The sequence below is a fragment of the Garra rufa genome, chromosome 20 (assembly GCF_049309525.1).
Source record: "Garra rufa chromosome 20, GarRuf1.0, whole genome shotgun sequence".
In the NCBI taxonomy this organism is placed as follows: domain Eukaryota; kingdom Metazoa; phylum Chordata; class Actinopteri; order Cypriniformes; family Cyprinidae; genus Garra; species Garra rufa.
The window spans coordinates 26,306,205-26,359,362 of record NC_133380.1 but is presented as its reverse complement, the minus strand read 5'-3'; the positions used below and the strand labels follow the sequence as shown (position 1 = coordinate 26,359,362).

The 53,158-nt window shown below is 38.8% G+C and overlaps 4 protein-coding genes across 4 annotated transcripts; 1 reads left to right on the top strand and 3 right to left on the bottom strand.

The window, feature by feature from the left end:
- Window positions 1-13,567: 13,567 nt before the first annotated feature.
- Window positions 13,568-19,154, bottom strand: LOC141293491 (uncharacterized). The gene is made up of 2 exons (XM_073825525.1): window positions 13,746-19,154; window positions 13,568-13,654 (listed from the first exon to the last, which is right to left on the bottom strand). The coding sequence occupies exons 1-2, from the start codon at window positions 19,152-19,154 to the stop codon at window positions 13,568-13,570; spliced, it is 5,496 nt and encodes a 1,831-aa protein (XP_073681626.1).
- Window positions 19,155-19,930: 776 nt separating this feature from the next.
- Window positions 19,931-20,679, bottom strand: LOC141293490 (uncharacterized). Its single transcript, XM_073825524.1, has 2 exons — window positions 20,150-20,679; window positions 19,931-19,934 (listed from the first exon to the last, which is right to left on the bottom strand). The coding sequence occupies exons 1-2, from the start codon at window positions 20,677-20,679 to the stop codon at window positions 19,931-19,933; spliced, it is 534 nt and encodes a 177-aa protein (XP_073681625.1).
- A 372-nt stretch (window positions 20,680-21,051) lies between these two features.
- On the bottom strand, window positions 21,052-22,957 carry LOC141293489 (uncharacterized). Its single transcript, XM_073825523.1, has 3 exons — window positions 22,203-22,957; window positions 21,113-21,752; window positions 21,052-21,066 (listed from the first exon to the last, which is right to left on the bottom strand). Exons 1-3 carry the CDS (start codon window positions 22,955-22,957, stop codon window positions 21,052-21,054), a joined length of 1,410 nt encoding a protein of 469 aa, XP_073681624.1.
- A 5,740-nt stretch (window positions 22,958-28,697) lies between these two features.
- On the top strand, window positions 28,698-36,945 carry LOC141293488 (HMG domain-containing protein 3-like). Its single transcript, XM_073825522.1, has 14 exons — window positions 28,698-28,716; window positions 28,804-28,943; window positions 29,527-29,731; window positions 29,811-29,915; window positions 30,001-30,207; window positions 30,305-30,439; window positions 30,524-31,180; window positions 31,285-31,342; window positions 35,408-35,468; window positions 35,573-35,623; window positions 35,912-35,976; window positions 36,075-36,180; window positions 36,416-36,569; window positions 36,716-36,945. The coding sequence occupies exons 1-14, from the start codon at window positions 28,698-28,700 to the stop codon at window positions 36,943-36,945; spliced, it is 2,193 nt and encodes a 730-aa protein (XP_073681623.1).
- Window positions 36,946-53,158: the final 16,213 nt, after the last annotated feature.

The window sequence follows — 53,158 nt, the reverse complement described above, 5'->3', positions numbered from 1 at the left end:
AGGGCATTTACAGCGCCCCCTGGAACACAGTTTGAAAACTTGATGTACTGCGCACACATACTTGCACGTACTCATATGAAACTCGGTACACATATAGAACTCATCGAGCTGAACAACTTTTGTACTCTATGTCATGGGCTCCACGCAACAGGAAGTGAGATATTTAGGGCTGTTTAAAAAGCGCATGCTCTGGAATTTAACGTACTCCTCCCAGGAATTCCATGGGATTGTCACCAAACTCGGTCAGCATGATCTCAAGACATTGGGGACGCTAAATTGCGAGGAGATTTTTGATATCTCGAACGGTTTGGCCGTGGCAAGGCGACAAAGTTATGGCGAGAAATGAGAAACAGGAAGTGTCTAATAACTGTTGCACACATTGCCTGATTCTGATTAAACTTCACCAGTTTGTTCGTTGTATGATGCCGATTCCATAAATGTGACTATTATGAGTCAAAGTTATAGCGCCACCAACTGGCAGCAGGAAACGTGTCATTTTCAAAATGCTTTGAAATCAGCCTCTTAATTTTACTCGATTTTCTTTAAACTTCATCAAAATCATGTCAAAACACGGCCGATAAGAATATGTAAAGGGGTCGATGATAAATCAAATGCTGTTGCCATGGCAACGTGTCAAACTTTAAAATTACATTCCTGTCTTTTCGAGGCAGATAACATGCTTAGAATTTCATGAAACTCAACACACACATCAATATTAATGATAGTTAGACACTGGCAAAAGGTCATAAATGGGCGTGGAGCAGGCACTCTATAGCGCCATCTTTTGACAAAAGTTGGGGGGTTAGTTTTTCCTACAGTCACCAAACTCTGTACATATATTGTTCTCATCAATCTGGACAACTTTCTAAATCAAACTCATTAGCTAAGACCAACAGAAAGCCGGCTATTTTGATTTGAAGGTGGATTTTTTGAAAAATCAGGTAGTAAACAAATTCACACTACTCCTAAGAACAACCAGCTGTTCACACCAAACTTTTTTAACATGAAGAGAAGATTCTGAAGATGTTAAATTGCGAGCGGATTTTGGATATCTCGAACGGTGTTGACGTGGCGATTTTTTAAAGATATAGTAAAAAACATAACCCTAATTTTTTATATCTTTAAAGTGCAGCATCCAAACTCTTTAAAACTTTTTTCACACAGAGATCTAATCATTCTGAGCAAGTGCTGGAAATATTAATTTTATACAAGCTTCAATGAATTAAAGAAAATTAAAAAAATAACTCAGAAACCTGCTGTCACTCTGGTGAATGTCTCTACAGTATGTGTGTGCGTTCAGTCAGGCACAGAGAAGCTCATTATTGCAGGGGGGAGGGGTGAGAGGCAGAGAGGGTGACAGAGTAGAGAGCCATCCTACAGACCATCTTTGAACAAAAAAATGCACATATGTATTTTAATTACATAAATATGTCTGATCTTTGAGAGTCTGATATTTTGAGAAAATATAAAGGGTCACTTTGTCTTTCATTGTTCGTATTTTGCAGTTGTTGTTTTTTATTTATTTTTTACTTAACTGTACCATGAACTTGTCCTATTCAGTCACATAGCAAAAGATTTAAAAAAATACAACTTTTTAGCTTGATCAATTTATCTTCATTGATAGACAATATTTACATAGTGTTATTTATTGAATATAAAATAATAATAATAAAAAATTATGCCAAACTTTGACAACAAAACAAACATTACTGTTATCTCTTCAAAACATCTGAAAACCATAATTTTAAGATCAGTTATAAATATATATATATTACCCCGTTAAAATACTAAACTTGATTTTTAAAGATATTTTGAAAGAATGAAGAGTTTATAGAGCACTTTATTGTGTATTGCTGTACACCCACATGAACTGTGTTCATGTTCATGTTAATTCACAGTACATAAACTTTATATGAATACTTTTTTTTAGCTTAATATTAATTAACATTAATAAATGCTATTTATTTATTGGTCATGTTAACTAATATAGTTAATTTTAACAAATGAAACTGGATGGCAACATTTTATATTTTGTGTGTATGTGTCTGTGTGTTGATTTTAAAGTGTAACCCTTTCAATTCTGTAAACTTAAAATCCAAACTAGCAGAGGATTACTGTGAATGCATGTGCCAACTGGGCACCGTCTTCCTTATTGATTCTTAGTTATGTAGCACTTAAGAGTGATGTCTTATAACAGGAGTCACCAGCAAAGCAATATCCACACAAAAATTGTACAGATAGGTAACAATGACATTTAAGCAGAAGTGGTGGATGTAAAGGAAGCAATAATAACATTTTGCTATCATCATGAATCATGTTCTTATCATCATTTGTAGCATATTGGTTCACAGTTGGCATTTATCTGAAGTCCTTGCATTGATTGCATTTAGTTAAATCAACATTATATTTGGTCAGTCTGATCTTGAAGCCTTAGAGATGTTAAATTGTGAAGATCTTGAGTTTTCATTAAAGGGCATGTCCGTGGTGGCCTGACAAAGTTTGATGTTTCTGCATAGACATAGAAGTGGTTATAACTTAGCCTGAAAATGTCTGATCTGCCACAAAATTCACAGGTTTGGTAAGAGTCCTGGCCTGAAGACACCTAAAGACCAATATTCAGATATTATCATAGCGCCACCTGTTGGCAGCAGGATATCTCATATATTTCACTAACTCAAACATGCCAAGGTCAATCTGCACCAAACTTCATATGTTTGATAATAGTGCTGGCCTGAACACATCTACATGCCAATAATCAGTTATAGGCATAGCGCCACCATCTGGCAGCGGCAAGTTTGGCACATTTAAGTGACTTTGACATATTTCTCCTACATTTACTGTATTAAAAGCATACTGCCCACCGTTTGCTGTTTTCCTGAAGCCACCGGTCGGCGGTGAGCCCGGGTGCGAGGGCCCGTTCATCGCTGCTCGCAGCTTTAATTATTATTATTATTCTTCTTATCCGGAATGAATCGCATTTTTGAGGGCCTAAACATACCCGAAAACTAACAAAACTTTGCACACACATCAGACCTGGCGAAAATGGACATCTGATATGGGTTGCAGAAGTGGGTGTGGCAAAATGGCTCAATAGCGCCACCTTTACACGTTCCGCGGTGTGCGCATTCAGCTGTGATTATCGTACATGCACAAAAATCGGTACACATATGTAACACACCAATACCTACAAAAAAGCCTCTTGAGATAAAATCTGAAACCCAACAGGAAGTCGGTTATTATTAATTTTCTCAGCAAAATTTGTGTCATTTTTGCCATTTTCAGGTGTCATACTTGAACGAACTCCTCCTAGAGATTTATTCCGATCAACACCAAATTTGGTGAGTCTAGTCTAAAGCCCTTTGTGACGTTAAATTGTGAAGATCTAGAGTTTTCATCGGAGGGCGTGTCCGTGGCGGCCTCGCAAATTTCGATGTTTCGCCATGAAAAAGGAAGTTGCTATAACTTAGGCATAAAATGTCCGATCTGTCCCAAACTTCACATGTGTGATAAAACTCCTGACCTGAAGACATCTAAATGCCCATATTCAGTTATAGTCATAGCGCCACCTGCTGGCAACAGGAAGTGTCATGTTGTACTCTGCAACAAACTCCTCCTAGAAATTTATACAGATCAACACCAAAATCGGTCAGTCTAATATAAAGGCTTTAGTGATGTTAAATTGCGAAGATCTTGAGTTTTCGTTGAAGGGCGTGTCCGTGGCGGCCTGACAAATTTCGAGTTCTCGTCATGGATATAAAACTTGTTATAACTCAGCCATAAAATGTCCAATTAGCCTCAAACTTCACATATTCGATAAGAGTCCTGGCCTGAACACATCTGAAGGCCAATATTCTATTATAATCACAGCGCCACCTGTTGGCAACAGGAAATGACTTGTATCAAACTCCTCCTAGAGATTTAATGATATCAACATTATATTTGGTCAGTCTGATCTAGAGGCCTTAGAGATGTTAAATTGCGAAGATCTTGAGTTTTCGTCAAAGGGCGTGTCCGTGGTGGCCTGACAAAATTTGACGTTTCGCCATGGACATAGAAGTTGTTATAACTCAGCCATAAAATATCCGATCTGCCTCAAACTTCACAGGTTTGGTAAGAGTCCTGGCCTGAAGACATCTAAAGGCCAATATTCAAATATTATCATAGCGCCACCTGTTGGCAGCAGGATATATCATATCTTTCACTAACACAAACATACCAAGGTCGATCTGCACCAAACGTCATATGTTTGATGAAAGTGCTGGCCTGAACACATCTACATGCCAATAATCAGTTATAGGCATAGCGCCACCAGCTGGCAGCAGGAAGTTTGGCACATTTAAGTGACTTTGACATACTTCTCCTATTTTTACTGTATAAAAAGCATACAGCCCACCGTTTGCTGTGTTCCTAAAGCCACCGGTCGGTGGTGAGCCCGTGTGCGAGGGCCCGTTCATCGCTGCTTGCAGCTTTAATTATTATTATTATTCTTCTCCAAAATGAATCGCATTTTTGAGGGCTTAGACATACCCGAAAACTCATGAAACTTCGCACACACATCAGACCTGGCGAAAATTTACGTCTGATATGGGTTGCAGAAGTGGGTGTGGCAAAATGGCTCGATAGGGCCACCTTTACACGTTCCGCGGTGTGCGCTTTCAGTTGTGATTCACGTACATGCACGAAAATCGGTACACACATCTAGCTCACCAATACCTACAAAAAAGCCTCTTGGAGCAAAATTTGACACCCAACAGGAAGTCGGTTATTTTTAATTTTCTTAGCAAAATTTGTGTAATTTTTGCCATTTTCAGGCGTCATACTTGAACGAACTCCTAGAGATTTATTCGGATCAACGGCAAATTTGGTGAGTCTAATCTAAAGCCCTTTGTGACGTTAAATTGCGAAGATCTAGAGTTTTCATCGGAGGGCGTGTCCGTGGCGGCCTGGCAAATTTCGATGCTTCGCCATGAAAAAGGAAGTTGCTATAACTCAGGCATAAAATGCCCGATCTGCCCCAAACTTCACATGTGTGATAACACTCCTGACCTGATGACATCTACATGCCCATATTCAGTTTTACTCATAGCGCCACCTGCTGGCACCAGGAAGTGTCATGCTGTACTCTGCAACAAACTAGGCAAAATTTGGAGCAAAATTTGACACCCAACAGGAAGTCGGTTATTTTTAATTTTCTTAGCAAAATTTGTGTAATTTTTGCCATTTTCAGGCGTCATACTTGAACGAACTCCTCCTAGAGATTTATTCGGATCAACGGCAAATTTGGTGAGTCTAATCTAAAGCCCTTTGTGACGTTAAATTGCGAAGATCTAGAGTTTTCATCGGAGGGCGTGTCCGTGGCGGCCTGGCAAATTTCGATGCTTCGCTATGAAAAAGGAAGTTGCTATAACTCAGGCATAAAATGCCCGATCTGTCCCAAACTTCACATGTGTGATAACACTCCTGACCTGATGACATCTACATGCCCATATTCAGTTTTACTCATAGCGCCACCTGCTGGCACCAGGATGTGTCATGCTGTACTCTGCAACAAACTCCTCCAAAAGATTTAATCAGATCAACACCAAAATCTGTCAGTCTAATATAAAGGCCTTAATGATGTTAAATTGCGAAGATCTTGAGTTTTCGTTGAAGGGTGTGTCCGTGGCGACCTGGCAAATTTCGTGGTCTCGCCATGGATATAAAACTTGTTATAACTCAGCCATAAAATGTCCGATTTGCCTCAAACTTCACATGTTCGATAAGAGTCCTGGCCTGAACCAATCTGAAGGCCTATATTCTATTATAATCACAGCGCCACCTGTTGGCAATAGGAAATGACTTGTACCAAACTCCTCCTAGAGATTTAATGATATCAACATTATATTTGGTCAGTCTGATCTCGAGGCCTTAGAGATGTTAAATTGTGAAGATCTTGAGTTTTCGTTAAAGGGCGTGTCCATGGCGGCCTGACAAAGTTTGATGTTTCGCCATGGACATAAAAGTTGTTATAACTCAGCCATAAAATGACCGATCTGCCTCAAACTTCACATGTTTGGTAAAAGTCCTGGCCTGAAGACATCTAAAGGCCAATATACAGATATTATTATAGCGCCACCTATTGGCAGCAGGATATATCATATCTTGCACTAACTCACACATACCAAGGTCAATCTGCACCAAACTTCATATGTTTGATCAAAGTGCTGGCCTGAACACATCTACATGCCAATAATCAGTTATAGGCATAGCGCCACCAGCTGGCAGCAGGAAGTTTGGCACATTTAAGTGACTTTGATCTATTTTTCCTACATTTACTGTATTAAAAGCATACTGCCCACCGTTTGCTGTGTTCCTAAAGCCACCGGTCGGCGGTGAGCCCGTGTGCGAGGGCCCGTTCATCGCTGCTTGCAGCTTTAATTATTATTATTATTATTATTCTCCAAAATGAATCGCATTTTTGAGGGCTTAGCCATACCCGAAAACTCATGAAACTTCGCACACACATCAGACCTGGCGAAAATTTACGTCTGATATGGGTTGCAGAAGTGGGTGTGGCAAAATGGCTCGACAGCGCCACCTTAACACGTTCCGCAGTGTGCGCATTCAGCTGTGATTCACGTACATGCACGAAAATCGGTACACATATGTAACACACCAATACCTACAAAAAAGCCTCTTGGAGCAAAATTTGACACCCAACAGGAAGTCGGTTATTTTTAATTTTCTCAGCAAATTTTGTGTTATTTTTGCCATTTTCAGGCCTCGTACTTGAACGAACTCCTCCTAGAGATTTATTCGGATCAACGCCAAATTTGCTGAGTCTAATCTAAAGCCCTTTGTGACGGTAAATTGTGAAGATCTAGAGTTTTCATCAGAGGGCGTGTCCGTGGCGGCCTCGCAAATTTCGATGTTTCGCCATGAAAAAGGAAGTTGCTATAACTCAGGCATACAATGTCTGATCTGTCCCAAACTTCACATGTGTGATAACACTCCTGACCTGAAGACATCTACATGCCCATATTCAGTTATGGTCATAGCGCCACCTGCTGGCAACAGGAAGTGTCATGCTGTACTCTACAACAAACTCCTCCTAGAGATTTATACAGATCAACACCAAAATCGGTCAGTCTAATAAAAAGGCTTTAGTGATGTTAAATTGCGAAGATCTTGAGTTTTCGTTGAAGGGCGTGTCCGTGGCGGCCTGACACATTTCGAGGTCTCGCCATGGATATAAAACTTGTTATAACTCAGCCATAAAATGTCCGATTTGCCTCAAACTTCACATGTTCGATTAAAGTCCTGGCCTGAACACATCTGAAGGCCAATATTCTATTATAATCACAGCGCCACCTGTTGGCAACAGGAAATGACTTGTATCAAACTCCTCCTAGAGATTTAACGATATCAACATTATATTTGGTCAGTCTGCTCTAGAGGTCTTAGAGATGTTAAATTGCGAAGATCTTGAGTTTTCGTTAAAGGGCGTGTCTGTGGCGGCGTGACAAAGTTTGATGTTTCGCCATGGACATAGAAGTTGTTATAACTAAGCCATAAAATGTCCAATCTGCCTCAAACTTCACAGGTTTGGTAAGAGTCCTGGCCTGAAGACACCTAAAGGCCAATATTCAGATATTATCATAGCGCCACCTGTTGGCAGCAGGATATATCATATCTTTCACTAACTCAAACATACCAAGGTCAATCTGCACCAAACTTCATATGTTTGATGAAAGTGCCAGCCTGAACACATCTACATGCCAATAATCAGTTATAGGCATAGCGCCACCAGCTGGCAGCAGGGAATTTGGCACATTTAAGTGACTTTGACATATTTCTCCTATTTTTACTGTATTAAAAGCATACTGCCCACCATTAGCTGTGTTCCTAAAGCCACCGGTCGGCGGTGAGCCCGTGTGCGAGGGCCCGTTCATCGCTGCTTGCAGCTTTAATTAGGGCCCGAGCACTACAGTGCGAGGACCCTATTGGAATTGCTCCGTTTATTATTCTTCTTCTTCTTCTTCTTCTCCAAAATGAAAAGTCTTTTTGAGGGCCTAAACATGCCCGAAAACTCACGAAACTTTGCACACGCATCAGACCTGGCGAAAATTTACATCTGATATGGTTTTCAAAAGTGGGTGTGGCAAAATGACTCGATAGCGCCACCTATAAAATTTCAACGGAGTGCGCCTCGAGCTACGTTTCACGTACATGTACGAAACTCGGTACACATGTGTAACACACCAATACCTACAAAAAAGTATCCTGGTGCAACATCCGAAACCCAACAGGAAGTCCGTTATATTGAATTTCCTGAACGATTTTTGTGCAGTTTTTGCCATTTTCAGGCCTCGTACTTTAACGAACTCCTCCTACAGTTTTTATCCGATCATCTTCAAATTTGCTGAGTGTCATCATAAGGCCTTTGCGATGTTAAATGGCGAAGCTTTAGAGTTTTCGTCAAAGGGCGTGTCCGTGGCGGCCTGACAAACTTTGATGTTTTGCCATGATAAAGGAAGTTGCTATAACTCAGGCATACGATGTCCGATCTGCCTCAAACTTGACATGTTTGATGACAGTCCGGTCCTGAACACACGTCAGTGCCCATATTCAGTTATAGTCATAGCGCCACCTGCTGACAACAGGAAATGACATGTTTAACACTGTTACGGACTCCTAGCAACATATTGAAACGCGTTAACAAGTCTTAAATAGGCTAGCAACATGCTACAACCATGCTAAAACATGTTAGCAACACTTAGCTAACAGCTAAAGCATGCTATTAATACAAATGCAGAAGGAAATTGCTGTAACTCATGTATATAATGTCAAATCTGACCCAAAATTAATATTCAACATGCTACAAACATAGTAAAGCATGCTAGCAACACTTAGCTAATATGCTAAAGCATGCTAATAATACAGTGAAACAGGAAGTTACTTTAACTCAGGCATACAATGTCCAATCAGCCCCAAACTTAACATGTTTGATAAGAGTCCTGGCCTGAACACATGCCCATGCCCGTATTCAGTTATAGTCATAGTGCCACCAGCTGGTAACAGGAAGCCACATGTTTAATACTGTTGTGGATGCCTAGCAACATTTTAAAAATATCAACAAGTGTTAAACAGGGTGGCAACATGCTATAAACATGCTATAACATGTTAGCAACATTTAGCTAAGTGCTAAAGCATGCTCTTAATGCAATGAAACAGGAAGTTACTGTAACTCAGGCATGCAATGTCCAATCAGCCCAAAACTTCACATGTTTGATAAGAGTCCTGGCCTGAACACTTTTACGTGCCAATATTCAGTTATAGTTATAGCGCCACCTACTGACAACAGGAAGTGTCATGTTTTACACATGTTTAATACTGTTGTGGATGCCTAGCAACATTTTAAAAAATATCAACAAGTGTTAAACAGGGTGGCAACATGCTAGAAACATGCTATAACATGTTAGCAACATTTAGCTAAGTGCTAAAGCATGCTCTTAATGCAATGAAACAGGAAGTTACTGTAACTCAGGCATGGAATGTCCAATCAGCCCCAAATTTCACATGTTTGATAAGAGTCCTGTCCTGAACACTTTTACATGCCAATATTCAGTTATAGTTATAGCGCCACCTACTGACAACAGGAAGTGTCATGTTTTACAAAGTTACGGACTCCTAGCAACATATTAAAAAGCATTAGCACGTTTTAAATAGGTTAACATCATGCTAGAATCATGTTAAAACATGCTAGCAACACTTTGCTAAGAGCTAAAGCAGGATATTACTACAAAGACAAATTGCTGTAACTCATGCATACAATGTCCAATCTGCCCCAAGCTTAATACTGAACATGCTACAAACATAGTAAAGCATGCTAGCAACATTTAGCTTACAGACTCCTAGCAACATATTAAAAAGCATTAACAAGTTTTAAATAGGTTAGCATCATGCTAGAATCATGTTAAAACATGCTAGCAACACTTTGCTAAGAGCTAAAGCATGATATTACTACAAAGACAAATTGCTGTAACTCATGCATACAATGTCCAATCTGCCCCAAGCTTAATATTCAACATGCTACAAACATAGTAATGCATGCTAGCAACATTTAGCTTATATGCTAAAGCATGCCAATAATACAATGAAGCAGGAAGTTACTGTAACTCAGGCATACAATGTCCAATCAACCCTAAACTTCACATGTTTAATAACAGTCCTGGCCTGAACACATGCCCATACCAATATTCAGTTATTGTCATAGCGCCACCTGCTGGCAACAGCAAGTTTAACACTGCGAAACACTATTAGCAACACAGTAAAATAAGTCATTGAGTGCTAAACTTGTTAAAAAACACGCTCAAACATGCTAGCAACACTTACTATGTGCTAAAGCATGTTGTTAAAGCCATGGAATAGGAAGTTGTTGTAATTCATGCAAACAATGTCCAGTCTGCCCCGAACTTCACATGTTTGATAATAGTCCTGGCCTGAAGATATCTACATGCCCATATTTGGTTATAGTCGTAGCACCACCTGCTGTCAACCGGAAGTGACCTGTGGTGGACTATTAAAACCATGGCAAAATATGTCATTTTGTGCTAAACATGCTAAAAACATGCTGTAACCCAGCCAAACAATTTCCAATTGGTTGCAAACTTCACACTTTTAATAACAGTGACCACATATCCATGCACATATTCAGTTGTAGTCTAGTACCTCCTGCTGGCAACAACAACTTTCATGGTTATCATTGTTATGGACTACTAGTGACATAGGTTAGGTTACATAGGCTAGCAACATTCTAAAAACATGATAAAACATGCTAGCAACACTTGGCTAAACAATGCTATTAATACAATAAAACAGGCACATGCTGTAACTCAAGCATGCAGTGTCAAAACTACCTCAAACTTAACATGTTTGATAAGAGTCTTGACCTGAAGACATGCATATGCACATATATAACTCTGTTATAGTCATAGTGCCACCTGCTGGCAATAGGAAGTGAGGTTTAACACTGTGATGGACTATAAGCAACACATTAAACTAAGGCATGGAGTGTTAAACATGCTACTATATGCTAAAGAATGGCAGTAATAACATTAAAATTGGACACCAAACTTCACATGTTTGATAAGACTCCTGGCCTGAACACATCAGCATGCCAATATTCAGTTATATTCATAATGCCACCAACTGTTAACAGGAATTGACATGTTCAACACTGTTTCTAAAATTTGTTTAAATGATTTAAACAACCATTGAATTTTTTGTTTTGGTTGTGGTGTTCATCACAGAGCCAAATGCTTAATTTTTTATACTTAATATGTCATTTTCTAATTTTAATCTCGACTACAACATGCCCTAGATTGCCTATTGTTTTAAAGCATTTGATTGATTATCGTTCAGTCACGCTTTATATTATAGCTTCATTAGTTCAACTTTAAATTAATTAATTCACTAGTAAAACATTCTTCTAAACATTTATTAATCTTATGTAATTCCTATACTTAACATGTTGTGAAAATCAATAGTTGCAACTGTATTATTTAATGAGCTAACATGAACTAATTTGTATTTTTATTAAAAATAAATAAAAAATAGTAACTTCTGTAGCAATTGTAGGTATTGCATATTGTGGATGTTAATGCATTAACTTATTTTAACTAGCAGTTACTCATATACAAGATATTTAAGAGGGTGAGGTATACAAGAGACTGAGGTAACTTAATACTTTTTTGTGTATTGCTCTATTCAATTTAAATGTTCAGTTACACTTTTTTTAATATTAACTAAATTTCAACATTCTGATAATATATATATAATATATACATATACTGTCATAAAAGTATTAGCTATTAATCATCACACGCAAATTTGATAATGGCTTCTCCCCAATTGACTCCACCTACTACATTTACTCATTTCCATGATTTATATTTTATTTGTTGAAAGTCTTTTATAAAATTTATACATTTTATAAATCTAGTGAAACTATTACATTGCATGTACTTGTTACAAAAACGCAAGGACACTGTAGGGAATCGAACCCCATCCCAGTAAACCAGGAGTACCATTACCAGTGCCTTTTGCTTTTTGTAACTACATAGATGGAAAAGCAAAACCTGCATTGCTAACATAACAGTACCAGCATTACTTTTTATTTAATGTAATTTTTATGAGTTAAATTATAGACCAGACTTATAAGATTTAAGGGCACAATTCTTCAAATTTTTCAAAATTGAGATTTATACCTCATATGAAAACTAATAAATAATCTTTTTATTGATGTATTGTTTGTTAGAATAGTATAATATTTGCCTGATATACAATATATATATTTTTTTTTAAATATTACAAATCTGAGGGTGCAAAAAAACTAAATATTGAGAAAATCTCCTTTAAAATTCTTCAAATAACATTCATAATGTATATTACTAATCAAAAATTAAGTTTTCATACATTTTCAGCAGGAAATTTACAAAATATCTTAATGGAACATGATATTTTTTTACTTAATTTCCTAATGATTTTTACCATAAAACAAAAATATATTATTTTTACCCATACAATGTATTGTTGACTATTGCTAAAAATAAACCCCACGACTTAAGACTGGTTTTGTGGTCCAGGGTCACATTTTATTAGTTAAGTTATAAACTGTATATTTTCAATGTATGCCTAAAAACATCATAAATTATTAAAGAATTCACTAACAAGATTCATTTAAATTAGTTTCAACCTAATATTTTATGATACACACAGTAAATACCACAATTTTAATTAGATTTCTATTTGTATATTTTTATTTGTAGCTAGTTTGTAATGGTTTTTCTATATGAAAGCAATTTCCACTTGTTTTGATCATTGTTTTGAGTGTCAATACATTATAAGGTCAAACACAAGACATAAATGTTTTGCTCTACTATACAAAATAGGAATAGTAAACTTTAAGTTGACAATCATAAACTAGGTTTTCAACATATGTATAAAATCTTTATAAATAATTAAACTATTAAAAAACACAAAATTACCTCAAGTTTGTGGTTCACCCTAAAAAAAATTTATCAGCGTTTTACAATAATATAAGCTATACAATTTTGACACATACGTAACTTATAATGTGCGCTTTTTCCTCAATTGTGCCCAAAATGAAAATGTGTGTTACAGAAATAACAATATTTAATATAATGTAATTATAAAATTTTGTTTAGCTAATGTGTATAATTATGCAGTTAATTAACTTTTTAATGTGTTGATACAGATATATAAATAAATATTCAAAATATAAATGTTCTTGCAATGCAGGAAAAGAAACCATTCTTGTTAAAGGTATAGTTGTACAGTAAAGATGTATACTTTGTCTGCTTCCTTTGTGAAACAAGTTGCTTTAATATCTTACACTGACATTTCCATGTTGCAGTAAAACACACTGCAATACAGCTATATTTGGCTTAGCAGAGATAAAGTATCCACAGGGATGTGAATTCTCTCTCCACCTCCTTCACCAAATAAAGCTTTTTTAGTACTAAAATTATATTTCTACCTTGCAGTAAAACGCACCGCAATACAGCTATATTTGGCTTAGCAGAGATAAAGTATCCACAAGGATGTGAATTCTCTCTCCACCTCCTTCATCAAATACAGCTGAACAGTAAACCTACAAATCGTCAAATTCTCCTTCATCAGTGTTAAAAAATGTTGATGTAAAAGAGCATAATATACCCAATACAATACAATACAAACAATACAGATTCTACAAAATCAAGCAGTTTGCCTAGATTTTCTTTAAACAAAGACATGGGATATGATGGTGGCCGATAAATAACTGCTATTAATATATTGTATGTAGTGTAGTTGCAAACTAAACATTCTAAATTGACATTTGGTACCTGGACAACATTATGTGCCAAATTGTCTGTGGTATACATACCAACACCACCATGTTGTTGATCTTTTATTGCACATAAAGTTGGATTACTGTAAGTATAACCCAAACTTCTTGGGTGACTATGAAAACTATAACCATCAATCTTTACAGTTTCAAATGAGATATTGTCAGGTAGCCATGTTTCAGTTATAGCAATGCAGTTAGGCTGTAAATTCTGTATATACAAAATCAAATCAGCTAAATGTTGGCGTAAACTTTGCACATTCATCAAAAATACACTGAATGCTTGTTCATTGACCTTGTAGTTTAGAATATTTTTAAGAAAAAATTTAGGCATGTTTTCTACTGCATCATTTATGCTGTCTTTACAGTATATAACCTTTTCTTCAAAATCCTGAATAATCAAACCTGATAAAGTTCTAACACGACTTAATGCCACATATGCCTGTCCAGGTGCAAATATTTTTTTAAGGGATACGACAGCTTCATCAACACTAATTCCTTGTACTTTGTGTACTGTACAAGCCCAAGCAAGTTTTAACGGAAACTGACGTCGCAGTCCACCTTTACTATTAACTTTTTCCTCTTCTGGTTTAATACCTGTAGAACCTATTACAACTGAAACGGAAGATTTTCTCCTTTCTGCACCAACCTGATTGTCATCAAATTTGACATACACTGTTTCAGGAAACTTATCATTGTTAGAATAAACTATGTCTGTTACTGTGCCACATGCCCCATTAACCAGACCATCCATGACATCAACATTTTTACACAACATTACACGAGCACCTTTCCCTATAAGCAGTGTTTCATCCAAACATGTATTATACATTTTTGAATGATGACCACTCTTCAATTCTTGTTTTCCTGTCTTGGTATTAATTATAAAATCCTGAGCATCTATTTGAAAGTGTTCAGGACAGATTTTAATTAGCTGTTTAACATTATGCTCACTCACCTGTCTGTTTGTGGGAAATATGTGCAAAGCCAAGCTAATTTCACCAGTTTCACATTTTTTCAATATATCAATATCACTATTTAGCATTGGGGTCACTTTTGTACGAATTCTTATTCTGTTTAATAACTCAGCAAAAGTATTATCTTTTTGTCTAACTATAGTTTTCAACTCAACAACTGAAAACAGATTAGACCACAGGTTAATACCAATGTTGTCAACATACAATGGTTTCCCTTTCACTGGAGGTAACTGAAAAAAATCGCCAACAGCAATTATACTAACATTTCCAAAGGGAGAAAAGTCACCTGTTTGCTTGATCTGTCTCAGTCTACCATGAATATATGCTAATAGATTGTGATTAACCATTGATATTTCATCAATTATCAAAATCTGCAGATCACTATATTTAGCACGCAAACAATTAAGTTTATCTTCACCCAAAGGTGTGTACGGTAAGCGAACATCTTTCCCAATGCTAAAACTGTGGTGAATAGTAGCTGCATGCAAATTATAAGCAGCAATTCCTGTAGGGGCAGTAAGCAAGACACAAATATTGTCAGGATGGCGACACACTGTTGACAATAACCTCATTGCTTCATACTGAATAGCTTTTATTAAATGACTTTTTCCTGTCCCTGCACCACCAGTAATAAAAACATGTAATGGATCTGGATTTTTCCCTAAAATCTTATCTAAGCACCATTGCCGAATCTGATAAAAAATAGATAATTGTGTATCATTCAAAGATCTAATTAAGGCTAGACCATCACTTTTGCACATTATATTATTTTTCTTTTCCAAATGTGCAACCTTTTCATTGCGTGATGCTAAATCTGGAATATTTTCCTCATGTTCATCCACCAGTTGTTTTTTTTCTTTCATTTCCTCCTCACACATTAAACGTTCTACCTCTAGCTCTGGACATAGTTCACACCAGCCATCTTCTATTATACCATCACTATCAATTGTATTCTGGATATTATCCAGTTCATCTGCCTCCAATTCAAATTTCTTTCTATTTAAGTCAACAACTGACTTGACTGAATGTCTAGATCCATCACAAAATGTCACATGACCAGTCTTGTAAAATTGTTCAAATGTTTCAAAATTGGGAGGTTTCAGCTCCATATCTAAATGGTATGGCAGAAACAACTGCATAATACATTGATAAAATGATTCTGGATTTGTTTCCTCAGAAAACCGCACATAACGAACAACGGCTGGCTGTGTTCGTGTTCTTTTGGTAATAAAACCACAACCATTGTTTAATTTAACAGGAGTTTTGGATTTTTCGTTTTTACTTAAAATACGATATTCTGATGCAAATGTTGCCATACACATATCATTCAAGTCCTTTGGTCTATTCTTATAACGATCTACAATACTAGTCATCCACATGTCTTCAGTTGTAAGCTCATGTGTTGCTGCCTTTTTTCTCAACACATTTAAAGGAAGACTCATTTTAATTACATTGTCTCCGGTTGGCACAAACACAACTTTCCTTGAACACTCCTTCAGATGCATATTTGTTAATCTGTACACAGATTCTTGAGCACAAACATCTCTGTTATGTAAATAAACACTGCCTAAGTTTTTCAGTGCATCTTTTGCACTAATATTTCTCTCTTTACATGCTTCTCTTTGTGCATTGCCTAACAGCAACCCCATCTCCCTTTCTGACTTTGATATATAAGCAATTATGTACACCACACATGCATATGCATCAACAACATACTGGATATCTAAATTTGCATTCCAACATTTTAACAGTGGCTTGCTATATTGATTGACCCAAACCTCATTAACCTCTCTTTTCAAAACAATTTGTGTATTTTGACTAAATGAATTATATGCAACCTCAAAACTTGCTTGATTTATACCTAAATGTTTAAACAAACATTCAACGCTATCATAATTACAGTTATCATCTGAAAGAGTTTTCTTAATTCCTGACAAAATTTTACCTGCCTGTTCTTTTTTCATTTTAAAATTACTTTGGCCTTGATTATCACATACACATTTTCTTGAAGTATCACTGTTATCTACCTGACAAATACAATTTTTTTTTTCATAACTTTTACCACGGCATATAAATGTTCGAGCAGATGGAGGCCTGGGAAAATTAAAACGACAAACAGTGTTTTTCTTTTTACAACTTTTAGAATGTCGCTTTGAATGTTGCTGCACAGATGTCACTATGTCCAATAAACTGTCATCCGACGATGGCAATTCACATGTTACATATTTATCAATGAATTGAATTACCTCTTCATCTGTGTTTTTATCAATCAATGGAGCATTCTCAATCCAAAACAGACAGTGTATATGAGGTGAACCTCGCTGCTGAAATTCCACACGATAAAAGTAATCCTTAATTTTACCTATTGGATGAGCTGAAGACATAAGTACCTCTCTTAAAAAACAATGCCACCGAAAATCAAACATTCTCGCTGCAGTAACGGGATTGCGACGCAACAACTCACACCTGTCTGCCCACTCTAATTCCTCAACTGTTTCTGTTCTCCCTTCCTGTTTCAAGATACTAAAAAGAAGATTTTTCCAACGCATATCAGCAGAAGAAAATGAACAAAACCAAGTAGGGACACCAAGCTGACGAACACAAGCTAGAAGGTCACGTTGTGCTGCTTGCCAAAAAGCTGGAGTACCTCGAATAGGTTTAAGAAAACGATATCCACCATCAAATTCCAATAGCTTCTTCAAAGATTCCTCATTGTTCAATACATCATCATCAACTTTATGAGACACACAACCTCCTTTTCCTTTACGCAATGCAATTGATACATTTGACACAACCTGTTCAATTTCAGACATGTATTGAGCAAAAAAAATATATTCTACATTTTGTGCAAACCTTCCATCAGCATGTAAAATTCGGTTGTTAAAATACCTTGATAACGTCAAACGCTGGTCTCGAGTTTCATGATAAGTGTTACATCCCATTGGAAATAACACTGGAAAGCATTTGGCTTCGTTTCCGACATCAGAAAGCAATTTCACAGGATTATTACCTTCTCCGGGTGCTACATTTAATATGTCATCAAAATAATGATCAAGAGCTTCTTGACCAATATCAACAGGCATGAGACATGTGTCCTGGAACATGCAATGTTGCTGTCTGTCATGCAAAAGCTCATCTTCACCAACATCTACAGATCTTTCACCATTTTCAGCATGTGCATCCTTTTCTAAAACCTCATCATCTTTTCTACAAAACCCGTTTACCCAAGCTTCATTAAATTCTACATCTTTATAATGCACATTTATCTGTTTTAAACATTTTAATGCTTGTTTTATATGCATAGTATCAACAAACTGATATTTATAATGCCCTTTATAAGTTAACTTACGCTTCAATTTTACAGGCAACAAAGATCCTTCCATACTAGAAAGTGGCAACAAATTAGAAGTCTCAACAATATTTGCAGGAACACATGTTACAGGTCCATGTACTCCATTTTGCCCTCCTTTAGGTAATGCTAACATTTTCATAAATGGTATGTGCAAAGCTATCAAATGTTGTTCTAAGCTATTCAAACATGCCAGTTCTGGTGGAATAGGTTCAACTTTTAAATTGTTTGAAAAACATTCAGGTGGCATTTCACCTTTATTAAGCTTATAATGACACGTGTAGCAAATCCATAGATTGCCTCTTGGTGTATTAAGCAAGTGACAAGGCATTACACAGTTCTTATTACACTTGTGTAAATATTCTTCACTTATACATTTATCTAAAATCAATCCTATTACTTTTTTCTTATAATAATCTCTATTACAATTTAAAACCTGATGTTTAAACAACAATCGTTGGCAGACACAACACACAAAATCTGGCCCATCTTTTGCTAAATCAAAAAATCGCTGCATAACAAAATCCAACTGTTCTGCTTTCACCTTAATTTGTTGCCTTTTAACTTTCATACCCACTTTAACACGTTTTTTATGCTCAGAGTTCCCATGATATTTTCTAATACTAATGGCCTTTACATGTTGCCTGTGAATCTGGTTTAAACTATATTTTCTCTTACTATATTCCATCACTCTTTTTTTGTGCAACACATTTTCCTGATACTTTTTTTTGCTCATGTCCTTTTTCATTTCCTTATACAATGCATCTTCCTGATACATCCTTTTCATATCAATCTTTTTCTTTTCGCTATACGATGCATCTTCTTGATACATCCTTTTAGTATCAACCTTTTTCTTTTCCCTATACAATGCATCTTCTTGATACATCCTTTTAGTATCAACCTTTTTCTTTTCCCTATACACTGCATGTTCCTCATACATCCTTTTAGTATCAATCTTTTTTTTTTTTTTCCCTATACAATACATCTTTTTGGTACTTATTTTTGCTCATCTCCTTTTTATTTTTCTTATACAACACATCATTTTCATATTTACTGTTTTTTTGACTAGCCAATTTCCTTTTATAATACTTAGAAAAACAATAATTGCTATTTGAAATACAAATATTTGCAGTCATATCTGCCTGCCTTTTTGAATCCTTTCTTGGATAATCACCCACTTTACACAATTCAAAGCAAACCTTCTTATCACCATGTTGCACGCATATTACAGGTTCAAAATAATCGTCACATTGTTTTAGATAAATTCCTTCATTTCTTGGCACTGTACCCATACAAATGTATTTTGTCCATTTTACCCCATTCTATATAAATAGATTAACTCCTAAAGCATTTGCTGTACCTTGAAATTCTACATCTGAAGCACAATATCCTACATATTTCATTTTTGAATTGCTTATATATTGTGACATTGAAGCATATTTTTTCCCTATTATGTGTTCTTCTTGGTGATTTTCCATATACTTGACAACAGCAAGTCTTACTTTCCGATGACTCTTTTCAGAACCACTAATCACTTGAGCTACTGCTCTAAAAAAACTATTACCATCATTTATAACTTTATGTGTCTTACAAACAATGCCTAAAAACCCATAAACAATGGGTACTTGTTTATAATCTCTTTCAAAATCCAAATTTAATTCATTGCATATTGTTTGTGCAACTTCATTAGATAAAGGACTATATTTCAATGTCATTTCACCTGCATTTTTCACAATTTCAACATCAGAATCACCCACAATTTCAACATCACAATCTACTATAATTCCTGCTGCACATCTCTCATTTGCCACTGTTTTTAGTATGCTGCGTTGTTGTTGTTCACTGCTAAACTGCATTTGCACTTCAAAATGATGTTGCTGTTTTTCCAAACCTGAACTATTATTTTTATTCTTAATGTGTGTTCTCATATTGTACCCTGTAATATTAGATTCGGTGGTTTTACAATAGCCATAACAACTCTGTAATTCAGGCTCATAAACACAAACTACAGTTTCATAATGGTTCCCATTGCAGTTTTCTAAGTAGATACTCTGATTAGACAAAATATTACTATTGCAAGTGTATTTTAACCAACGACCGTCAAAAAATGTAAATACACTGATTCCTAAATAATCTGCTGTTGCTTGTATTTCAACTTCGGTAGCCCACGTATTAACATATCGCATTTTGGACACATTGATGTACTCTGACACTGACGAATACTCTGTTCTCAAAATGTTTTGGTATTTTACACTATTTTTTTCCAACTGTTGCACTACAGCAAGTCGTATTTTTCTATGATACTTTTGTGTGCCGGTCACTGCTTGAGATATGGCTCGGAAAAAACAGTTGCCATCTGCCACTATACTGTCATTTTTACACGGAGCTCCTAATAAACCAACACGTGTAAACGTTGGTACATTTATCTTTTCAAGGTCCACATTTAGGCGCATACACAAAGACATTTTTAGAAATGGGACTAAATGTCATATTTTTAACTACTTCATCACTAACAAATTGTACATCTGAACTATCTTCAATAACATCATATCTTTTAATTTTTTTCGGAATACAATCCCTTACTGAAATTTTACGCTTGTTTCTTACATTACTATTTACCGGCAGATCTTTTACAGAAGTCAAATCAAACATATTTCCAAAACTCTTCTCAGACTGTTTACTACCCTCTGTAAGACTTAAACACTCTTTATGTTCAGCTATTTTAATTTTTGATACATCTGACTGTGAAAAATGACCATTCTCCAACAACAACTCATTGGTGGCAAAATGCATGTTAGACCTTTTACAACTCACAGTCGCTCTTTCACAAGACCTGCTTAAATGCTGAATTTCTGAATGGCCCAAACAAACTTCATCACTTGATTTACATGTCATTACTGAAAGGATAGGCAATTGACTGGATTTCACAGTGACATAGATACCAGCTATTTCAAAAGGTTTTTCCTTCTCACTAAGCCCTGTAGATAAAAGGCAAATGTGATTGAACAGATCTTTAAGAGAAGAAAAATATACAACAACACTTCTTCCATTTTCATCAATCATGCCAACAACACTTCTTGCATGAGAGTCAACCAATGCATATTGTCCGTTTTGAGAAATGATTGCACATGTACTGCTACACACTGTCAAAAGACATGTGTCATACTGTGCAAAAATTGTTTCCAGTCCAATTGATAGACTGCTGCAAGCACCACTGTCAATTAATTCACCTTCAACAACATCTACCTCACCACTGACAAACTCGCCATATTGAAATAAAAAATTATCCCCATCAATAATGGTCTGTTTAGGTAAATCATGAACACATAACACATTGGACCGCTGGCTAATCCTATTGGTATCTCGCAAAGCTGTGTACAACTCATTGCCTAAAACTAAAACTCTGTCAACATCTTTTGTCTGCCATGAAAACACACTATAAACTTTATGTTTTGCTACACTTACCAAAGCTATTGCCATACACTGAAGGCCTCCATATTTAAACTGTTCATTTCCTTGATGAAATGATCCTCTTATACTTTTTTTAAGTCTGACAAAATTTCTATTCTCAGTGTTAACTGAAACTTCTCGGCTGATATTGCTACTTTCAAACCTGACAGAACTTCCCTCAACCTCACCTTCAACTTGAGTGGTCATACACTGAAAGCCTTCATATTGAAACGGTTCATTCTCCTGATGAAATGATGCTCTTATACTGTTTTTAACATTGACAGAATTGCTATTCTCAATGTTAGCCAAAACTTCACTGCTGATATTGCTACTTTCAAACCTGATAGAACTTCCCTCAACCTCAGTTCCAACTTCAGTGGCCATGCATTGAAGACCTTCATACTGAAACTGGTCATTCCCCTGATGAAATGATCGTCTTTTGCTGTTTTTAGGTATGACAAAAGTGCTATTCTCAACCTCAGTTGCAACTTCAATGGCAACATTGTTACTTTCAAACCTGACTGAAGGATTCCAAAACTGACCAGCACTTTCAATGTCAACAGGTTTGTCGGTAAACACTGTACCACTCTGCAGCTCAGAATCTTCTTGACCCATCTTTACAGAAATGCTACTAATGGCAAACCACTGTGCATCTAAAGACTTCCTTAGATTCCTAATATGAACCATCAGATCATTAAGACATGTGTTAAAAACAGCCACAGATGTGCCAATACCAGATGCCATACCAAACACATCACGAGTAGCACAATCAACCATCACAAAATAATCTTTGTGATGAATGATGGCACTAACTGCACCGTGAAGGTTTAGCAGACACATTCCGTCTCTCAACAGATATTCTTGTACCTTTTCATACATTACATTCTCCTCTTCAAACGATCCAAAATCTCTGTACACTGGCAGACCAATTTCTACATTCCATTTCCTGCCAAACACATTGTGCTCCTCAATCAACTTACACAACTCCTTTTTATGGTTTCTTTTCTGGCTTGCCTCACGTACATATGTGGCTAGCTTACTCCCTTCCACACATATGTCATCAACATCTGTGTATACCCATGTACATACAGGAGAAATGACATGTTTGATTGCTGCTACAACACTACATGCAATCAATGCATTCACATCACAACTTAATGGTGCAGCTGGAACATCAGACCCAGCGACAACAGACAGCAGCAATTTTTCTGAACATATGCATGCATTACCATCACTCTTACTCTTGATGGATCTTGGAGCGCGTCGCATACGAAAGCCTTTCTTCCTCGGCATCTACAATAAACAAGGGGAAAAAAAACAGGACTTGAGTCAAAATGTTTTTGAAAGATTTTAATGGAAAAAAAAAAAACATTAAACCATTAAAAAATATTTAAGTTTAATATTTCCCTAAAATATTACTCACCCATTTAAACTTAAAAGTTATTAACAATTAAAATTGTTAATAACATTAGCAACAACTGAATTATATGTAAAACAATGCATTTTTCAAACCACCAAGCATCCCCCCCCCCCCAAAAAAAAAAAAAATCAACACTTTATAAAAGACAATAATAACCTCTTTAAAATTCCCCATATAAAATGTCATGATTTAAAAAAAAAAAATCTAAATGCCTACTAGCTCCTCAGGCAAGCAACCTTAACATTTTCCACATATTGTATGTCTAAAATTTGACTTAAGTTAAAAAACGCTAATGAAACACACACACACACACACACACACACACACACACACACACACACACACACACACACACACACACACACACACACACACACACACACACACACACACACACACACGAAATAGTTGATAGTTTTAAATATCACTAATACATTAGCATATTCATTATAATTCAGGTATGTGATCAACTACACACACACACAAAAAAAACTAGAAAAATCTGACCCTATCCCAAGCCACACCCCAAGCAATTATTATTTAAAATACATAAAGTTACAACATATATATATATATATATATATATATATATATATATATATATATATATATGTATGTATGTCCTACATTGTAATAATACATACTATTTTTCTGTAATAAAAATTATAAAAAATCATATATTAATCATGATAATATGATATTTTCTAATAAATTACTATAATATATTACACTCAACAATATAAACTTGTTTTTATTATTACAGTTTTTCTCAATTGCTTAAACACATTTCTTGAAATTATGCCTCTTATTTGCAAAACTCTAAACACAAATCCACAACTCCTAACTCATTTCCCCAAACTTCCTATATTGAGGTCAAAATGAAGCTCTCCACTCAAAACAATTCAATCTTGCTGAAAAACCAAACTTTGCTTTCAGACATGACACACAAATCCTCAAAAACAAACACACTACAACACAGTTTTACACACTGATGAGATAAATTCAAAACAATCCTACAAAAACAATACAAATAAAAAACTTTTCACATGATGAACACAACAAATCTATTCCTTTGCAAGTGTTTTATTCCTTAATTTAATGTACTGTAGAGTACAGTACAAAACAGCAAAAAACAACAAAATAATTATTCGGCCCAGCATCCTGTCTTTGGTCTGGGACAGGCCAAAGAACCTCTTCAGCATCACAGGCTAAATTAGCCCTGGCCAGGCAGCAGGGATAAAATCCTCTTGCATGCCTGATCCAACCCTGGCACTCATCAACTAAAATATATGAGACTGCTTGTCTTCTTGCCCTTGCTCTTCCTCTGTCTCTTCCATGTTGTTGTCGTCATCGTCCTCCTTCTCCTCCTCCTCTTCCTCTTTCACCTCCTACTCTTCCTCTTCAAAATTACACATTACTGTATGTGGGATATTGATTGAAAAAGACTGGATAGGATTCACAGTTACACTTGTACTAGTGGTCTGACAAAAAATAAACAAATAAAATAAAAGCACACAGAGTCATTGTGAAACAGAAAAAAAAAAAGAAATATGGGCACAAAGGTGAAAATAAAAATAAGAAAGTCCACTGTCAGAATTTTTAACTCCTGTGTTGTCCTCTGTCTATATGCTTTCCAATGGAAGGTTCATGAGATGGTTCATGAGATGTATCTATTTCAGAGAACTGCTTTATCATTGGTTGATCTATATTATCTTCATTAGTGAAAGTCAAGATTCACTTGAATAATTCATGGCAAATTTACAAAAAGTCTAATAGAAATGTGTAGAATATATGATTGACAGTTTAGGACAACTAGATCAAAAATTTTGCATTTAGGTAATGATTTATACGATGAGCTAATGACTTGATGTTTTGAGGGGTAAGACTATTGCACAGAGAACTACAGTATAATACATTTTGAGCAGCATGACAATAGCAACTGATAATGTAGGAAACTGCAGACAAATGTATATTTCATTTCTGATCTGAGAAATGCACCAAAGTGACTGAGAAAAACTTTTATCCTTTTATCTCCAACGAAGGTTCTGATTGGTGTGTGCTAAATTTTGACTCCTAGTGTTTCCAGTTGGGTAATTGTGTGCTAATTGAGCTCAAACTTCGCAGACTTGAGTGAACAATATTGAATGCTTGTGCTTTCTAAATGACCTCATGGTGTAAGCACTGAGAAATGTAGGGATTTGTGTGTAGAGTTTTGAAGTAAAAGTTCACCAAATATAACTCATGTGTCAAAGCAGGGAATAGTGTTTATAGTTTAGGGAAATGGGTGTGCTTTTTCAAAAATGGCGTTATAGTTTCGAAATTTTAGTTCAAAAGACTGGTTATAGTGTTTTAGCAATTGAGAAAAACTGTAAAGTACTTATCAAAAGTTTGGAAACATTTAAATTATTAATGACTTTAAAATATCTATCTACTCATGCTCATCCATGCTAAACTTATTTCAGAAAAAACAGCAATATTGTTTCAATATTAATACATTATAAAATTTTATTTAATGCAAAGCATAATTTTTTTCGTTACTCATGAAATCCTGACAAAAACAAAACGTTAAATGAACAGCATTATTCTTAATTTATTAAATATGAGCTCAATTTCTTCATCCATTTATTAAACACAAGGCATTTTAAATCTCTTCACTCACTTTTTATTACTTTCATGCGTGATTAATAACATTATTAATTTCTGTGTTTGTGGTATCGTTTCCACAAAAACATAAAACACAATAACTTTTTTAAACATTAATATTATGAATGACTCTTGATCAGCAAATCTAAATATTACAATTATGTTTGAAGATTATGTGACACTGAAACTTCTCTTTGTAAATATTTATAAACATTTTTAAATATTGCATTTCCAAATGAGAAAGTAAAAACGTCAAGTTTGACAAGTGAGATGTAACAACATCTCTAATTCTCACCACCATAAATAAAATTTAATCAGGTCGACTAATACGTTTTCTACTCGCCTTCAAGAGGACCTGGCTGCAGACATAGGACGAGTGGAGCTCCACCGGAAATACGTCACCTCCACCCTCAAACCGGAAATACGTCACCTCCACAAAAATGAAAATGGCGTCGCGAACTTTAATTCAGGTAATTTTATTTTTAACGAGGTTATTATATCATAACAAAACTAACGTTACTTGTGAAATTTCAATGTTAGTTTTGTGAAAGCTTACATAGGCACAATGCTGCCTTGCAGACAACTCAAAATTAGGATTTTTCCTGCTTCATAATTAGAAATAATGCATAATTTAAAAATGGATTTGTCCGACACCACCTGTAAGGCGGCAATATAACGTTACCTACGTTTTGGTGGCTAAATTTGTTAACATAACGTAACGTTACTGAATACTGAAAGGACACCAACGTTTAGTAGCCTATGTATTGTACCGTAGAACTTTAAGAATGCATATGAGGAGTTTGTTTTCACTTAATTCCAGGCATAGGATTATCGTGGCTGGATATGTCAACAATGGATCATTCATTGCATTTTAAAGGTATGTTGTCACTCAAAAAGACTAAACTACTTTACATGTGACATCTCCTAATTATAAATATGAGTTTTTGTGCTATTTGTACTTCATGTTATACCGCACATTTGTGATGTAATTATAGTTAAGCTACAGTATAATGAAAAGACTTTTGGTGGCATTTAATGGTGCACTGAGATTATAATTTAAGATCCCAAGATGGAAAAGTGCAAGTCAGATATTTGTTTGGTATATAATAATATTCACGCTTTGTTAAGGAATAAAATGTTTGCAATTGTATGTGTCCATTGAATAATTCTAGAAATTAAATTATTTTTTTTCTAAGTAACCTTTAAATTAAGTGATCTTAAGTACTTCTGGTATTGAAAGTGTTGGCATGAATGTTTGTGTTTTTCAATGGTGTTGTGTGTGGTATGTGTGTCTTATGTTTGTATTATCTTGCATTTTGTTACTTTTGTTGAAATGGACATAAGAGTCTGAAATAAAGGAATTAAATTAAGTTGACATGTAAATATTACATTTAATATTTGTTGTTCTATCTGTTTTTATTTTATTTTATTTTTTACTTTTTTTCCCCAGGCAAATATTTACAAAGATGCAGATTACCGTGCCGTGCTTCAGGGCATTATCACTGCCCCTATTGTTCACGGACCATAATAAGACGCATTGATACGGAATGGCATTTGGTCTTGTGCTATAATCAACATTCTGTCCTGCCTTGTGCCACCTCTTCAGCAGAGTCTGTCCTGCCTCGTGCCACCTCTTCAGCAGAGTCTGTCCTGCCTTGTGCCACCTCTTCAGCAGAGTCTGTCCTGCCTTGTGCCACCTCTTCAGCAGAGTCTGTCCTGCCTCGTGCCACCTCTTCAGCAGAGTCTGTCCTGCCTTGTGCCACCTCTTCAGCAGAGTCTGTCCTGCCTCGTGCCACCTCTTCAGCAGAGTCTGTCCTGCCTTGTGCCACCTCTTCAGCAGAGTCTGTCCTGCCTCGTGCCACCTCTTCAGCAGAGTCTGTCCTGCCTTGTGCCACCTCTTCAGCAGAGTCTGTCCTGCCTCGTGCCACCTCTTCAGCAGAGTCTGTCCTGCCTTGTGCAACCCCTTCAACAGAGTCTGGTCCATCACAAGACCACTTGTATGCACTGCAGCCGGTGCAGGGTGCAGCAGAGGTTTGTGGGAAGTATGTTAAATGTCCACATTGCAATCTTAGTCTCCTCAAGAAAAATTATAATACACACCTCTTGAGGAGACATTCAGATTTGTCCCAGGATATCACAGAGGCCTGCCATCTGGAGAGCGTTACTGTAGATGAGAGAAATGGCATCTTTGCAGTGCAAAAAACTGGACATGGGTTTTCTGTGCCAGTCCATGTCCAGAGAAAAACATGGGGGAAAATGCACATAGTTAAATGTGAGTTAGAGGAATGTGTGCAGTTTCAGTTGTTGGCCAGACGAAGTGGATTCAGCTATAGCTTGTGCTCTCACATTCGCTCTTTAGACTACTGTAAAGAGACTGCTGCAGAGACATTTCTCAAAGAAGACACTCTGAGGGATATGGTTAGATTCAAATTCTTTGGAGAGGCAAAGGCAGCCAATTGTTTGAAGAGGCAAAAGGATGCTTGTACAGCACATGTTCCTCTTTGTGTGGCTGTGGACTTTGGTGGGTCTTCATCACAGATATGCCTGTCAATCCATGAGCCAAACATTCATAGTTTTTGCAGACTTGGGAGGATAATGGTCACTTATAACACACAAAGGAACACCTGGCATTGTCCCTGCACGAAGCCACGGACATCTTGTCCACACATACACATTTCAAAGTGGCATCTTTTCCAAACCCAAAGACATCTCTTCAAGTCAGAGGTGCCCACAACACCAAGCCCTGAGAGTTGTAGTCTTCTGGACAATACTGGTACAAAGAGAAGTGTGCAGTACATTTTCAAAGAGAAAAAAATTCCTGAAATACTGCCAAAAGAAGTTACAACACAGAGAAAGAAAATGGAATACCCAAAACAGTTCTTTCCTCTTGAGACAACTTGCCAGTTATGCACTTCACATCCTGTGCTTGCCGAGGCTGTGCTAGTCACGAAAAAAGCTAGGATTGTCGGCATGATGGGCCTGATCGACAGTAAGTGAAATATGACTAATTTAGTATGCCACCATGATGCCTATTATTGTAATGGGTTGAAATAAATGTGATTTTGGTGTTTTTCAGACATATCAACATACCATAGGATATGCCCACAGTGCAACATGGTGTATAGGTACCAGGAATGGAAAGATGGCGTTCACAATTTTGATAACCACATTTTTCTCACCCTTGAACTTTGTGTGTTTCTCAGAGAAAATGTTACAGTGAGTATTCATATTTTTTTCCTTTATTAGCTATGGGCTATATGTACATGAATATTACATATGTGACCCTGGACCACAAATCCATTCATAAGTGTAAATTTGTCGGAATTGAGATTCTTATCTCATCTGAAAGCTGAGTAAAAATAGGACAATGACAATAAAATAGGACAATCTTTGTCTGAGATACAACTATTTGAAAACCTGGAATCTAAGGGTGCAAAAAAATCTAAATATTGAGAAAATCGCCTTAAAAGTGTCCAAATGAAGTTATTAGCAATGCATATTACTAATCAAAAATCAAGTTTTTATATATCTATGGTAGAAAATTTACAAAATATCTTCATGGAACATGATCTTTACTTAATATGCTAATGATTTTTGGCATAAAAGAAAAATCGATTATTTTGACCCATACAATGTATTTTTGGCTATTGCTACAAATATACCCCAGCGACTTAAGACTGGTTTTTGTGGTCCAGGGTCTCATATAATTTTATTTTCCATTTTGTAAGTTTCCATCCTTAAGCAACAAAACATGATCTGTTACTCTCTATTCTCTTTTTATATTGGCTTTACACTTTAGAATCATGTGTCCGTGTCAAGAGTTGTGGATTCATTGGAGGGGTTAAGAGGGGAGAAGTTCCCATCCAGGGATGTCATATTTCAAGCCTATTGCCACTTTGAGGCTTTGACTGATGCAGAGTACACTTACTCTTGTGTGAATTGTGGATTTCACCCACCTGTGGTTGTCATGGATCTACACAGGAAAGGGGTTTTCAAGATGACAGGTATGTAATAATGCTGTTTTTTATTCTATTGTTTTACTGTATATAATGTCTAGATGTCTTATGTTGTGATTCTTTACAGTCAGTGACCTAAAAGTACCTCCTGATGACTTCAACGGTGAACATGACGTTGAGAGTTTTTGGAATTCTGTTCATCTGTCAATGATAAGTCGAGGTTTTTTTCAAAGTGAGTTATGGTGAATGCTGTATTTCATTACATTCTACATTTGTGTACTCAGTTTGGTTTACAAATAATGCATCAATTTTTGTAGGCAGTGCAGACAATCCCTTCACTGTCAATCCAAGCTACGAATGCTGGGCCCCCTGGATTGGGAGTGAAACGCGACGAAGTGACACTGTTCTTAACACAGAGTTCAAAAAAGTGAGAACATGCCCCTCTTCAACTGAAGCACAGCTGAGCAGTGTTACTGAGGACCATTTGATTGATGAGCTGGCCAAACAAAAGGTGATATTGCCTGGTGTTGAAGTCAATGAAGCTTTCTGTGTTTGAGTGGTAAGAAAGTGTCCAGTAATCTGTTTACTGTTTGTTTGTCATGAATATTATATAGGTTGGAGTTGTGAGAAAACTGTGCAAAGCCTGCAACATTGACACCAAGGGCTCCCGTCTTGATCTCATAACAAGACTGAAGGAGAACATGAAGAGCAGACAAACATATGACAAGGTCTTCCAAAGTATATGGGGTGCATCTGGTAAGTTGCAGTGTTAGTCTGCAAACCATGGATTAAGTTTTTGTAAATTACACACTTGACAATCTATTGAATCTTTAATCTCAGGTGGATGGTCCGTAATACTTTGCCCACATGGCATTGTATACAGCATCAAATTTAATATCCGCGCTGAAAGCCCCAGGGACTTTGCAGACCTTCTCCTTTCCTGGAAGCACTTACCAAATGTCTGTGTTTATGATTTTGCAAGAGGTTTAGCAGCTCACATGAATTTGCGGGTTCCTCATTCACCACCTTTCCAGCCTTATGAGGGCAGACTGTCTGAACCCACACAAGAGAATGTGAGGGCAGCCAGGAATGGAAAATTGCATGTATCATTGCCATGGCTGCATGAAAGGGTGTACTGTGGGGAAGAAAATGCTCATCCAGTCACTGGATCTTCGGAGCACTATGTCCTATATGATCGCTTCCATGAGAAGAATGCCACAGATCCAAAGGACATACTCCGCAGGATCCAACTTGTCCCTGAGCTGAAAGGGTGGTTAAACAGCCAAGTTGCAGAGCAGTTCTTTGCCAAAATGCGTAAAAGTAACTACTTCTTTAACAACATGGCTCCATCGACACATGCTTTTCTTATGCGAAGTGTTATCCATCGTCATAACACCTCCACAAATACAGCACTTCTGCAGAGGCAGTTAAATTCTGGACGCCGACTGGAACTTCTGAGCACCATCACCTTGTCTTCTTTGGGACAAGCTGTCATAGGTGAATGATGTAGTAATTTTCTGTGTTGAATTTACTTAGGATTGACACACAGACATAGTTTTGACCTAGTTTTGCTTGTTCTTATGTCTTCTTTGTGTCCCCAGCCCAGCAATCAGATGCATCAAAAAAAACAGAGCACAACTGTGGTGGGCCAGGCAACAAGTAAATTACCTAACATTAATGATAATACTAAAGTTTAACTGTAATGCGTAACTGTAATGCAAATCTTAACTGTAATGCGTATTGTAGTCATTTAATTTGTTCATAAAGTCATGTTGTTGTATTTCTTTAGGACTTCAGTTCACTCAAACTGAGCCACCCACTGATGAAACACCAACACATGGTGAGCATTATGATCTGTGGCCAATTAACTGGGAGCTGTGTTAGTGTTGTGGATAGGTGAATGCTACTGTCAAATAAAATGCTTTGACATTAATATATACTAAGTATTACATTTTTCTTTTAGTTGTTTTCTCTTCACACCATTGTGGGCAGCATTGTGCAACACTTACTGCCATCTGCAACCTCAGGCCTTGCAGGACAATGTGGGCAACTGATGGAGTGTTACATTTCTGTCAGTTTATGTCTTAGTCATGTCATGTATTTGGTTTCTCCCATTGTCTTCCCCCGTTAATCTGTCTGCTTTGGTTTAGTCCTCGTTTGTGTAATCACCGTCACCTGTGTTTGAATTATTAGTCATCTGTGTCACCTGTGTTTGATTATTAGTCTGTCCTTATAAGTCTGTCTTTGATTTCAGTTCCCTGTCGGTCCTTTTGTCTGAATAGATGTGTGTGATGTTCCTGACTTGTTCCTGCCTTGTTCCAATCGAAGATTTATATTAAATATATTGTATATTGTAATCCTTGTCGTCCGTCTCGTCAACTCCTGCACGCACCCATTACATAAGGACCGACCTACTACAGTTTACCTGGCGTCTTTCCCTGCGTTTATTTTTTCGTTTTTGTATCAGTGTTTGTTTTATATTTTTTCCCTCATGGATGACCCCAACGTTGCCATCATTCTCCTGAAGCAGGGGAGACGCTCTCTCGAGGACCACACCAGAGACTTTCTGTTCCTCGTTCCATCAACTCACTACCCGGACAGCTGCTTGTGCACGTTCTTCCACCACGGACTTAATGACAACATCAAGACGCAGCTGTCCGGGGAGGGTCCTCGAGAGAGCTTTGCCGGATTCGTCGAGTGGGTGCTGGCGTCCAATGGATCTTCCTGGACTGTTGATTTCATCGAGGAGGACGTCAGCCCCGCTCACAACCCAGAGAGCAGCCAACCATCGCCCCGACATGCAGAGCGGGAACCCGAGCGCACCGCGGATGCAGGACTAGAGCCGCGAGCGACAGAGCCAGAGTCCTCTCCGGCTGATCAGGTGCGTGAGTCGGATCCTACATCTCTGACGGTGGATTGCGACGTGGAGCTAGGGAGGGAAATGGAGAGCCCTGCCCACTGCAACTCCGCTGGGGGTGAGCTGGATATCTCTGGGGACTTAATTGACTTTGTTTCTGAGACTGTGGATATTGACACGCCGGATTTAATAGACTTTTTCTCTGAGCCACTGACGCGCATTGACTTCCCTCCCACCCGCCCTCATCTGTCCGAATCTGCCTGGTTCCCGCTGGTTCCGCCCAGCCGCCCTGAGTCCCCGCTGGTTCCGCCCAGCCGCCCTGAGTCCCCTCTGGTTCCGCCCAGCCGCCCTGAGTTCCCGCTGGTTCCGCCCAGCTGTCCTAAGTTCCCCAAGTCAGCAGTCAGTCCCCTTGCTCACCCTCAGCCCACCATCTCTGCAGTGGGCTCGCCGCAGGGATGCCTGCTCACTTCGGTGGCAAGGCTGGAGGTTCCCTCAGCTCCGCCTCCAGCCTCCGAATCCAGACCTCCACCTCGGTCCTCCGACCCTGCGGCTCCACCACGGCTCTCAGCGCCCTCCTCTCCACCGTCGCCTGTCGGTCCACCAGCTCCACCGGGCTCCATCGTCTTTCTGGCTCCGCCCTGGTCAGTCGTCACCCCATCGGATCCTCAGGACTCTGCTCCTCCGGCTGCGCCTCGTCACGCCGTCCCACCGGCTCCTTGGGACTCCTCCTTCCTGCGGGCACAGCCTCCATCCTCTGTCGCTCCGGCTCCGCCGCGGATCTCCGGGACTCCGCCTCCGCCTCGGCCGCCAGAGCCCGTTCCGCCTTGGCCCTCCGGATCCGCGGTGTCGCCCTGGATCTTCGGCTCTCCATCTCCGCCTCGGGTTCCTCTGCCAGCTGCTCTGCCTCTGTCGGTCGGCCCCACGGAGTCGGCGGTCCGTCCTCCACCATGGCTCCTCCCTCCGTCGGCTCCTCCGTGGGCCGTCATCCTGGCTGCGATCTGGGTCCTGTTCTCCTGCTTCAGGTCCCTCCTGTGTCTTCCCTGGCTCCTCCCTCCGTCGTCGCCCCCATGGACTGTCTTTTTTGCCCGTTGGACTTGTGTTCTGGTCCTCCTCCGGGGGTTGCGTCCTCCGCCGGAGCCCCCTCCCTTATTGACTCTATTTTCCTGGGTTTCCGCCCCTCTCGTTTTTTCGTTTTTTCTACGGCGCGAGGACGCGCCTTTCCGGAGGGGGGCGTAATGTTACATTTCTGTCAGTTTATGTCTTAGTCATGTCATGTATTTGGTTTCTCCCATTGTCTTCCCCCGTTAATCTGTCTGCTTTGGTTTAGTCCTCGTTTGTGTAATCACCGTCACCTGTGTTTGAATTATTAGTCATCTGTGTCACCTGTGTTTGATTATTAGTCTGTCCTTATAAGTCTGTCTTTGATTTCAGTTCCCTGTCGGTCCTTTTGTCTGAATAGATGTGTGTGATGTTCCTGACTTGTTCCTGCCTTGTTCCAATCGAAGATTTATATTAAATATATTGTATATTGTAATCCTTGTCGTCCGTCTCGTCAACTCCTGCACGCACCCATTACATGGAGATCACCCCCTCCAGGAACAGTTGGTACATAAAAATAAAAATTTCACAAATGTTCATGTCTGTCATTGAAGTAATTTAAATAATTGTAGTTTTTTTTTTTTTTTTAATATTGCTATGTTTTAGCATGATACTTTTACATATGCATTTATTTTGGCTTTGTCTTGCAGGTAAACTATGTTCTGGATGAGAGTAGGCCTGCCAATGAAATAATTATCAAGGAAGGTCCAACATGCTTGACCAGGGAGAACCTGTTATCTTTAGGTTTGAACAGGAAGATGGATTCAGTGGTTGGTGAAATATTTTGTTTGGAAAGTGATGGTACTCGATATGTTTTATTTGTAAATACAGTAAAAAAAAATTCAATCATGCACAGGTGGGAAATGGCTGTCTCAGGCTTGTTAAGGAGTTAGTCACGCTACAAGTACGTATGCTTTTATATTTTCCTGGGACCTATCTGTGCTCTGTGTAGTACATTGAAGAAAGTAAGTCTGTTGTCTTTCTGTAGGGGAAAAATATCTTTATTGTTGACCTACACGTCCCCCCAACATGGCTCCCTCCCTTGAGTTGTGACCCTTTAGCCAGTCTTCCTGTAAGTACCCATTTGTACAGCACTTAATAAACTGATTTTAACCTACAACATAACTAACAACTTAACTTTCTTTAAGGTCAACTCTGCACAAAAAGATGCACTGATATTCCCACTGTGGACACCAGGTCATTTTTTGCTATGTGTAAGTGTTGTATGCATGTATATTAAGCTACACAGCTAACATTAAAAAGAAGCATATGAAGATTCCTTTTTACAGCACTTATTGCAATATGTCACTTGAAATATCTCATTGCCAAGATTATTTTCATAGGTGATGCTGCCACTGAAAAGAGGAATATTGTTCCTCGATTCACTGCAAGTAAAGCGGGAACATGGTTTTGGCCACAAGTCCTACCAAGACATCTTGAGGTTGCAGCAGGATGATGAATTTTGGCAGTCACGTTCCCCTGACTTGCCCACATTAATGCAACTACTTATGGCAGTCACGTTCCCCTGACTTGACCACATTAATGCAACTACTTTTGGCAGTCATGTTCCCCTGACTTGTCAAGGCTGCTTGGGAAAATTCTGCACGGTTATAGTAGCTCCTCACGTTCAGAGGATGTAAGCATTGTTTACATTTTGTGTTCAACCAAACCATGAATGTTTGTGTTGGTGCATTTTTGTTTGCGTACCCCAGCATTATACTCTGTATTTAAACTGTTAGTATTCTTTGTAATCTTGTGCTTTTTATCAGGGCTGTTGCACAAAAGCTCCTTCCTGGGCCATGGAATGAACAGTCAGGCCTGGATGTTGAGGTAATGATCATTTACAGTACAACGAAATGTTACAAGAACACAGTAGTTTTATAACCATTGTTAAGTCTTTATAATGTGTGTTCTTTTTTTTTTTTTTTAAAAAGGGGCTACCCCAACAAAATTTTGGTATTGACTGTGGAATATTCATGGTTATGGTGAGTTGTCAAGCACATTTTCAGGATATTTAATGATTTCCACACAACATCCATTGTTAATTATCCCATTAACACTGTAACCGTGCACCTAATTATAATTCATGATGTTGAATCTTTGCTCATACACAGACATGACAAAATAACAGCCTTTATGCTTTTACAGTATGCCTGGTACATAATTATGGAGGCAGCATTTGATTTTACCATTGTAAGTGCAGTCTTAGTGTTAATGTTAATAGTGTTAATGTTAATTGTTGTGATTTACCTTACATCTGTTCTTATGTTCAGAATGACATGCCATATCTGAGGAGGTGGTGGTGCAAGGTTTTGCTGGAGAACCTTGGGATTGAGGGGTATGATATGTGAAATAAAAATGTAGTACATTTATTAATAAATGTTATTGTCGAAGTGGGAAAACATGATTAATATATTTGGTCAATGCTAATTACAGACATGGGCGAAGATTCGCACATTTTACTTCAGAGGGCAAGAAGATGGGAGAAGGATGTCTGCCACCCATCTTTCGTGTCACCAGGAAAAGGAGACAGAGCACTTTGGTAATGTTTATGAAAAGTAGTGGAAGTAGCATGTATAAATGTGTAGCTGTTTCCTAAACAATATTTTTTAACCAATGTTTGACTTTTTGAAGGTGAATTCACTTCCACCGAAGGTTGCAAGGGTTTCGCAGGATGGTGCTGTGACCACTGACATTTTGCAGGCATGTGTTAATAATTGCATTATTGCTTATGAAAGTGACTTGACTGTATGTTAATTCATGTTTCATGTCAACAGTTGCCAGATACCATCCTGCAGAATATCCTGGTCTCCGTCGTCCTAGAGGATGGCTGCACTGCTATCTTAAGGCTGGCTCTGACATGTCAGAAATTTGAACAAATTGTCAGCCAGGAGGCCTTTCAAAAGGAGGCACACTTCAGGTGGCTTGATAGTAAGTTCAGTATGTGCAGCCCCATCTTGTTTTTGTGGGTATAACAATTAGCCTAGGTAATGTAAAGACAATTAAAGATTTGTTAATTTAATGTGTGAACTGTGTGACTTAATATGCTCTCATAATTGTGTCTTGATACTTAACAGGTGTAGTTAATTGGAAAAGACACTCAGGAAGTCACATACAGGAATACAGAAAGCCCTACACCATCTCTAGGTGCAGTCGCCTGCAGTGTAGCCAGCTGTATAAAGACTGTGGGGCTGGTTATCAGGGGAATGGCCAAAGGGGAGTGCTTTTGGGGTTTTACTCCTCAGATGACCACCCAGGCTACTGTAGCTGGGATTGCTACACCGATGATGGGGGTTGGGAGGAATAGTGCGCGAGCGTGAGTGTGAGTGTGAGTGTGAGTGTGTGTGAGAGAGAGAGAGTGTGTGTGAGAGAGAGAGAGAGAGAGAGAGAGAGAGAGAGAGAGAGAGAGAGAGAGAGAGAGAGAGAGAGAGAGAGAGAGAGAGAGAGAGAGAGAGAGAGAGAGAGAGAGAGAGAGAGAGAGAGAGAGAGAGAGAGAGAGAGTGTGTGTGTGTGTGTGTGTGTGTGTGTGTGTGTGTGTGTGTGTGTGTGTGTGTGTGTGTGTGTGTGTGTGTGTGTGTGTGTGTGTGTGTGTGTGTGTGTGTGTGTGTGTGTGTGTGTGTGTGTGTGAGAGTGTGTGTGTGTGTGTGTGAGAGAGTGTGCGAGAGAGAGAGTGTGTGTGTGTGTGTGTGTGTGTGTGTGTGTGAGAGAGAGTGTGTGAGAGAGTGTGTGTGAGAGAGTGTGTGAGAGAGTGTGTGAGAGAGTGTGTGAGAGAGACTGTGTGTGTGTGTGTGTGTGTGTGTGAGAGAGAGTCACTGTGTGAGAGTAACTGTGTGAGAGTAACTGTGTGTGTGTGTGTGTGTGAGAGAGAGACTGTGAGAGAGACTGTGTGAGAGACTGTGAAATAAGTTCATGTGTTTTGTAAAGGTGTTGTGTTATAGTGAAATAAGTTCATGTGTTTTGTAAAGGTGTTGTGTTATAGTGAAATAAGTTCATGTGTTTTGTAAAGGTGTTGTGTTATAGTTTAAAATTAATAAAACTGTTGCATGGATGGAAAACATTATTTTACTGTGATATGTACATACAAATTGTGATTAAGATGATGTTTAATAAATTAACTTCTCATTAATGTTCAGTGATATTATAGATATACTGTTTACTTTTTAAAATATATAATTATATACATATATAATTTGCGACGACAAACGTTTTATCAATAAAATGTACATAAAATGAAAATATTACGTACATGTATATGTAACTATAAATAATACAAAAAAAAACATTAAACAGTGAGTTTTATTTATTTAATATCTGCCCCGGACCACCATTGCGACTGCGTCATGCCCGGACCAATAGGGCGTAATATGCGTCGGAAGTGGAGGTGACGTATTTCCGCTCTTGAGTGGAGCTCCACTCGCATCCACGGTCTGCAGCCAGACCCTTCTCCTCGCCTTTGGCACTTTCAATCAAAACACTTTCAACTGACTTGCAGATGGCGCCGCGAGCTCATGCAGCGCTCTCGATTCCGTTCATTATGTTTTAGAAAACATTTTTTGCAGTTTATTTATTTCATAGCTTAATGCCATTTCAGCATTTTCAGTAATCATGCTTCAATTATCAACCGGCCACTGTAATCTATATTTTGCTATCAAGCCAAAAATAAACTCATGATTAATAGGGACAAACCGCTAACGTCATTTTCACCTCAATCACGTTAAAAAACAAACAAACATCGAACTTATGCCCTCCACACAAACTCCACAATTCTTAAAAATAAAAAATCGTGAAAGAATAGAAGATCTGACGTCAATTCAAATCACATGCTGAAATCAGAACTACCCTGTGCTGTCTTTCTCAAAAGCAAACATGGTCGCAAATTAGATCGTTCCCAAAACAGTAAAATGGAACTAATAACTTTTTAAAATCTCCTAATAGCACTTTAATTAACACTTAATACTGTTAGCATTTACCAGGAGAAAACCACATGAAGCTCTCAACTACCGAAACATCAATACAAATATTTGATTTAATCTTCAAAACTCACCGTGTCCTCAATTATAGTTGATCTTCTGCTTGATCTCCTCCTTGATGTCAAAAAAGTTACTTCAAAATTAGCTGTGAAATATCACAATTATCTCCACGTGTGTCTCTCTGAATTTGCTGAAAGCAAAAGGCAACATACAGCTCACGGCAATTTCTTTTTATTCCATAACAAGCGTCTTTTAAAAATTTAAATTAAGCCAATAACAAGCGTCTTAATTAAAAGGGGAGGGGACATAATGTCAAATCCGGCTTTTTGCGGAACCGATTTACTCGGCTCTGCAGTGCAAGATCCAAATTTTCTTCTCCCAAAGGACCTTCATTAGTACCACTTCTAGCTTTTAAAATACATTCAAATTTATTAGTTATGAAACAGACTAAAAAGCCGGCTCATATCCGACTCAAGAACAACGCATCACCTAGCTGCTGATTACAAACACAGAAAACATGAGAAGTGCCAATGGAAAGAATTTACTACGTTTCAAATGTGTACTGTTTTCATATAATAGCCTGCATAGAAGACCGTTTTCATCAACTTATTACATACTCCTTCTCTACACTACAAAAAGGCCTACTTATTAATAATCATAGGCCTACTTACACACGACGTATCACGTAAGCAATGTATTACTAAGTCTAGAACTTTTCATGACTTTCCAACTAATGTAACTACCACGTACCATGTCCGTAAATTTATTAGGCCTACCCAGGGGCGTCGCTAGACCCTTTTTACTGGGGCACGTGCCCCAGTAAAAATCTGCTGTGCCCCAGTAAAATCTCAAATTTGAGTTATAATTTATAGGGATGCACCGAATATTTTCGGTTTTCGGCCGAAACACTTTTATCACCGAAACAACACGGCCGAAACAGTATGTTGACGCAGACAGAAACCGCAGCTTGCACGTGCTTGTCTGAAGCAACACATCTGCGGTGTGGACGTATTTCAGTATATCTAAGAAAGACAACCGGACAGCGATTTGCAAAACTTGTAATGCAGACATTTCAAGAGGGGGTGTGTCTGCAGTCGTGCGTTCAGTGATGACGAGAGCAGAGATCGGCGCATTGTGCGGCGCACAGACAGATGTAGCTTTCAGTGAGTGAAAAACAATGTCTTTACATTGGTGTTCGCAAAAGTTTAAAGATATGTCTTTTCTATATACTGTATTTTATTTTATAAATTATTTATGTTTTAAACCATGGAGGTGAGCCAATGGAAATCACACAAGCAACACGAAAAGTGCGCAGTATGTTAAAGTGAAAGTAAAAACTGCCTTTCAGCGTCTGATGTGCACATTCTTTAGAAGACAATGAGATACGATTATACTTCATATGCTGATATTCATTTAGTCCCCTAATATTTTTTCTTGTGCCCCGAACATGGTGGGAAAAAAATCAAATGAAACGTATTTTGTGTAAGGTTTGTTTTTGAAAGTCGGTTCTTGAAATAAAGCTCTTAATTTTCATTGATGACTACAGTGTTATTAGGAGTTAAGAAAGTAGGCTATTAATTATGATTTCAGGTGGTCTTAAATGTGGGGACTGAAAGACAAGAATTGCGATGAAACTTCAAAAGGCTATCCATTGAATAAATATGAGTGCTACACATTTCAAAGTCATTTGTGGCGCTGCTTTGTGTACTAGCAGTCTGACAGCGCCTCCTGCTGGAAGAGAAACGCGTAGACTTGTAAATGTAATTTTTTTAGTCTATCTATGATGTGAACTGATGGATCCAGAAGAGAATGTTATAAAAATTTAAACAATTAAACAATTTAAACAAAGGCAGTATAATATATATATATATGTTATTGAAGTAATATAATACTTGATTGATAATAGTTTAAATCAATATAATTGATTTCTTCTTTGAAACTTTAATATTAATTTATGCAATTACAATGCCTTGATTTTAGTAAGATTAGTACACAGTCATAGCCATAAACACAATGGTACTAATAATTGGCATAATTTATTTCGGTGTTTCGGTTTTCGGCCTTGGTTTTCTCTTTTTCGGTTTTCGGCCAAGAATTTTCATTTCGGTGCATCCCTAATAATTTACTTTGATAATCTCGAAATAAAGACATTAAACTATATGCAACAACTGAATTAACGCTTCTAAAAGCAGTGCAATTTAACCGAAGACTATGCACGCATATATCCATGCTCGCACGCATCTGTGTATTTAACTGCAACCTTTCACGCAGAAGTGCATACAGTCGAGTTGGGCTATGAAAAAATGACGAAACCAGTGGTCGAACGCGGCCTGGTAAGCACCTGTACGCCGCACTTTTAGCAGCCCTGTAAAAGCAACGCAATTTAACCGAAGACTTTGCACGCAGATATCCATGCCCGCGCGTGTCTGTGTATTTAACTATATTAACCTTTCACTCAGAAGTGCATGCAGTGGAGGTGGGCTATGAATAAAATTACGAAACCAGTGGTCGAACACGGCCTGGCACCGCCTGGTACGCACTTGTATGCCGCACTTTTAGCAGCACTGTGCCCTGCATTAATTGCCTTAAAAATGGTGAAAATCCTTATGTGAAGAATGAAGATGCTTAAATAAATATGCATTAATGTATAAATTTACTTCTAGTGCTTGTTGCAGCGTAAGAATAGTCGGTTACACAAGTTTGTATGGTTAATTGTGTTGTAAATGCAAATGTCTTTCAAAAAAGATAGTGATATGAGTAATGGGGGGCCCGTGCCCCAGTAGAGCTTTAGGTCTAGCAACGCCCCTGGGCCTACCATCAAATTACCAACTCACAACGTCGTCAGTATTTCCTCCGAGTCCTAATGTCGTATTAACGCAAACATGTCCCACATATAGGCTAGTAAATTCATAACGTACTATCAACATAAATGCAACATTTCATGATCATCATTTACACATTCTTTATATGCTATGACTACTAGAATTTACTATTTAAAAAAATAAAAATTAATGTGAGACACAACACTGAAATATTAATATGGACGAAATATTAATATTTTAAAATGTAGACGATTTCTTTATATATAGTGCAAAACAAAGACGTATTTCTGCGCAATTAGAAAACCATCGTCATTGCTTTGTTTATTTATAAATTATCATTTGTTGCTTTAAGTATATATATATATATATATATATATATATATATATATATATATATATACAATAAACAAAACAGTGCAATATATACTGCTTATATTTATCGTGCATATGTTTAACAATGTAAACATGACAAAGTCTTTCTTAATTTAACGTTTAAGTCACATGACACATCGCGCGACTCCACACTAACACACCCGCACAGCATGTTTACAACACATGCAGGAAAATACATTGTCCTGCAACGTTTTATTTCCTAACAACTTAAGATAATGTTGAAATAATGACAATCTACATCTCATCAGCCGCAAACACTGAATCAGAACAGCTTGTCTTAAATGCTTTCTTATTTCACTCTAAATGTTATTAAGTGTATTTTGCTCTAAATATTTGTTTTTCAAAATAAATCAAACTCATTTCAAACTCTTTACTCATCATTCACAGCTGTTAGAACAGCTACTTCATGCCCGCCCATTCAAAATAAATAATTATCAAAAATATAAAAATAAAAAACACCAACTCATCACCACCACTGAACTATTGATCCACGACATTACTATGACGTCACAGTTACTTACTGTCAACCTCACAAACTTACGTAGTAGTGACATAACAGATCTTTCACTTTTCCTCTTCAGTTACTAGTTATGTAACAACTGGTCACCAAGCTGTGTTGCTGTTACATCATTTTGTTAGCTGGGACAGTATTCCAACGCCTTACCACAAACCGGTTTGTTTATAAATTGATTCAACAATTCAGTACTTCGATTACCTAATCACACAATTACTGTACTTCATTTATAGACAATTTTATTATTAAAACAATCATAAATGTTTGGTTTCTCTAAACCATATAAAGTCAATAGACTTGGTCAATTGACTTTTTTACATAAACCCTGACAAACCATAAAGAAATATATTGCCCTTATTTCACGTAAACTGTTTCAAATAATCAGCTCATCAACTCTCCACATAACTGAACTGTTTCTTCACTCCTTATTTTAACTATTTGGACAAATATTTATATATAATAAAAGTTGTTACAATTACACTATTGTCTTTATTTCTGACAAGAGGGCAAAATCAGTAATCAATAATACTTTATCATAGTATTGCAAAGAAAAATGTTTCCAAAAACTTTAACCCTATTTCTGTTTCTCCCATTATTTTATAAACAAAATACTCAAAAGCTAAATAATTAATAACCACAAAAAACATAGAAAATAAAATTTGTTTTATTTTCTAGGTAAATCAAACAGTTTCACTTTCAGCAAGGACAACTTCACTGATCTTCACAGGGTCAGTTTGAGTTCCAGCCTCAGTGACATCTGAAAACATATAGAAATATAAAATAATTAAAACACTTTTTTATTTTAACCTGCTTTATTGATCATACAACATCAACATATATATATACCATATTGACCCAAATATAAGACAACCCCTATTATAAAAAGACCATCCATTTCAAGATGTACCCTTTGGAAAAGACTTTTTGAAAACAAAATCTGGTATTTCATATTAAAAAAACAATATTTCAAAATTATTTTCATACTAAATATTTTTCCTATTTTATTTTTGTTTTAAAAAGTATAGTAAACAATGTCAAAATATAAAAACAATCACATTTAACAATACACAATTTTTGTTATATAAAAAAAATAAAAAATAACTAACTTATATAACAATTACTTATATAATACTATATATATATATATATATCTCAAATTACCCTACCAAAAGTACATTAACAGCAAACATTAAACCTTCTAATCTTGAAATCTGAGTACTGTCTTACATTTTAAAATCACTTACAAAGCACTTTTTGTCCCATCATGCAAAAAAAAAACAAAGGAAAACATTAACAACTGTGATGCAGCCAAAGACTGATCCGGAGGCGTGGGATCCATTTGCGATACTTTATTAGCAGAGTACAAACACAGGCCAAAGTCAAACACCAGCAGACAGGGATAACACGGAAAATCCAGAGAATAGTCGATAAATCCAGGCAGAGGGTCAAGAGGCAGGCGGCAGTAATTCAGAATGACAGATAAACAGTCCGATCGGTAACAGGAAGACAAAGGAGATAATAACGCTCGGGATTGAAAGTCAGGCTAACAAAACTTCGCAAAGAACATGCCAACTTGGCGCTCTATAAATGGCCGACTGAGAGGAAGTGGAACTGACGACCCGGAACCGGAAGTGGCGTCCCAGGCACGGGGTTGTGGGAAATGTAGTGAGTTAAAAGTCCGGTGATGGTTCCCGCTGGCGGCGATTGGAGGGAGCCACAGAGACCGCACTTGTGACAGAGCCCCCCCCCTGCGAGCGACTCCTGGCGCGAGGAGGGAGACGGCGCCGGGGTCTACCCCTTCCGCGGGGAGCTGGTCGGTCTGGGTGTGAGGCGTGGAAGTTGGTGGTCAGGGAAGGATCAAGGATATCTCTGGCATCGACCCATGACCTCTCCTCAGGGCCGAAGCCCTCCCAGTCTATCAGGTACTGAAGGTGACCTCGCCGGCGCCGTGAGTCCAGGATTGTGTTGACCCGATAGGTCTCCTCGCCATCGATTATGACGGGGGGAGGTCTCTGAGTGGCGGTCTCGTCTAGGTCCTCCGCTCCTCTCGGTGCGCCAGCGGGCTTTAACAGAGACACATGGAAGGTGGGTGAGATACGATATTCAGGAGGTAGTTCTAGACGAAATGATACGGGAGTAATCTGTCTGATAATTTTGAAAGGACCCACGTACCTGGGACTAAGTTTCTTGCATGGGAGGCGCAAACGAAGGTCCCGAGTCGAGAGCCACACCCACTGTCCGGGCTCGTATGGGGGATTGGGTCGACGTCTGCGGTTGGCCTGAGTCTGGGTGCGCTGCACAGCCCTCTGAAGGTGTACGTGAGCCTCGTTCCAGACCTCCTCACTCTGTTGGAACCAGGAGTTGACCGCGGGTAATTCTGATGGTTCTCCGGACCAGGGGAAGAGGGGTGGTTGGAAACCTAGAATGCATTGAAATGGAGTAAGGTTAGTGGTGGGTTTGCGAAGTGAGTTTTGTGCATACTCGGCCCAGAATAAGTAGCGGCTCCAGTCCTCTTGGTGGCTCTGACAGTAAGAACGGAGGAAGCGGGTCAACTCCTGGTTTAACCTCTCAGCCTGGCCGTTGGCCTGCGGGTGGTATCCTGAGGTAAGGCTTACGTTGACTCCTAGGAGACGGAAGAATGTAGACCAGAGTCGAGAGGAGAATTGGGGTCCACGGTCCGACACTATGTCCTCCGGTAGGCCGTAGAATCTGAAGACCCAGTTGCATAGAAGTTCTGTGGTTTCCAGGGCAGTAGGGAGCTTATGGAGGGGAATGAATCGGCAGCCCTTGGAGAACCGGTCTACGATTGAGAGAATCGTGGTATATCCGTTGGAGGGCGGTAGGTCGGTCAGGAAATCCACTGCTATGTGGGACCAGGGGCGTTGAGGTATGGGTAGAGGCTGGAGTAGGCCCGCAGGGAGACGGCGGGGAACTTTAGAGGTGTTACAAATGAGGCAGTCCTTGATGAAGCTGGTGGTATCAGAACGTATGGATGGCCACCAGAATTTATTGCTGAGTAGGGAAAGAGTGGATTCTATACCTGGATGGCCCGAGCTGGGAGAAGAGTGAACCTCGGCTAACACCCGTGTTCGTAGGTTGAGAGGCACATACGTAAGGTTGGCTGGGCAGGTGGTTGGAGTGGGGTCCTGGACCTGAGCCTCCGAAATCTCGGTCATTAGGTCCCAGTTCACTGGTGCTACTATCATGGTGGGAGGTATAATGGGTGCTGGAGCAGTGCTGGAGAAATCGGGTTCATGGATGCGTGAGAGGGCGTCCGCCTTGGTATTCTGTGAGCCGGGACGATACATTATTTTGAAGTCAAAACGGGTGAAAAAGAGGGCCCACCTGGCCTGACGGTGGTTTAGTACTTTGGCTGAGCGGAGATATTCCAAGTTTTTGTGATCAGTGAGCACTGTGAATTGATGGTTGGCGCCCTCAAGCCAGTGCCGCCACTCCTCCAAAGCTAGCTTGATGGCTAGTAATTCCCGGTTGCCTACATCGTAATTCCTCTCGGCTGGGCTTAACTTGTGAGAGAAATAAGCGCAGGGAAACATCTTGGAGGGCTCACCCTGTCGTTGCGAGAGAACTGCCCCAATTCCCGTGCTAGATGCATCGACCTCCACGATAAAGGGTTGGTTGGGGTCGGGGTGATGCAGGATGGGTGCCGTGGTAAATCTGCGACGGAGATCCTCGAAGGCCTGATTGGCAGGTTGGGACCAGATGAGTCGCGAGGTTCCCTTCTTGACCATGGCCGTGAGAGGGGCTGCTACTGAGCTGAAGTTCCGGATAAATCGGCGGTAGAAATTGGCGAATCCGAGGAAGCGTTGTAATTCCTTGAGGGTTGAGGGGCGTGGCCAGTTTAGAATAGCATTAACCTTGCGATCGTCCATGGCGACTCCCTCCGTACTGATGATATACCCCAAGAAGGAGATCTTGTCTTGGTGGAACTCGCATTTCTCCTCCTTAGCATACAACTGATGTTCAATGAGACGCTTCAATACCGCCCTGACGTGACCCACGTGCTCAGAGTAGGTATTAGAATAAACGAGGATATCGTCTATGTAGATGATCACCCATCGATTGAGCATGTCCTGGAATGCTTCATTGACAAAGGCCTGGAAGAAAGATGGACTGTTCGCCAGACCGAAGGGCATCACCCGGTATTCGTAGTGGCCCGAGGTAGTGGAAAAGGCCGTTTTCCATTCATCCCCCTCACGAATTCTGATGAGATTGTAGGCTGACCGGAGGTCCAGCTTGGTGAAGAATCGGGCGGTGCGGAGTTGTTCCAGGGCTGAGGGAACGAGTGGTAGTGGGTAACGATACTTGACTGTGATCTCATTAAGTCCTCGGTAGTCAATACACGGGCGGAGACCCCCATCCTTCTTCTTGACAAAAAAGAAGCCGGCCGAGGCAGGAGATGTGGATGGTTGGATGAAGCCCTTGGCTAATTCTTCCTTGATGTAAGTGTTCATGGCCTCCGTCTCCACGAGGGATAGAGGGAAAATACGCCCCTTGGGAGGGGTGGTTCCAGGAACGAGGTCGATGGCACAGTCCCCCGGGCGATGAGGTGGCAGGTGAGTGGCCTTGGTGCGGCTGAATGCCTCTAATAGGTCCTGGTACTCGCTGGGTATGGAGTTTGTGGTGTGGATATCTGGGGTAGGTTTTCCAGGCTGAACTCTGGGTTGAAGGCAGTGTTGTTGGCAGTGATGAGACCAGCGAGAGATAGTGCGGTCGGCCCAGGAGATGGTTGGCCCGTGCAGGTTGAGCCATGGATAGCCCAGGATGATTGGAGATTGGGGTGACGTGATAATAAAGAAGCGGAGGATCTCCAGGTGGGACGGTTCGATAGAGAGGGATAGGTCATCGGTGGTATGGTCTATGAATCCAGATCCTAGCGGTCGCCCGTCGAGGGCGGCCACTGCCACATGTGGAGTACAAGAGAGGATGGGTAAGTGATGAGCATTAACAAAGTCGGCATCAATAAAATTCCCGGCAGCGCCGGAATCAATCAAGGCAGTTGTTTCAATGGAACGGTCTTTAAACTTTAGAGTTACAGGTATTTCACAACGGCTAAGAGAAAGCTTGTCTCTACTCACCGAAGCAGGCGGGCGAGGTGGTCGTGTAGGACAGTTTGCTCTGATGTGTCCTGCCAAACCACAATAGAGACACAGGTTGCCCCGGAGCCTTCTCTCCCTCTCCTCCAGCGAGATCTTAGTGGCTCCTAGTTGCATCGGTTCAGGTGCTGGCTCTGGAGTTGACATAGGAAGGGGAGTGGATGTGGTTGAACGGTAGGGCTTCCTTGCTCGCATCACGTTGTCCACTCGGATAGAAAGATCAATGAACTGTTCCAGATCAAGTCCCTCGTCCCTACAGGCTAGTTCCATTTGCAAGTTGGGGTGGAGCCCCTTGCGATAGTGGAGCTTGAGTGGTTCATCGTTCCATCCGCTCTGTGCAGCGAGTGTGCGGAAGGTCAGGGCATAATCAGCTGCGGTCCGTCTGCCTTGTTGTAAAGACATAAGTTGCTCCCCCGCCTCACCGCTCTCAGTACTGGGCAGGAAGACCTCCTTGAAACGCTGTAGAAACGCCGAGAAGGATGGAAAGGTCGGCCGATCCAACCGCCAGACAGCGGTGGCCCAATCCAGTGCTCGTCCGGAGAGAAGTGAGCAAACAAACGCGATTTTACTCTCGTCAGTGGGGTACAAATGTGGCTGCTGATTCACAAAAAGCGAGCACTGAAGGAGAAAACCCTTACATTTCACAGAGGTCCCATCAAATTTCTCCGGGAAGGCCAGGCGTGGACTGGAAGCGGCAGCTTGAGCTCCTGGTGGTGGAGGAGTTACGGGAAGCGGAGCAGGTGGAGGAATTACCTGAAGGCCTTGTAGAGCCGTCACCAGCTGTGCCGTGAGATCGGTGAGTCGGTGCAACTGCTGCTGGTGGTGTAATAGCATTGAAGCTTGTGCCGACAGTTCCGTGGTGATCTGGGAAACAGCTGACGGCGTGGGTTGAGCCGACGACTCGGTCGCACTCTGGTGAGCGATCGCTGGATCCGTAAGTGGCGAAGTTTTCTGTGATGCAGCCAAAGACTGATCCGGAGGCGTGGGATCCATTTGCGATACTTTATTAGCAGAGTACAAACACAGGCCAAAGTCAAACACCAGCAGACAGGGATAACACGGAAAATCCAGAGAATAGTCGATAAATCCAGGCAGAGGGTCAAGAGGCAGGCGGCAGTAATTCAGAATGACAGATAAACAGTCCGATCGGTAACAGGAAGACAAAGGAGATAATAACGCTCGGGATTGAAAGTCAGGCTAACAAAACTTCGCAAAGAACATGCCAACTTGGCGCTCTATAAATGGCCGACTGAGAGGAAGTGGAACTGACGACCCGGAACCGGAAGTGGCGTCCCAGGCACGGGGTTGTGGGAAATGTAGTGAGTTAAAAGTCCGGTGATGGTTCCCGCTGGCGGCGATTGGAGGGAGCCACAGAGACCGCACTTGTGACAACAACTTGGATGACAAAGGGATGACTAAATGATCTGTAAATTTTTGTTCTGGAAGCAAACTCCTCCTTTAAGTGAATGTAATCAGTGTGAATATTTCAGAATACCAATATGCCATTGCACTTCACTTTTTATAACATCATTATCAATCCAGGTCTCTATTATAGATCAGTGGTTTGAGCACTTAACTGTACTCCAACCAACAACAACAAAAAAATCACACAAATTACATTTACATAGTACAAAAATATTACACCATAACAATCATATCTATGCCAACATACAAAATAAAACCAAAGACTTACCATCACATGCACAGCTTAATGATGCCTGGGCAACCTCCAACCGTTGTAAAGCATTGCCCAATTTGCTCTTTGTAGCCTCTAGCTCTTTTTTCAAAAGAGCAACTTTTTGTTCTGAACAACGCCGGAGGCGCACTTGGCGAACCAGCAGCTCCATCGCCCTTTTATTAACTCGTAAAGCCTGAGCATACACCTCCTGGCGTGGCAATGCAGTATCAAGACATGCATACTGCAAATACAAACAAACATTAAACATTAACAAAACATGAATGGACACTTTACAAACATAACTATTTAAAGGTATAATTGTCCCAAAAATACAAATTCTGTCATTAATTCCTCACCCTCAAGTTGTTGTCAAACCATAAGACCTACATTCATCTTCATAACACAACTTAAGAAATTTTTGATTAAATCTCACAGCTATGTGACTATCCCATATGCAAGCAAGGAAAATACCACAGTAAAGACACAAAAGACTACCAAGATTATCCACATAATACTCTATATAACATCACTACTTCAACCATAATGATACCTACAACAATACTATTTTAGACAAAGAAAACAAACTATGTCACTGGTAAACACACATACACAACAGTACCCACAAGAGAATAGCGTCACCACCACTAACCCAAATCTGACATGATAACTTTGAACACATGCACCATCTCTTGTGCCTTGTGTTTATAGTCATCACTCCACATCTGAGTCAGCAGCAACACCACCACCAGCAAACACTTATGTGACTTTGTTGAATATCTTACTAAATACTTTTCTGCGCCTTGACTATGGTACTTACCTTGCTGTCTATGAAACTGTGAGAGACTTAACCAGGGCCGGCGTCGCCCCCTCACCGGCACTGTCTCGCCCCCCTCAGAGCACCATGTTATAGTGTATTTTAATGATAAAATGTACTATTTAGAAATCACATTTGAGAAGTGTATTGCTGTCCTATATAGAATAATAAGTTAAAATAGCAATATTTAATTAAGGAGAGTCTATAAGCCAAGTTACTGCTAAGGAGGTTTCACTCAAGGGCGTAGATTTAGGGGGACGTTAAAACACTTAACGTAAAAACGCTTAACGTGGCTTAACGTACGTAAAAAACGAGCAGGAAACCCCAAATTTCTGTCAAACCTTACTTGGAACAAACACTAACTACTATAAAAAGAACGAGCCCTTTTTCCACAGATAAAGTGATTAATATCACGTTAAGCGTTTTCTCCCCCATAGAAGCCCATTATAAGGAAACAGCTTGACAGCGACCAGGGAGAACCAAACTTCTGTTAAATTTTACTTATAATAAATACTTGCTGCTGTCAAAAGAACGAGCTCTTATTCAGCATATAAAGTGATCTCCACCCATAGTCCATTATAACAAACCATGTTAAGCTTTTTCCTTAATGGAGTTCTATAGGGAGAAAACGCTTAACGTGATATTATTCACTTTATATGCTGAATGATATCTCATTCTTTTGACAGCAGCAAGTACTTATTATAAGTAATATATTACAGAAGTTTGTTTTCCCCCAGTCGTTGTTAAGATACGTTAAACCACGTTAAGCTGTTTCCCTATGGGGGACGCTCAACGTGATATTCTTCACGTTATCTGTGGAATGGGAGCTTTTTCTTTTGATAGTAGTTAGTGTTTGTTCCAAGTAGGGTTTGACAGAAATTTGGGGTTTCCTGCTCGTTTTTTACGTACGTTAAGCGTTTTAGAACGTCCCCATAAAGTACCGTTTGTTCAGAGCTCTGGACGTTGCTCACTAGCAGCAGTTTTTGTGCTTATAGCAGATATGTTGGTTTATGGCGTGTTAAAACTTAAGCAATGTACCATAGCTATCTGTTTTTTCTTACTTTAGAGTGTTATATTTGCATTAATATGATCGGCCCCTCTTTGAATTTCAGACCTCTTCAACTGTATTTTTCATACTATAAGGTTAGGTTTAGGGTTGGAGTAGGTGTACGCGTTAATAACCCCTCACACCACATTAATATCATGCTGGAAGCAAAATCTGATAGGTAGCATTTTTCGCTTTATCTGTTTGAATGGGAGGTAGCAAAATCTGACAGGGTAGCACAAATCGTCAGAACACCGGCTCTGGACTTAACTACCTTGCTGTCTATGAAACAGTGAGAGACTTAAGATTTCATCAAAAATATCTTAAATTATATTCTGAACATGAAACAATGTCTTTTAAAACCAATATAACATCCCCAATACTGACTAACCAATGTCTTTCACCTGAACTGACATAATTGTAACACTAACATCTACAGAAATATTCTAAATGTATATTCAAATAAATATAAATTAAACGCGTTAAAACAATGTCAGTTTGTAACACATCTGTATTTGAGTGGTAAGTGCCACTGAACATGGGTAATGCCAGTCTTGTCGTATGTTATTTATCGTAACCTATAAACTTGTAGTCAAGACCACCTAAACCGAGACCAAGACGCTACCAAGACCAGAAGGTATCAAGACCATGTCAAGACCAATACCAAGTCAAGACCGGAGAAAAAAAAACAGACTAGTGTTGAAGCCAAGGTTAATTTAGTTTAGCTTTTTTAAATGTGTTTTATTTTAGTATAGTTTTCAAATTTTCAATAAAATTTAGTTTAGTTTTTATTAGTTTCATTAACAATTTTTTTAGTTTTAGTTTAGTTTCTATTTTGTGAACACATTTCTATTTAGTTTTTATATAGTTTAGTTTCAGTTTTAGTTTTAGTTTTTTTTAGATTAAATAGAGATCACGATTTCCTCACAATTCTAAACTAAGCAAAATAATGTGAGACAAAATATTAATTGCTTCAGTATATTTAAAAGTGTTTAAGTTTAATGAATTATTAATAATTTAATAAAAATTTATATTTAAAATAGAATGTTTAACACCAATTTTTTATATTAAATTTATGAAAAAGTGGTTTGAATGAATAAATGACTTGCTCACAAAAACATCACTGGATGAATCTGCATTTTTAATCAATCTCTATTCATTGACAAATACATTTTTTAACAGTTGTTTCCATCTAGTGGCGAAACAATGCAATCGACACAAACGTTATTTGAAGCACCTATTACTTTCAAAAGATGACGTGCTCTGTTTTAATTTCTACCATAGACATCACATCAGTGTTTATATCCAAACTATGACTTTTAATCAGAATATTGTTGTGATAATATGAATGACTGGGTATTTGAAAAGACTGTTTGTGAAGCTGTTTTTTTTTTACATTAACATGATGACTGCTCTCTGTTAGCGGCAGTGCAAATACAGATTTGAATGTAAGATTTTTTCAAAGGTTTAATAGACATGTGAAATCGTTGTCATTTACAAATGAGATCGCATGCGTGTTTAAATGTCTATCCTTTAACGATTAAGCAGCTCCAGTATATTGGCTTGATGATCGCTTATGTGTTATATAAAATACTTAAAAACTGTTGCAGTAGCCTAGACCAGGTACTGTTCAGGTCGCAGTCTTTATTTTTCTGTAATGATTACGAAACGATTATTTATTTTAGATAATTATTATTTTATTTCAGTTAGTTAGCAAATTTTATGATCGAGGAATTCGCTGACATTACTAGCTGCTGGATATGTGCTTGTCTCTTCTTTTCGCTCTACGCTACACTCACTGAGGCAAAACCATATTGACTGTTAATATAGACGGCATAACGTTATATGGATGGATGAGCGCCAACGGCTATCGAAAAAAAAAACATGCATGTGATTGGTTGCATTTGATTTGAAGGGCGCAAAATATTAATGTTTCATTATCAAATGTTGTGTTGTCGTGGATACCTACGGAGCCCCTTACGTCACCTGTAGAAGAAAAATAATTAATCCGTGGGGACGGTTTTGCAATTCGTTCCCTCAGTTTATAAACCGTACCCACGAATTCTTAAACTGTTCCCTCGGTTTAATAAATCGTGCCCACGGATTAACAAACCGTACCCACGAATTTCCAATCCGTGCGCTCAGATTTTGTAAACCGTACCCTCGGATT

Coding starts and splice junctions, on each gene's coding strand:
- LOC141293488 (XM_073825522.1), top strand. Junction 29,732..29,810: donor AGGGGTTTTCAAGATGACAG/GTATGTAATAAT, acceptor GATTCTTTACAG/TCAGTGACCTAAAAGTACCT. Junction 30,440..30,523: donor AAGTATATGGGGTGCATCTG/GTAAGTTGCAGT, acceptor CTTTAATCTCAG/GTGGATGGTCCGTAATACTT.
- LOC141293491 (XM_073825525.1), bottom strand. CDS start 19,154: ATGTATGAGGAACATGCAGTGTATAGGGAAAAGAAAAAGGTTGATACT. Junction 13,655..13,745: donor TGCTTGATTTTGTAGAATCT/GTATTGTTTGTA, acceptor GACGATTTGTAG/GTTTACTGTTCAGCTGTATT.
- LOC141293489 (XM_073825523.1), bottom strand. CDS start 22,957: ATGCCGAGGAAGAAAGGCTTTCGTATGCGACGCGCTCCAAGATCCATC. Junction 21,753..22,202: donor GACATTGAAAGTGCTGGTCA/GTTTTGGAATCC, acceptor ACTTAAAAAAAG/TATAAGAGGATCATTTCATC.
- LOC141293490 (XM_073825524.1), bottom strand. CDS start 20,679: ATGTCTTTGTGTATGCGCCTAAATGTGGACCTTGAAAAGATAAATGTA.